The 72,089-nt window shown below is 39.6% G+C and overlaps 1 protein-coding gene and 2 pseudogenes across 3 annotated transcripts; 2 read left to right on the plus strand and 1 right to left on the minus strand.

The window, feature by feature from the left end:
• Nucleotides 1-14,843: 14,843 nt before the first annotated feature.
• On the minus strand, nt 14,844-20,627 carry LOC307070044 (ferritin heavy chain-like; annotated as a pseudogene). The gene is made up of 2 exons: nt 20,443-20,627; nt 14,844-15,424 (listed from the first exon to the last, which is right to left on the minus strand). The product of its transcript is annotated as a ferritin heavy chain-like (transcript).
• Nucleotides 20,628-22,080: 1,453 nt separating this feature from the next.
• Nucleotides 22,081-23,304, plus strand: LOC307070041 (ferritin heavy chain-like; annotated as a pseudogene). The gene is made up of 2 exons: nt 22,081-22,097; nt 22,724-23,304. The product of its transcript is annotated as a ferritin heavy chain-like (transcript).
• Nucleotides 23,305-67,645: 44,341 nt separating this feature from the next.
• Nucleotides 67,646-70,786, plus strand: LOC307070043 (UDP-N-acetylglucosamine--peptide N-acetylglucosaminyltransferase 110 kDa subunit-like; the record flags this gene model as incomplete). Its single annotated transcript, XM_079728647.1, has 1 exon — nt 67,646-70,786. One exon carries the CDS (start codon nt 67,646-67,648, stop codon nt 70,784-70,786), a length of 3,141 nt encoding a protein of 1,046 aa, XP_079584773.1.
• Nucleotides 70,787-72,089: the final 1,303 nt, after the last annotated feature.

The following is a 72,089-nucleotide window of genomic DNA, read 5'->3' on the forward strand; positions in this document are numbered from 1 at the left end:
ACTCTTGATTAGGGTCCTGAAAGATTAGTGTGCCTTCCCTGTGTCCAATAGTGGTCTGGAGGGGTCAGGAAGCCTGCCTTTCAATTTGAGGGAACAGAGGGTTTGAGGTCCTCTCTCTTTTATTGCTCTAGTATACTGCATAGCAGCTAATAAAATACTGGGTTTATAGTTGACATTTAAATCGCTGATTGATCATCAAGATTAGCATGTATCTTTGGAAATGAAAATCAGAGGAGTCTTATGCTTTTTAGGTTTTTCTTTTTTTTCCTTTGTCTCAAAAGTATGTAGTACTTTACTGAGTGGTTGGGAATAAAGTTTGCAGTATTCAGTGTATTCAGTTTTCGTACCTAAATAGAATTAAACTGTTGCTGTAAACTGGAATAACACTTTGTTACTGACAAGTTTTAGGATGCATCAGTTCATCAATTACCTGTTTGGGAAGATTGTAGTTAATGATTTTAAGAATGTGGCTATAAACCTCCAATTGACTCAAGAAAAGCAAATAAGTCAAGATTGACAAATGTATAGGCTCTTCATCTTATTGTGTGTGTGTGTTTGTTTTCCTTTTAGTTACTTGTCAAGGTATAAAGAACTCTATCACTGTTAAGACAGTAAACTTCACGGGGTATAATCTGACATGGCAGGGAACAGATCACATGGTCAAGATCTTAAAGGTGATTTTATGTTTAAACTTTCATGAAAACATATGTGATTGAAGCACACTAACATATTGATACAGATGGCAGTTAATTTTTGTCTTTTCATTCATGTGAGTGCAGCTTTTGTTTTGTAGAAAGAATATGACCAAATGGTGATGTGAATTGCTGTTGCATAAACTATAGTGTTGAATCCCCAGTGTTTGCACTTGAGTTTAACAACTCTGTGGTTTCCTATCTTCTTCCTGAGACACTTAATCTCAGGTCCATCCTCGTTACACAGAGTGGTAAATTAGAGAACGATTAATATCACCATTTAAAGAAGTGAGACTGAAATCTCAACCGCCCTGAACACAGGAACTAAAGGGGCCTCTCAGCAGTTCAGAGAGTTATTACCAAGCCAGTCGGCTTAATGCTGTTCAGTTTTCTCCATAGCAGAGCCTTCCAGGTCCTTCTTTTGAGCTTATTTATTTTTATACACAATTCTGTATGGATACTGTACATAATACTCAATAGTTGTATTAACTGGGTTTAACTGGTGATGTATTTACATGAAGATCTAACTTCGTTTTGTTGATATCTTTTTAGGGGCTTTCCATTCATCAAAGCTCGTGATGTATGTAATCAGTTGCTGGTGTGTAGCTATCATATTTATGATATATAGGGCTTGAATTGGGAAAGGTGGATGGTCATTCTTCTTGCTTTTTAAACTGACAGAGGGCTTCCCTGGTGGCGCAGTGGTTGAGAGTCCGCCTGCCGATGCAGGGGACACGAGTTCGTGCCCCGGTCCGGGAAGATCCCACATGCCGCGGAGCGGCTGGGCCCGTGAGCCATGGCCGCTGAGCCTGTGCGTCCGGAGCCTGTGCTCCGCATCGGGAGAGGCCACAACAGTGAGAGGCCCGCGTAACAAAAAAATAAAAAAAAATAAAAAAAAAATAAACTGACAGAGCCTTACAAGAAGCATTTCCCTCTCTGAAATAAATCCATGTAAAACATGTTTGGTCGCTCTCCCGATGCAACTGTGTAGTTGTGTGGATTTGGCACACAACGGGCAGCCTTGTGGTTATGTCTGTAAACAAGGAAGCCTGTTTTCCAGTCCACAAATCAGCTGTTGCCCAGTGAAACGAACTTGACTGCCATTTCTGACCCCTCACATGGAGCTGTCATACTCAAGAATGTTCACATGTTTTCAAGAAACGTTGTTTGCGGGCTATATGTACAAATTCCTGATCTGAAAGCCAATATAAAGCAACATCTCCCAAACCTCTGCTCTCTCACCAAGGCTACACACATTCCCTCGCTTATGGCCTCATGGCAAGCTAATACTGTCAGTATCAGATTCTCCTTCCCAGTGGTCTTGGGAGACTGCATAGTTGCTCTGTGAAAGGCACCACTGCTGAGGTTGAGAGAAGAGCATCTTGGGTGTCAGTCCTGGCCTTGCATTCCCAGAGAGAGGGGTGTGCACCTCGTTCTCCTGTTAGGGTTTTCCTATGCTGCAGGGTTTGCTGCTTGTTGTCAAAATCATGTCCTAGTGTATTGTTTTCTGCGTGGTTATATAATCCCAGCACACTTCTTTATGATCTGTAGACTTCTATGGGGTTGTGGCCAGGTCAGGTTTTTTTTTTTTTTTTGGCGGTACGCGGGCCTCTCACTGTTGTGGTCTCTCCCGTTGCGGAGCACAGGCTCCGGACGCGCAGGCTTAGCGGCCATGGCTCACGGGCCCAGCCCCTCTGCGGCATGTGGGATCTTCCCGGACCGTGGCACAAACCCATGTCCCCTGCATCGGCAGGCGGACTGTCAACCATTGCGCCACCTGGGAAGCCCAGGTCAGTTTTTAAATGTTTGGAAATGTCCTATTGAACAACATTGCAGTGGCAGTGAAGCTTGATGGGAGAATTGTATTACTGTTGCCCTAGTTTTGGCTTAAGGGTGGTGAGAAGATGAAATTTTTGATGGGTCAGTTTTAGTTGTGTATGTGTATGTGATTTATTTTTTAAAATTCTAATGTCTATTATTCACAGCTTAGATATGTTGACTTTCTGATTATTCATCAGTCCCTTTACTGATGTATTTTCCTCTGAAAAACTACATTTTCTTCCAGACTGTTTTTGTCTGATGGTGAAGAATAAATTTTTCATTTGCAGTATAAAGTTGATCTGAGAAAAAATGTTTACCTTGGATCTTCACTTGGCTTCTGTGAAAGAAACTTAATAAAATAATATGGGCAATTCCCATTACTAATCCTAACCATGTACAACAGAGGTCTGTACAGTAACATAGCAAAAATAAGTTCCTGTAATTTTACTTAGTCATTGACTGTTTTAGACTAAGGAGCAGTGAGAGACATTTATAAATAACAATACCTCAGATCACTTTTGTTAAGTGTCTGCTAATATTTGCATATTTGGATCTGACTTGTGTTATCTATTTTACAATCTGGTCTTCTTTCTTTGCACTTTAGTGTAACAACTCTGTGATTTCTTATCTTCTTCCTCAGACACTCAGGTCCATCAGAATTTCCTGTGACTGTGACAGTAGAGAGTCCTTCCTCCTCAGAAATCAAAGAGGTTGATGATTCCTCAGAACGTGTTCAGGAAGAGCCAGAGAAAATCCGTTGGAAACAAGAAGCATTGCAGGTACAAAGTTATCACTTTAAAGCTATAGAGAAGATTATTTTTCAAATGGAAGCCTGATTGCAACACTGCACAGCTTGTGTGAGGGTTCTGTTTTCTCCTCCCATCTGCACTGTATCCCCTTGAATGGTTCCTTAAGCTTAGACCAAGGTGAATGGTGGACATTTGAACTCTAAGAAATAAAAATCAAAACATGTCATTAGGGCTTCCCTGGTGGCGCAGTGGTTGAGAATCTGCCTGCTAATGCAGGGGACACAGGTTCGAGCCCTGGTCTGGGAAGATCCCACATGTCGCGGAGCAACTAAGCCAGTGAGCCACAGCTACTGAGCCTGCGCGTCTGGAGCCTGTGCTCCGCAACAAGAGAGGCCGCGACAGTGAGAGGCCCGCGCACCGCGATGAAGAGTGGCCCCCGCTCCCCGCAACTAGAGAAAGCCCTCACACAGAAACGAAGACACAACACAGCCAAAAATAAAATAAATAAATTTATTAAAAAAAAACAAAAAACATGTCATTAGTAATATATTTTCCTTTCCTTAGAACCTTAGTATATTAGATTTAGGGAGAACCTTAGTGATCATAAGATAAGGAAATTGAGTTCTGAATGAATATAGTCAGCTGATTCAGTGCTCTTGTTTTACAGATGAGAAAATTGACAGTTCTAGTTGAACTCTCTTTTTATAAGAGGAAAATATGGCCTCATTTTAAATAAAAGTAAAGTTGAAAAATGTTTTGATGTTGATATTCTCCTTTCCTAAAATCAAAAATATCAAGAAGCTACATTTTATTACCAAATAAACCTGACCTCTAATGTCATTCCATACTTTTGTTTGTATGGACAGAAAAGAAAAATTGATTTTCATAAGAAATTTTTGCACCTCAAAAATAATATATTTATTTTATTTCAACTTCAATGCAGAGCTGAACACTTCTAGTACATGAGGAACACCATTTGGGGGGACCTTGTCTTTGTGCTACAAAGTCCATGTTTCATTTTTTAAAATTATTTAAATTTAATTATTTAAATTTAAAAATTATTTAATGTGATCTTCTTTTCATATGAAACATGAAACTTGACAGGTTTCAGAACTAATTATCCCATTATTGTAGGACTATGGGAATTACTCTTTGATTTTCAAAAGAGAAAGTTAGATTTTTATTTTTTATTATTTTATTTTATTTTTTTTTTTTTGCGGTACACGGGGCTCTCATTCTTGTGGCCTCTCCCGTTGCGGAGTACAGGCTCTGGACGCGCAGGCTCAGCAGCCATGGCTCACGGGCCCAGCCGCTCCACCGCATGTGGGATCTTCCCGGACCGGGGCACGAACCCGTGTCCCCTGCATTGGTAGGCGGAGTCTCAACCACTATGCCACCAGGGAAGCCCGATTTTTATTTTTTTAATGAAAATTAATGATAATATAGAGAAATTTTAAGAAAAGAACTTAGAAAATTATGAGTTAGAGTAGGAGAAATCTATAGTTCATGTAGAGTTACCCCCTTTCGTTTTATAAATGAGCACCTACAATTTGTAGCACGTAAGTGGTTTATTAGTAAATGGCAGAGTACGACAAGACCCTAGAGCATGTAACCCGCATTCCTTGTCATTTTAGATGTGGTGTATTCATTTCCTTCACGAGTAGACCAGGAGATTGTGTTTCTAAAAGCAATGATAGACACTGGGGAAGACCAAGATGTTTAAACACTGGGAACACAGAAGAGCAGATTCAGAATGCACTGAGAACACTTTTAGCTCTTCTCTGTTTTGACAAGACACTACAATGATGGTATCAAAGTGTTTAAGTATATAAGCCCACAACAACCAAGAGATTTCAACATAGTTTTGAAAGACGGAAGACAGGTGGAAGAATGTGAAACTGAAGCAGCAGAACAGAGGAAAAGCATCACCTAGAATATGCACAGGGACCACCTGCAACTGAGGAGGATTCTGACCCCACCTGCAGAAGTAGCCCCATGCTCAGATGCGCATGTAGGAGAGAGGGTGGAGTTAGTTAAACGTGTGACTGAAATAGGGGAGCTCATTGAAGGGTTGTGTTTGGAGGAGTGGACTCCCAGCCCCGCCCTCACGCTCCTGAAATGAGATGATTTCATTTTGAAAACAGTGAAACTGGCGAGATCTAGGGCAGCTAGTGTGAGTTTTTACACCCTAGAAAATTGTGTTGGGGGGGATCCTGTTACAGTTACTGCCCGCTTCTTCCTGCATAAGAAGCCAATCAATCGTTGACTTCAGGGAGCTTTCTGCACTCATTCTTAAATAGAAAATAACTGTCATTTGCCTGATAGCTGAGTAAAGCTTACAACATCAGAGAGGGGGAAAAAGAGTGAAAACATATCCTAGTAGGACCAGGGACAATTTAGGGAACAAAATAATTTAAGGAAAAACCTTAATTAATATTCTGAGAGAGGTTTAAAAAAGAGCTAGCAACTATAAAATAAGACTAGGGTGTTAATTAAAAAGAGAATGGTCAGAAATCAAGAGAGGTCTCCTGGAAATGAAAATATGGTTGCGGAAATAAATTCAGTAGGAATTTTAAAAATTTCTCAGTATATAAAAAAGAAAGACACAATGGAAAATGTGATAGAAATATGTTAGAGAGGCTGCACACGGGAGATCCAACATGTTACTATTAGAAACTCCAGACCCAGAAAAAAAATGGAGGGAAGCTGTCAAAGGGCAACAAAATTCCCCACAGCTGAAAGTAGACATCAGGCCTCAGATTGAATATAGTTATGCAAGATGAGCAAGAATGGACTCATACCTAGGCACCCTTCATTGTGAAACTTTAAAATACTGAAAAAATAAATTAAAATAGAATAAAATACTGAGAGGATACATCCATTCCAGAGAGAAAAATACTGGTCACCTAAAAAAAAATTTTTAATCTGACTTTATCATACTTGTCATCAGCACCATGGATCCTGGAAGGCATTAGAAAGATACCTCCAAAGTTTTTCAGGCACATAATTTTCACCCTAGGGGTTTGTATCCAGCCAAACTATGAGTCATAAGAGGAGGCTGAAGAAGATATTTTGTACACAAAGAAATTTGAAAAATTGACCTCCTGTGCTACACCTTAAGCTATTTATAGAAATAATCCAGCAAAATGAGGCAATAAACCAAGAAGGAAGGTAATAGGGGATTCAGTGCAGATTGCAGCTAGTCTAGAGTGGAGAGACTTCTACTGATTGTGTGATTGAGAGCTTAGAAACACCTTGAGGCATATTGTACTTACTAGGTATTAGGCACTGTTGGAAGGGAGGAGGGAGAGGAAGAGGAGAAGGAACTTGAACTCCAGAGGAGAAAGGGCTATACGGACATAAACCTGAAGCAAACTAAACTATGGTTGATTTTTAACCTACTATTGCTGAGGATGGGAAGAATCCACTTAAACTTGACACTATAGATGTGCCCCTTTTCAGTGACACACAGGGGTAATGACCACCTATCTAATTTGTTGTCCAAATCAGAACTTGTCCAAACTCCTTACACTTCAATAGTGTAAGGAGGCGCTCTAATGCTGTAACATCAGGACAACAGGTATAAACTGGAACAGCCCAAGGCGGCTTGGGGTATTTGGTCACCCTGCACAAGGGCAGTGACACTGGCACAGTATGGAACGAGGTGTAGTCTATACACAGAGACACAGTACATCTGCAGTGGGCAATATTAATTTCATTGTAATAATGGCAGTGCTGTCTTGGTTTGCAGCTTTTATTGTCAATTTGCATGTAATCACAAATAACTAACGTAAACTATACTTAGTATGTATTAGTATTAACTTGCTATGTACTGAAATGTATTGTATACTAGTATGAACTTAGTATAATTAGGCTCTAAGTGTTTTTGCATATATTAACTCATTTAATCCTCTGAATAGCCTTATGAGGTTGGTGCTAATATCATTCCCACTTTTGAGAACAGGAAGCAAAGACAGGGAAGGAACTTGCCCAGGCTGTACCTAATTTGAGTTTGGATCGAGCCTTTGAATAGGCTCTCCGCCTGTTCTCTTAAACCTTACTCTGTACTGACGCTCAAATAACAGAAGACTTAACTGCACATAGAACAGAATATAAATTTCAACTTTGACAACGTAAAAGCTTGGTTTGGAAGGTAGACAGGAGGTAGGAAAAAGGGAAGATGGTATGAATGTCCTCATTTTACAAAGCGTGACGTTGAGAGAGTTTCTAGTTGATCAACAATGTAGGTTTTTAAGTATATCACTACAAGTCAAAGAGATCATGAGCAGTGGAATAACTCATGATGACATAACTTTACTGAGCAGTGTGGACATAGGAAAGAGTGTAAAGGAACTAAACCCTTACTTATTAGTAAGTTAGAAAGTGAACAGATAATGCCTCCAATTTAGTGAGAAAATAGTCATGTAAGAGTATTACTTGGAAATGGAGAAGAATTCAAAATAACAACAGTTGGACCTCCCTGGTGGCGCAGTGGTTAAGAAACTGCCTGCCAAGGCAGGGGACACGGGTTCGAGCCCTGGTCCGGCAAGATCCCACATGCCACGGAGCAGCGAAGCCCGTGCGCCACAACTAAGGAGCCTGCGCTCTAGAGCCTGCTAACCACAACTACTGAGCCCACGTGCCACAACTACTGAAGCCCACACGCCTAGGTCCTGTGCTCCATAACAAGAGAAGCCACCGCAATGAAGAGTAGCCACCGCAATGAAGAGTAGCCCCCGCTCGCCGCAACTAGAGAAAGCCTGCACGCAACAACGAACACCCAACACAGCCAAAAATAAATAAATAATAAAAAAAGTAAAAAAAACCAATAGTTGATGTAAACCTCATAAAAAAGGAAATCCAAACAGCCAGTAAACACAGAAAAGTGTACGACTTCATTAAGTAATAAGAGAAAAGTGAGTCAAAACCAAGGAAACTACATGCCAATGAGATGGACAAATACACAAAATCTGGTAATATCAGATATTGTAGACCTGGAGTACTATGGGAATCTTTTACCCTGCTTACACTGGAGTACAAATCGACACAGCTACTTTGGAAAGCATTTAGCACTCTCCATCAACTGAAGGTATATAAATAGCCTGTGAGCCAGCAGCCCTCACCCCTGCCCTGTGTAAATGCACCAGAATAACCGGTACAGAAGGATTCCTGTCCATGATTTGCATTAGCACAAACTGAAAACAAACCAAATGTCCATTAAGAATCAAAAATTAAAGATGATACAAATAGATGGAGAGATATACCATGTTCTCGGATTGGAAGAATCAACATTGTGAAAATTACTCTAGTACCCAAAGCAATCTAAAGATTCAATGCAATCCCTATCAAACTACCACTGGCATTTTTCACAGACCTAGAACAAAAAATTTCACAATTTGTATGGAAACACAAAAGACCCCGAATAGCCAAGTCAATCTTGAGAATGAAAAACGGAGCTGGAGGAATCAGGCTCCCTGACTTCAGACTATACTACAAAGCTACAGTAATCAAGACAGTGTTTTACTGGCACAAAAACAGAAAGATAGATCAGTGGAACAGAATAGAAAGCCCAGAGATAAACCCACGCACACATGGTCACCTTATCTTTGATAAAGGAGGCAGGAATGTACAGTGGAGAAAGGACAGCCTCTTCAATAAGTGGTGCTGGGAAAACTGGACAGGTACAGGCATGTGAAAGTATGAGATTAGATCACTCCCTAACACCATACACAAAAATAAGCTCAAAATGGATTAAAGACCTAAATGTAAGGCCAGAAACGATCAAACTCTTAGAGGAAACATAGGCAGAACACTGTGACATAAATCACAGCAAGATCCTTTTTGACCCACCTCCTAGAGAAATGGAAATCAAAACAAAAATAAACAAATGGGACCTAATGAAACTTCAAAGCTTCTGCACAGCAAAGGAAACGATAAATAAGACCAAAAGACAACCCTCAGAATGGGAGAAAATATTTGCAAATGAAGCAACGGACAAAGGATTAATCTCCCAAATTTAGAAGCAGCTCATGCAGCTCAATAACAAAAAACAAACAACCCAATCCAAAAATGGGCAGAAGACCTAAATAGACATTTCTCCAAAGAAGATATACAGATTGCCAACAAACACATGAAAGAATGCTCAACCTCATTAATCATTAGAGAAATGCAAATCAAAACTACAATGAGATACCATCTCACACCGATCAGAATGGCCATCATCAAAAAATCTAGAAACAATAAATGCTGGAGAGGGTGTGGAGAAAAGGGGACACTCTTGCACTGCTGGTGGGAATGTGAATTGGTACAGCCACTACGGAGAACAGTATGGAGGTTCCTTAAAATACTACAAATAGAACTACCATATGACCCAGCAATCCCACTACTGGGCATATACCATAAACCATAATTCAAAAACCATAAATTCAAAAAGAGTCATGTACCAAAATGTTCATTGCAGCTCTATTTACAATAGCCAGAAGATGGAAACAACCTAAGTGTCCATCATTGGATGAATGGATAAAGAAGATGTGGCACATATATACAGTGGAATGTCACTCAGCCATAGAAAGAAACGAAATTGAGTTATTTGTAGTAGAGGTGGATGGACCTAGAGTCTGTCATACAGAGTGAAGTAAGTGAGAAAGAGAAAGACAAATACCGTATGCTAACACATATATATGGAATCTAAGAAAAAAAATGTCATGAAGAACCTATGTGTAAGACAGGAATAAAGACACAAACCTACTAGAGAATGGACTTTAGGATATGGGGAGGGGGAAGGGTCAGCTGTGACAAAGTGAGAGAGTGGCATGGACATATATACACTACCAAACGTAAAATCGATACTTAGTGGGAAGCAGCGGCATAGCACAGGGAGATCAGCTCGGTGCTTTGTGACCACCTAGAGGGGTGGGATAGGGAGGGTGGGAGGGAGGGAGACGCAAGAGGGAAGAGATATGGGAACATATGTATATGTATAACTGATTCACTTTGTTATAAAGCAGAAACTAACACACCATTGTAAAGCAATTAGACTCCAGTAAAGATGTGAAAAAAAAAAAGTGTAGGCTGTTTTTATTAGTGGATGCAAGCTAGTGATGCTGTAAAAGCTTTCAGCAAGTATGTATTTCTTTCTTATATAAAGAACTGTCATTAAGGCTGCCCTAATTTTTTTTAGATTACATTTACCTATAGATTACTTACAGGCTCAAATCTACAGTGGAAATAACTTTTTTTTTTTTTTTTACTAGTTTTGGAAAGATGTTTTTATACCAGTTCCTTAGAAGACTCCTATGTGACCCACACTAGTAAAATATACCTTCAGGTGCCTCCTCTGTCTCTAGGCAACAGCAGTGTAAAATATGTAAACAAATGAGTGTCCTTGTTTGCTAAAATTTAATATGTTGATCATGTTGTATTATTGTTCTTCTCCAAATTCTCTCTCCCCATCAGGTAACATTCCTTATTATTAGGAAGAGGAAGTTCCTTAAGATATTATTTCGACAGCATAATATACCCAGATGATGGTCATTATGATGATGCTTTATTTGTTTTTTGAATTATTTTATTTTTTTTGATGATGCTTTAGATTCATTTAGAGTCCACCATTCAGAGAGGAAGAATAGGTGGCCTACATTATTTCTCATACTTATTAAAAATTGCTGCCTTCCCATTTGTGAGTTTGTTGAACGACTGGGTAGCATACCTCTTTATAAAGATAAAATGGAGAGTAATAAATGAAAACACTCCCTAGCTATACTATTGATTTAATTGTTTATTAAAATAACCTCATATTGGACTTGTATTTTACTCTTAGAAAATTGGCAAAGTGCTAATATATTTAGTTTAACTGGACCAAGTACATGTCTTATTTAACTTTGATTCCCCAGCACAAACTCATTTATTAAGAATAAATGCTTGGGACTTCCCTGGTGGTGCTGTAGTTAAGAATCCACCTGCCAGTGCAGGGACACGGGTTCGAGCCCTGATCTGGGAAGATCCCACATGCCGCGGAGCAGCTAAGCCTGGGCGCCACACTACTGAGCCTGCGCTCTAGAGCCCGTGAGTCACAGTTACTGAAGCTCACACACCTTAGGGCCCATGCACCGCAACTACTGAGCCCACATGCCACAACTACTGAAACCCATGCTCTCTAGGGCCCACGTGCTGCAACTACTGAAGCCCACATGCATAGAGCCCCTGATCTGCAATGAGAAGCCACCGTAAGGAGAAGCCTGCACACCGCAAGGAAGAGTAGGCCCCACTCGCCACCACTAGAGAAAGCCCATGCGCAACAATGAAGACCCAACGCAGCCAATAAATAAATAAAATAAAATAGAATAAACAGTTGAGAATATTGGACTTTATTTTTTTTAAAAAAGAGTAAATGCTTGTTGAATCGAATTAATCAGCCAAACAGCAGACAAATTAAAGTTGTGGTTAATAAAATGGGCCAGACTGAAATACTATTCTTGTTGAGAAGCTTACCTTAATCACTTTCTTATTTTCCAGCCTTATATAATCATGTATTAAAGTGATAGAATATTTCTCATATTGAGAAAATAATAGTTTTGTATTATGCTGAATCTGCCTGGGAATAAAATAGACACCTTATGAAATTCATTGGAGGTGTCATGAGAACTGATACCTAAGAGTTGTTGTGGGAACACATTTAAATTTTAAAAGTATGCAAGATTTTTGATATTGTCTCATGCCCAGTATTTTTTGGGAATAATGCAGTTTCAGATTATAGAATTGCATCATGTATTTTAGGGCTGGAGAGAAACTTGCTAAGTCCTGCATTGAACCTAAAGAGGAATGGATTGCAGTAAGGTGCTCATTCAAAAATCAAATAATGATGTGAATAATGTTGATCATCTCTACTGGAGGAAAAACATGCTACACATTAAACACATTACTTATTATATATTTATTTAACAATCTTGGACTTTATTAATACAATGTTTTGCAGTATGTATGCCTTATTTTTTTTCTTATAGTTAAATGTCTGAATTCTGAGAAATTTCAGCATGCTTTGGTGAGAGGAACAGTCATCTTATTTTCAAAATGATGCAGGCACAGACTGTTTTTGACCAAAGGGTGTATTACTGACCAAAATTCAGCAATCTAGTCTGGAAAATTAATGAAGAATTCTGCTGCTGGTGAGGTGAATACATAGATAGAGGGAGGTGAAGAATATAAACTACTTAGCAGCCTTAAACTTTCTCTTGACTTTGATATAAGTGCTGGAGAAATATCAATGTTATCATTCCTAGAAGCCATTCATTTAGAAATGGAAATTAGAATAGATGGAAAAATACAGTGTTGGGAGTTACCTATCAGGAAACAAAATGGATGTGTGTGATATCTACCCACTGTCATGGTGAGGGCCCTGCATTACACTTACTGTCTAAAGCTTACTGTGCTGAAACCTTCACAGCAAAGGTTCCAGTTTCTCATAATGACCTCTAAGTGAAAGTGAATGAGGTTTAGCTACCAGGTACGTGCTTCTGGAACAACACACGATGGGACCTTTTTTTTTTTTTTTTTTACTTTATTTTTATTTTAATTTAGTTTTTGGCTCCGTTGGGTCTTTGTTGCTGCACGCGGGCTTTCTCTAGTTGCGGCAAGTGGGGGCTATTCTTCATCGTGGTGCATGGGCTTTTCATTTCGGTGGCTTCTCTTGTTGCGGAGCATGGGCTCTAGGTGCACAGGCTTCAGTAGTTGTGGCTTGCAGGCTCTAGAGCACAGGCTCAGTAGTGTGGCACATGGGCTTAGTTGCTCCGCGGCATGTGGGATCTTACCAGACCAAGGATCGAACCCGTGTCCCCTGCATTGGCAGACGGATTCTTAACCGCTGTGCCACCAGAGAAGGCCACAGTGGGACCTTTTAACGTTGTTTCCAAAGCTATTTTCTTTGGAATACTGTTCTGTGAGATTTGGTAGAAAAAGAATCCCATGATCAGAATGTTTGGGAAACACTGAATATTTTATCCCCATGGTATACATTCAAAATGTGTATTTTTTACATCAGACATAAAATTCCTAGAGTAAACAAAAACTGAAAAAACAAAACAAAAAATCCCGCTAATTCGATTAATACAAGGTTTCCAGTGAACACTTGTGAATGTTTTTGAGGCACTGGCTGATACTGAACACAGTCGTGGAAAGGCTGATCTAAGGAATTAAAATTCTGTAAATGATGAGGAAAACACTTTTAGGTGAGAAGAGATGAATATGGTAGCAGGCTTCAGTATTCTGTATTTCCATTCGGGAAATTGTTCTTATTTGATCCCTTCCACCCTTGATCCTTTTTCCTTGCAGTGGACTCTGTAGTAGGGATAAAGGGAAAAATGTCATTTAGTACCCTAGAAGAGCTATTTACTCTACTGTAAATACCGTGGAGGCTGGTAAAAGTGTGTTGATAATAAGACATATTAGCTTAGGTTCTCTTGGTAGCACATAACAAAAACTAAATCAAAGTTGGATATATGAAACCCAAGGGCAGAAATAACAGCCAGGCTCAGGAAAGGTCTAGGAAGCAGCTATATCATTTCCAGTAATGTGATCGCCGAACTGCTTTTCAACAAAGGGCGTCTTCCTAATGAACTTCAAAATGAACTCTGCTGCTGGTTGGAATCAAAAAATATATATATATACATATATATATATATACACACACACACATATATATACACACACACACAAGTATGCATATATACATATGATACAAAGGAAAGAAAACATATAAGTGGATGTTTTGTTATTACAACATGCATGCCAGGCATTGGTGACCATGGGAAGTCACCTCTGTGTTTCTGAGCACGAAAGCCTAACGCTCATTTTTCCATTTTCAGTGTTGCCCAGAGTGAACTTGTCAAAGAGATACTCCACCATTCAGACTTCCAAACCCCTCCATCCCCCATCTTGCTACTCATACTTAACCATTAGTATTTGCATAATTAATGCACATAAACATTTCAGGTGAAACTGAAGACACCCTTTATTTTAATCCCTGCCCAATCCCATTCCCTTCACTTGTTCCCCAGAGGCAACTGCAATCATGATTTTCAGGCTATGGTTCTATACTTTCACTATGCACATGCACCCACATTCACCAGGTACCCCTACCTCACCACAGCCCACCCCAGTCTACCCCCATATACCTACATTATTTATAAGGGGAAGACTGATTTTGTGTTTTCCAGGGCCCCATGGAACACCTTCTCCCTCCCACTGTGGAGATCCTGAGCTGCATATGGTTGGGGTATGGCTGTGTTCAGAAACTCCTGGATACCTGTTTTAAAACTTAAAAAATGAGAGATTTGCCCACATGAATCAACCAGAGACCTTTATTTATTTATGAACCAATAACTTTATTGGAAGAAACGGAAAAACTGGAAGAACAAAACTTAAGTGATAAAATAAAGTCCAGGAAAAGAGAGTCCTGCACTTGTTGCAAAAAAAACCCCAAAACTTAAGTGAAATTCTTCTGCAAGGGCACGATTGCCGTCTGCATGGCAGGCACGGTGACCAGGGCTCTGGTCACCCCGTGGCTCTGGGGAAGTCCAGTCCAGACTCAGTTCTTCTTGTCGCTGTCGCCCAGGGTGAGCTTGTCAAAGAGGTACCCTGCCAGGTCGACGTCCGGGACCCCCATCATGCTCAGGGTGGTGACATGACCCTCCAGCTGTCTGATGAACGCCACCTACTGGCTGAGGTAGTGAGTTGCCAGGAAGTGGCGCAGGTGGGGGTCACACTTGTCGGTGGCCAGCTGGTGCAGTGGAGCAGGCTCCGGGTCACTTGCTTCTCCAGGAACAAGGCGCACTTCATGGCCTTGAGGCCGCTCTTCCACTCGTCACTGACTGGCTTCCTGATATCTTGGAAGTTGAGGCGGCCCCCGAGCTGGTTCTGCAGGCGCTTCAGGCCCTGGGCCCGGAGCGGTGCAGGAAGAACCGGCTGAAGTGTTCCAAGGCCACGTCGTCACTGTCGAGGTAAAAGGCCGCGGCCAGGCACACGAAAGAGGCGTGGAGCTCCAGGGTGAAATGGCTGTTGGCGGCCTCGCAGTCGGCGTGGTAGTTCTGGCACACCTGCGAGGGAGGCGCGGGCAGCGTGGCGGGCGTGAAGGCCAAGGTGAAGGCGAAGCCGCGGGGCCTGTGGTAGCTGCCTCAGAGCCCCTTTCAGGTTATTTACCAATTTCCTTCGTCTTGGGTAAGTGCAGACTTCTCTTTTCTTTGTCAGAAAACAAAAGGCTTAGATACATTCTTAGAGAAAAAACTTAACTGTGTGCACGTATTTATCCCCTCCAGCCTCATTTGTCCTTTCACTGCCACTCAGCAAGCATTTTTTTAACCCCTCAATTATGTTGTATGGAACGAGCCACAGTGGTAGGAAATACCATTGATCTCAAATTATCTTTCATTCATTCATTCAATAAATATTTATTGATTACTTAATATGGCCCAGGCACTGGTATGGGATTTGGGCATATATTAGTAACAAAGAGAGACAAAGTCTGTTCCCATGAGGTTTGTATTCTAGTGGAGAAGCAGACCAAAACAAAACAAAAAACTACTGTTTTTCTCTCTTTATTGTCTCAAGTAAATACATATAAGATATTACACATGTATATGATATTAAAAAGTCAATATTTTCTTAGAAGTTAAGGATGTTATAGTGGAAGACATAAGACCAATCTAGGTATTTATAATTAATTAATTCAACATTAATTCAACAGCCATTTATATACAGTATTCCAAATATGTGTCACTGTTTGACTCTGGAGATACACAGAAGAATCAAACATGGTCTGTTCTCAAGGTACAAGAAAGAGTGATGGACTGTCTTAAGTGCTCTCAATGGTTTTAAAGCTTTTGGATAAAATAGCTGTTTTCACATAACGTTTTGTTACCATGGCTTTGACTAATGTACTTTTTTGGGGGGTCTCTTTATTTATCTTTGAAAGCTCATGCTATGCTATAATCATTGTTTATGAAGGAAGCAAAGGATCAAATATCAACTGTCACACTGTAAACTTATCTAAGCAATTTTAGAGGCATTTAATTGTTGAGTCTGTAAAGAAATAGAATAATAACAATGTCTATTTGATAAGTTGATTTTAATGATAGGATCATACATTAGAGATGGAAAAGAACTACATGATCAGTTTCTCAGTGAGATAAAATTGTATTCTATGTTTGCTTAACACCAGTGTTTAGTCTTAATATAATTGCAGTCTTTCAAAAATTTCCTTGGAAGAGTCCATTGTAGACTTCACTGGAAGAATCTATTTAAATAGAAGAAATCTTGATTTTATAGAACATTTTCTCATTATGTCCCAAGATTATTTAATAATTAATTTATCTGGACAACTTTACTCTTCAAATATTAAAATAATACTATTGAATGGTTCTATGTGTACTCAGGGGTGATAATGGTGTTTCTCAGATGTTTTATCCTTCATCATTACTCCCTAGGTTAGAAGATAATGTTAAAATACATGTCACAACTAAGAGAGACCTAAGGTTTAAAATCTAACTTTTTTAAGGGAAATCAATAAACTAGCATGAACTGGAACCTCAAATTTCCATGAAGGAAATATACATATATATAAACAAAAACATTGCATCCAGTTTTTCTTTAATGAGGAATGTAAAGCTAAATACAAACACAGAATGAGAAAACTTCAGAGCAGATCATGTTTTTAGAAAAATTTTAAATTTTGTTTTTAAAATTTATTTATTTTATTTTTTAATTTTTGGCTGCATTGGGTCTTTGTTGGATGTGGGCTTTCTCTAGCTGCAGCGAGTGGGGGCTACTCTTTGATGCAGTGCCTGGGTGTCTCATTGCGGTGGCCTCTCTTGTTACGGAGCACGGGCTGTAGGTGCTCGGGCTTCAGTAGTTGTGGCATGCCGGCTCAGTAGTTGTGGCACATGGGCTGAGTTGCTCTGCGGCATGTGGGATCTTCCCGGACCAGGGCTCGAACTGATGTTCCCTGCATTGGCAGGCGGTTTCTTAACCACTGTGCCAACAGGGTAGCCCCCAAATTTAAAAAATTTTGATAATCAAATTTTATAGTTTATAACTTGGTCGGTCTGTGCTAAGATAATGTCTTTTAAAATATCAATATAGGAGTATAAGATGAAGGTTTCTTTGAAATGTTTGTGGTCAGTGTTGGTATTATGTTAGGATCCTCCAGAAAAACAGAAACAATAGAAGATATATTTGTATATTATGTAAAATAAGGAATTAGCTCACGTGATTATGGAGGCTGACAAGTCTCAAAATCTGCAGTTGCCATACTTGAGACCCAGGAGAGTCCATGGTGTAGGTCCAGTCCAAAGGCCAGGAGGCTCAAGACCCAGGAAATTCAAGTTGAAGGCAGGAAAAAACAATGTCCCTGCTCCAAGGCAGTCAGGCAAGAGGAGTTCCCGCTTACTCAGAGGAAGGTCAGCATTTTTATTTTATTCAGGCCTTCAAATGATTGTATGAGGCTCATCGACTTTAAGGAAAGCAATCTGCTTTACTTAGTCTACTATTTCAAATGTTAATCTCATGGAAAAACACCGTTTCAGGCACAAACAGTAATATTTGACTAAATATCTGGGTACCCACTGGCCCTTTGAAGTTGACATATAAAAATTAGCTATCACAGTATTATTCATGATACATGCAGAGTCAACAAATAAAAATTCTTATGCTATAATCTGCAAAAACTGTTTTGACTTTCAGTTCCCTTCATTAATTTAAAAATGTTACAGAGCTAATAGTTACACAGCTGATATTAGACAATAAGTTCTGACTCCATGTCAATGATTAGCTCTCATTCATTCATTCAGCATATTTCTATTGAGCACCTATTATATGACAGGTATTTTATAGGTACTAACATAAAAACTTGTTCTATAAGCTCCTCATATTTGTATTTCTTTTGTAGCTAAGTGCTAGTAAATGTTACATATAATTCCTTCTTTGAAAAGTAATACATGAAGTAGGATCAGTGGTATAATCTTAAGGAAGTAGACCATAAGTAGCAGCAATTAGTGGCTTATCTCACTCTCTGTTGTGTGTGTGTGTGTGTGTGGTTGTGTGTGTGTGTATACATATGTATAAATAAATCATTTAATGAGAGGTAGTGAAAAGTGATACATCAATATTATATATCTCTGGGCTAGTCACATTTTACCAGCTGCAAACACTAAAATTTCCTTTTAAAGTGATGACTGTGAGGTGAAACATAGTTTAATAGAATGAAACTCAAAGGGGAGAGTGTCATCCCTTAAAATTCTGTCAGTAGTTCTCTTCCCCCTCAATTCCCAGTTTGAACAGCCTCTTCAGTTATTGACGTTACTGAGACTTTAATGGTATTTCATGAAATCAACAAACTGCATCAGAATTACTTTTCACAAACTAATAAAAAAGAACATGGACAGACAATATTTGAATGATGACTTCCACTACCTGAAAGCAAAAGTACATTACGAATCATCATATGAGCTAAAGTATGTCATGTCTTCAGTAAAGAAGGGTGGTAGAGAACTGAGATGTTTCAAGGATATCGGGGCACAGGCATGGCACACTCAAAAGGAAACTTGCATCTCATCAACTAGTATGTTCTCAGTGAGAAGGGACTGTGTTTAAGACAAAAAGCATAATCGGATGCATAATTGGAATTTCTTAATTTTAATTTTAATAGTTTTATAGTTGTATTTGCATATATTTACAAATTGTTGGGTTTACAGTTATAAAAGCATACCAATTTCTATGCCTGGTTTTATGTTTATGCACATTAAAGTAAAATTATAATAGTAATTTATCACCATTGGGTGCCTTTGATTTTTTTTCCTTCTAAAGGAAACAGAGTTTAAATATATATTCAACATCTACTCCCACTCATTTTTTTAATTTGGAGAAATAATGAGACTAAAGCTTTTAATAGGCCACTCAATATTTTAATTTATATTTTTGAGCCCCTACTATGTGAAATTTAGCATCACAAGTTGAACAGTCTTTGTTCTAAAGGAGCTCATGGTCCAGCCAAATTTCCCAAACTACCTAGAGAGGAATCCAATTCAGAGTGTCACTCTCTGCTATTTACAAGCTCTGTGTTTGATCATGTTACGTACTTTAATTCACAATTTCTTTATCCGTAAAATATGGGTAATAATAATCAAATTTAATCCAGTATCTGTAATAATGAGATAATGCAGAGTGAACAGCCCAGAGATATATAATATTGATGTATCACTTTTCACTACCTCTCATTAAATGATTTATTTATACATATGTATACACACACACACACAACCACACACACACACACACAACAGAGAGTGAGATAAGCCACCAACTGCTGCTACTTATGGTCTACTTCCTTAAGATTATACCACTGATCCTACTTCATGTATTACTTTTCAAAGAAGGAATTATATGTAACATTTACTAGCACTTAGCTACAAAAGAAATACAAATATGAGGAGCTTATAGAACAAGTTTTTTTTTTTTGTTTTTTTTTTTTTTTTTTTTTTTTTTTGCGGTACGCGGGCCTCTCTCTGCTGTGGCCTCTCCCGTTGCAGAGCACAGGCTCCGGACGCACAGGCTCAGCGGCCACGGCTCACGGGCCCAGCCGCTCCGCGGCATGTGGGATCTTCCCGGACCGGGGCACGAACCCGCGTCCCCTGCATCGGCAGGCGGACTCTCAACCACTGCGCCACCAGGGAAGCCCTAGAACAAGTTTTTATGTTAGTACCTATAAAATACCTGTCATATAATAGGTGCTCAATAGAAATATGCTGAATGAATGAATGAGAGCTAATCATTGACATGGAGTCAGAACTTATTGTCTAATATCAGTTGTGTAACTATTAGCTCTGTAACATTTTTAAATTAATGAAGGGAACTGAAAGTCAAAACAGTTTTTGCAGATTATAGCATGAGAATTTTTATTAGTTGACTCTGCATTTATCACGAATAATACTGTGATAGCTAATTTTTATATGTCAACTTCAAAGGGCCAGTGGGTACCCAGATATTTAGTCAAATATTACTGTTTGTGCCTGAAACGGTGTTTTTCCATGAGATTAACATTTGAAATAGTAGACTAAGTAAAGCAGATTGCTTTCCTTAAAGTCGATGAGCCTCATACAATCATTTGAAGGCCTGAATAAAATAAAAATGCTGACCTTCCTCCGAGTAAGCGGGAACTCCTCTTGCTTGACTGCCTTGGAGCAGGGACATTGTTTTTTCCTGCCTTCAACTTGAATTTCCTGGGTCTTGAGCCTCCTGGCCTTTGGACTGGACCTACACCATGGACTCTCCTGGGTCTCAAGTATGGCAACTGCAGATTTTGAGACTTGTCAGCCTCCATAATCACGTGAGCTAATTCCTTATTTTACATAATATACAAATATATCTTCTATTGTTTCTGTTTTTCTGGAGGATCCTAACATAATACCAACACTGACCACAAACATTTCAAAGAAACCTTCATCTTATACTCCTATATTGATATTTTAAAAGACATTATCTTAGCACAGACCGACCAAGTTATAAACTATAAAATTTGATTATCAAAATTTTTTAAATTTGGGGGCTACCCTGTTGGCACAGTGGTTAAGAAACCGCCTGCCAATGCAGGGAACATCAGTTCGAGCCCTGGTCCGGGAAGATCCCACATGCCGCAGAGCAACTCAGCCCATGTGCCACAACTACTGAGCCGGCATGCCACAACTACTGAAGCCCGAGCACCTACAGCCCGTGCTCCGTAACAAGAGAGGCCACCGCAATGAGACACCCAGGCACTGCAACAAAGAGTAGCCCCCACTTGCTGCAGCTAGAGAAAGCCCGCATCCAACAAAGACCCAATGCAGCCAAAAATTAAAAAATAAAATAAATTTTAAAAACAAAATTTAAAATTTTTCTAAAAACATGATCTGCTCTGAAGTTTTCTCATTCTGTGTTTGTATTTAGCTTTACATTCCTCATTAAAGAAAAACTGGATGCAATGTTTTTGTTTATATATATGTATATTTCCTTCATGGAAATTTGAGGTTCCAGTTCATGCTAGTTTATTGATTTCCCTTAAAAAAGTTAGATTTTAAACCTTAGGTCTCTCTTAGTTGTGACATGTATTTTAACATTATCTTCTAACCTAGGGAGTAATGATGAAGGATAAAACATCTGAGAAACACCATTATCACCCCTGAGTACACATAGAACCATTCAATAGTATTATTTTAATATTTGAAGAGTAAAGTTGTCCAGATAAATTAATTATTAAATAATCTTGGGACATAATGAGAAAATGTTCTATAAAATCAAGATTTCTTCTATTTAAATAGATTCTTCCAGTGAAGTCTACAATGGACTCTTCCAAGGAAATTTTTGAAAGACTGCAATTATATTAAGACTAAACACTGGTGTTAAGCAAACATAGAATACAATTTTATCTCACTGAGAAACTGATCATGTAGTTCTTTTCCATCTCTAATGTATGATCCTATCATTAAAATCAACTTATCAAATAGACATTGTTATTATTCTATTTCTTTACAGACTCAACAATTAAATGCCTCTAAAATTGCTTAGATAAGTTTACAGTGTGACAGTTGATATTTGATCCTTTGCTTCCTTCATAAACAATGATTATAGCATAGCATGAGCTTTCAAAGATAAATAAAGAGACCCCCCAAAAAAGTACATTAGTCAAAGCCATGGTAACAAAACGTTATGTGAAAACAGCTATTTTATCCAAAAGCTTTAAAACCATTGAGAGCACTTAAGACAGTCCATCACTCTTTCTTGTACCTTGAGAACAGACCATGTTTGATTCTTCTGTGTATCTCCAGAGTCAAACAGTGACACATATTTGGAATACTGTATATAAATGGCTGTTGAATTAATGTTGAATTAATTAATTATAAATACCTAGATTGGTCTTATGTCTTCCACTATAACATCCTTAACTTCTAAGAAAATATTGACTTTTTAATATCATATACATGTGTAATATCTTATATGTATTTACTTGAGACAATAAAGAGAGAAAAACAGTAGTTTTTTGTTTTGTTTTGGTCTGCTTCTCCACTAGAATACAAACCTCATGGGAACAGACTTTGTCTCTCTTTGTTACTAATATATGCCCAAATCCCATACCAGTGCCTGGGCCATATTAAGTAATCAATAAATATTTATTGAATGAATGAATGAAAGATAATTTGAGATCAATGGTATTTCCTACCACTGTGGCTCGTTCCATACAACATAATTGAGGGGTTAAAAAAATGCTTGCTGAGTGGCAGTGAAAGGACAAATGAGGCTGGAGGGGATAAATACGTGCACACAGTTAAGTTTTTTCTCTAAGAATGTATCTAAGCCTTTTGTTTTCTGACAAAGAAAAGAGAAGTCTGCACTTACCCAAGACGAAGGAAATTGGTAAATAACCTGAAAGGGGCTCTGAGGCAGCTACCACAGGCCCCGCGGCTTCGCCTTCACCTTGGCCTTCACGCCCGCCACGCTGCCCGCGCCTCCCTCGCAGGTGTGCCAGAACTACCACGCCGACTGCGAGGCCGCCAACAGCCATTTCACCCTGGAGCTCCACGCCTCTTTCGTGTGCCTGGCCGCGGCCTTTTACCTCGACAGTGACGACGTGGCCTTGGAACACTTCAGCCGGTTCTTCCTGCACCGCTCCGGGCCCAGGGCCTGAAGCGCCTGCAGAACCAGCTCGGGGGCCGCCTCAACTTCCAAGATATCAGGAAGCCAGTCAGTGACGAGTGGAAGAGCGGCCTCAAGGCCATGAAGTGCGCCTTGTTCCTGGAGAAGCAAGTGACCCGGAGCCTGCTCCACTGCACCAGCTGGCCACCGACAAGTGTGACCCCCACCTGCGCCACTTCCTGGCAACTCACTACCTCAGCCAGTAGGTGGCGTTCATCAGACAGCTGGAGGGTCATGTCACCACCCTGAGCATGATGGGGGTCCCGGACGTCGACCTGGCAGGGTACCTCTTTGACAAGCTCACCCTGGGCGACAGCGACAAGAAGAACTGAGTCTGGACTGGACTTCCCCAGAGCCACGGGGTGACCAGAGCCCTGGTCACCGTGCCTGCCATGCAGACGGCAATCGTGCCCTTGCAGAAGAATTTCACTTAAGTTTTGGGGTTTTTTTTGCAACAAGTGCAGGACTCTCTTTTCCTGGACTTTATTTTATCACTTAAGTTTTGTTCTTCCAGTTTTTCCGTTTCTTCCAATAAAGTTATTGGTTCATAAATAAATAAAGGTCTCTGGTTGATTCATGTGGGCAAATCTCTCATTTTTTAAGTTTTAAAACAGGTATCCAGGAGTTTCTGAACACAGCCATACCCCAACCATATGCAGCTCAGGATCTCCACAGTGGGAGGGAGAAGGTGTTCCATGGGGCCCTGGAAAACACAAAATCAGTCTTCCCCTTATAAATAATGTAGGTATATGGGGGTAGACTGGGGTGGGCTGTGGTGAGGTAGGGGTACCTGGTGAATGTGGGTGCATGTGCATAGTGAAAGTATAGAACCATAGCCTGAAAATCATGATTGCAGTTGCCTCTGGGGAACAAGTGAAGGGAATGGGATTGGGCAGGGATTAAAATAAAGGGTGTCTTCAGTTTCACCTGAAATGTTTATGTGCATTAATTATGCAAATACTAATGGTTAAGTATGAGTAGCAAGATGGGGGATGGAGGGGTTTGGAAGTCTGAATGGTGGAGTATCTCTTTGACAAGTTCACTCTGGGCAACACTGAAAATGGAAAAATGAGCGTTAGGCTTTCGTGCTCAGAAACACAGAGGTGACTTCCCATGGTCACCAATGCCTGGCATGCATGTTGTAATAACAAAACATCCACTTATATGTTTTCTTTCCTTTGTATCATATGTATATATGCATACTTGTGTGTGTGTGTATATATATGTGTGTGTGTGTATATATATATATATGTATATATATATATTTTTTGATTCCAACCAGCAGCAGAGTTCATTTTGAAGTTCATTAGGAAGACGCCCTTTGTTGAAAAGCAGTTCGGCGATCACATTACTGGAAATGATATAGCTGCTTCCTAGACCTTTCCTGAGCCTGGCTGTTATTTCTGCCCTTGGGTTTCATATATCCAACTTTGATTTAGTTTTTGTTATGTGCTACCAAGAGAACCTAAGCTAATATGTCTTATTATCAACACACTTTTACCAGCCTCCACGGTATTTACAGTAGAGTAAATAGCTCTTCTAGGGTACTAAATGACATTTTTCCCTTTATCCCTACTACAGAGTCCACTGCAAGGAAAAAGGATCAAGGGTGGAAGGGATCAAATAAGAACAATTTCCCGAATGGAAATACAGAATACTGAAGCCTGCTACCATATTCATCTCTTCTCACCTAAAAGTGTTTTCCTCATCATTTACAGAATTTTAATTCCTTAGATCAGCCTTTCCACGACTGTGTTCAGTATCAGCCAGTGCCTCAAAAACATTCACAAGTGTTCACTGGAAACCTTGTATTAATCGAATTAGCGGGATTTTTTGTTTTGTTTTTTCAGTTTTTGTTTACTCTAGGAATTTTATGTCTGATGTAAAAAATACACATTTTGAATGTATACCATGGGGATAAAATATTCAGTGTTTCCCAAACATTCTGATCATGGGATTCTTTTTCTACCAAATCTCACAGAACAGTATTCCAAAGAAAATAGCTTTGGAAACAACGTTAAAAGGTCCCACTGTGGCCTTCTCTGGTGGCACAGCGGTTAAGAATCCGTCTGCCAATGCAGGGGACACGGGTTCGATCCTTGGTCTGGTAAGATCCCACATGCCGCGGAGCAACTAAGCCCATGTGCCACACTACTGAGCCTGTGCTCTAGAGCCTGCAAGCCACAACTACTGAAGCCTGTGCACCTAGAGCCCATGCTCCGCAACAAGAGAAGCCACCGAAATGAAAAGCCCATGCACCACGATGAAGAATAGCCCCCACTTGCCGCAACTAGAGAAAGCCCGCGTGCAGCAACAAAGACCCAACGGAGCCAAAAACTAAATTAAAATAAAAATAAAGTAAAAAAAAAAAAAAAAAAGGTCCCATCGTGTGTTGTTCCAGAAGCACGTACCTGGTAGCTAAACCTCATTCACTTTCACTTAGAGGTCATTATGAGAAACTGGAACCTTTGCTGTGAAGGTTTCAGCACAGTAAGCTTTAGACAGTAAGTGTAATGCAGGGCCCTCACCATGACAGTGGGTAGATATCACACACATCCATTTTGTTTCCTGATAGGTAACTCCCAACACTGTATTTTTCCATCTATTCTAATTTCCATTTCTAAATGAATGGCTTCTAGGAATGATAACATTGATATTTCTCCAGCACTTATATCAAAGTCAAGAGAAAGTTTAAGGCTGCTAAGTAGTTTATATTCTTCACCTCCCTCTATCTATGTATTCACCTCACCAGCAGCAGAATTCTTCATTAATTTTCCAGACTAGATTGCTGAATTTTGGTCAGTAATACACCCTTTGGTCAAAAACAGTCTGTGCCTGCATCATTTTGAAAATAAGATGACTGTTCCTCTCACCAAAGCATGCTGAAATTTCTCAGAATTCAGACATTTAACTATAAGAAAAAAAATAAGGCATACATACTGCAAAACATTGTATTAATAAAGTCCAAGATTGTTAAATAAATATATAATAAGTAATGTGTTTAATGTGTAGCATGTTTTTCCTCCAGTAGAGATGATCAACATTATTCACATCATTATTTGATTTTTGAATGAGCACCTTACTGCAATCCATTCCTCTTTAGGTTCAATGCAGGACTTAGCAAGTTTCTCTCCAGCCCTAAAATACATGATGCAATTCTATAATCTGAAACTGCATTATTCCCAAAAAATACTGGGCATGAGACAATATCAAAAATCTTGCATACTTTTAAAATTTAAATGTGTTCCCACAACAACTCTTAGGTATCAGTTCTCATGACACCTCCAATGAATTTCATAAGGTGTCTATTTTATTCCCAGGCAGATTCAGCATAATACAAAACTATTATTTTCTCAATATGAGAAATATTCTATCACTTTAATACATGATTATATAAGGCTGGAAAATAAGAAAGTGATTAAGGTAAGCTTCTCAACAAGAATAGTATTTCAGTCTGGCCCATTTTATTAACCACAACTTTAATTTGTCTGCTGTTTGGCTGATTAATTCGATTCAACAAGCATTTACTCTTTTTTAAAAAAAATAAAGTCCAATATTCTCAACTGTTTATTCTATTTTATTTTATTTATTTATTGGCTGCGTTGGGTCTTCATTGTTGCGCATGGGCTTTCTCTAGTGGTGGCGAGTGGGGCCTACTCTTCCTTGCGGTGTGCAGGCTTCTCCTTACGGTGGCTTCTCATTGCAGATCAGGGGCTCTATGCATGTGGGCTTCAGTAGTTGCAGCACGTGGGCCCTAGAGAGCATGGGTTTCAGTAGTTGTGGCATGTGGGCTCAGTAGTTGCGGTGCATGGGCCCTAAGGTGTGTGAGCTTCAGTAACTGTGACTCACGGGCTCTAGAGCGCAGGCTCAGTAGTGTGGCGCCCAGGCTTAGCTGCTCCGCGGCATGTGGGATCTTCCCAGATCAGGGCTCGAACCCGTGTCCCTGCACTGGCAGGTGGATTCTTAACTACAGCACCACCAGGGAAGTCCCAAGCATTTATTCTTAATAAATGAGTTTGTGCTGGGGAATCAAAGTTAAATAAGACATGTACTTGGTCCAGTTAAACTAAATATATTAGCACTTTGCCAATTTTCTAAGAGTAAAATACAAGTCCAATATGAGGTTATTTTAATAAACAATTAAATCAATAGTATAGCTAGGGAGTGTTTTCATTTATTACTCTCCATTTTATCTTTATAAAGAGGTATGCTACCCAGTCGTTCAACAAACTCACAAATGGGAAGGCAGCAATTTTTAATAAGTATGAGAAATAATGTAGGCCACCTATTCTTCCTCTCTGAATGGTGGACTCTAAATGAATCTAAAGCATCATCAAAAAAAATAAAATAATTCAAAAAACAAATAAAGCATCATCATAATGACCATCATCTGGGTATATTATGCTGTCGAAATAATATCTTAAGGAACTTCCTCTTCCTAATAATAAGGAATGTTACCTGATGGGGAGAGAGAATTTGGAGAAGAACAATAATACAACATGATCAACATATTAAATTTTAGCAAACAAGGACACTCATTTGTTTACATATTTTACACTGCTGTTGCCTAGAGACAGAGGAGGCACCTGAAGGTATATTTTACTAGTGTGGGTCACATAGGAGTCTTCTAAGGAACTGGTATAAAAACATCTTTCCAAAACTAGTAAAAAAAAAAAAAAAAGTTATTTCCACTGTAGATTTGAGCCTGTAAGTAATCTATAGGTAAATGTAATCTAAAAAAAATTAGGGCAGCCTTAATGACAGTTCTTTATATAAGAAAGAAATACATACTTGCTGAAAGCTTTTACAGCATCACTAGCTTGCATCCACTAATAAAAACAGCCTACACTTTTTTTTTTTCACATCTTTACTGGAGTCTAATTGCTTTACAATGGTGTGTTAGTTTCTGCTTTATAACAAAGTGAATCAGTTATACATATACATATGTTCCCATATCTCTTCCCTCTTGCGTCTCCCTCCCTCCCACCCTCCCTATCCCACCCCTCTAGGTGGTCACAAAGCACCGAGCTGATCTCCCTGTGCTATGCCGCTGCTTCCCACTAAGTATCGATTTTACGTTTGGTAGTGTATATATGTCCATGCCACTCTCTCACTTTGTCACAGCTGACCCTTCCCCCTCCCCATATCCTAAAGTCCATTCTCTAGTAGGTTTGTGTCTTTATTCCTGTCTTACACATAGGTTCTTCATGACATTTTTTTTCTTAGATTCCATATATATGTGTTAGCATACGGTATTTGTCTTTCTCTTTCTCACTTACTTCACTCTGTATGACAGACTCTAGGTCCATCCACCTCTACTACAAATAACTCAATTTCGTTTCTTTCTATGGCTGAGTGACATTCCACTGTATATATGTGCCACATCTTCTTTATCCATTCATCCAATGATGGACACTTAGGTTGTTTCCATCTTCTGGCTATTGTAAATAGAGCTGCAATGAACATTTTGGTACATGACTCTTTTTGAATTTATGGTTTTTGAATTATGGTTTATGGTATATGCCCAGTAGTGGGATTGCTGGGTCATATGGTAGTTCTATTTGTAGTATTTTAAGGAACCTCCATACTGTTCTCCGTAGTGGCTGTACCAATTCACATTCCCACCAGCAGTGCAAGAGTGTCCCCTTTTCTCCACACCCTCTCCAGCATTTATTGTTTCTAGATTTTTTGATGATGGCCATTCTGATCGGTGTGAGATGGTATCTCATTGTAGTTTTGATTTGCATTTCTCTAATGATTAATGAGGTTGAGCATTCTTTCATGTGTTTGTTGGCAATCTGTATATCTTCTTTGGAGAAATGTCTATTTAGGTCTTCTGCCCATTTTTGGATTGGGTTGTTTGTTTTTTGTTATTGAGCTGCATGAGCTGCTTCTAAATTTGGGAGATTAATCCTTTGTCCGTTGCTTCATTTGCAAATATTTTCTCCCATTCTGAGGGTTGTCTTTTGGTCTTATTTATCGTTTCCTTTGCTGTGCAGAAGCTTTGAAGTTTCATTAGGTCCCATTTGTTTATTTTTGTTTTGATTTCCATTTCTCTAGGAGGTGGGTCAAAAAGGATCTTGCTGTGATTTATGTCACAGTGTTCTGCCTATGTTTCCTCTAAGAGTTTGATCGTTTCTGGCCTTACATTTAGGTCTTTAATCCATTTTGAGCTTATTTTTGTGTATGGTGTTAGGGAGTGATCTAATCTCATACTTTCACATGCCTGTACCTGTCCAGTTTTCCCAGCACCACTTATTGAAGAGGCTGTCCTTTCTCCACTGTACATTCCTGCCTCCTTTATCAAAGATAAGGTGACCATGTGTGCGTGGGTTTATCTCTGGGCTTTCTATTCTGTTCCACTGATCTATCTTTCTGTTTTTGTGCCAGTAAAACACTGTCTTGATTACTGTAGCTTTGTAGTATAGTCTGAAGTCAGGGAGCCTGATTCCTCCAGCTCCGTTTTTCATTCTCAAGATTGACTTGGCTATTCGGGGTCTTTTGTGTTTCCATACAAATTGTGAAATTTTTTGTTCTAGGTCTGTGAAAAATGCCAGTGGTAGTTTGATAGGGATTGCATTGAATCTTTAGATTGCTTTGGGTACTAGAGTAATTTTCACAATGTTGATTCTTCCAATCCGAGAACATGGTATATCTCTCCATCTATTTGTATCATCTTTAATTTTTGATTCTTAATGGACATTTGGTTTGTTTTCAGTTTGTGCTAATGCAAATCATGGACAGGAATCCTTCTGTACCGGTTATTCTGGTGCATTTACACAGGGCAGGGGTGAGGGCTGCTGGCTCACAGGCTATTTATATACCTTCAGTTGATGGAGAGTGCTAAATGCTTTCCAAAGTAGCTGTGTCGATTTGTACTCCAGTGTAAGCAGGGTAAAAGATTCCCATAGTACTCCAGGTCTACAATATCTGATATTACCAGATTTTGTGTATTTGTCCATCTCATTGGCATGTAGTTTCCTTGGTTTTGACTCACTTTTCTCTTATTACTTAATGAAGTCGTACACTTTTCTGTGTTTACTGGCTGTTTGGATTTCCTTTTTTATGAGGTTTACATCAACTATTGGTTTTTTTTACTTTTTTTATTATTTATTTATTTTTGGCTGTGTTGGGTGTTCGTTGTTGCGTGCAGGCTTTCTCTAGTTGCGGCGAGCGGGGGCTACTCTTCATTGCGGTGGCTACTCTTCATTGCGGTGGCTTCTCTTGTTATGGAGCACAGGACCTAGGCGTGTGGGCTTCAGTAGTTGTGGCACGTGGGCTCAGTAGTTGTGGTTAGCAGGCTCTAGAGCGCAGGCTCCTTAGTTGTGGCGCACGGGCTTCGCTGCTCCGTGGCATGTGGGATCTTGCCGGACCAGGGCTCGAACCCGTGTCCCCTGCCTTGGCAGGCAGTTTCTTAACCACTGCGCCACCAGGGAGGTCCAACTGTTGTTATTTTGAATTCTTCTCCATTTCCAAGTAATACTCTTACATGACTATTTTCTCACTAAATTGGAGGCATTATCTGTTCACTTTCTAACTTACTAATAAGTAAGGGTTTAGTTCCTTTACACTCTTTCCTATGTCCACACTGCTCAGTAAAGTTATGTCATCATGAGTTATTCCACTGCTCATGATCTCTTTGACTTGTAGTGATATACTTAAAAACCTACATTGTTGATCAACTAGAAACTCTCTCAACGTCACGCTTTGTAAAATGAGGACATTCATACCATCTTCCCTTTTTCCTACCTCCTGTCTACCTTCCAAACCAAGCTTTTACGTTGTCAAAGTTGAAATTTATATTCTGTTCTATGTGCAGTTAAGTCTTCTGTTATTTGAGCGTCAGTACAGAGTAAGGTTTAAGAGAACAGGCGGAGAGCCTATTCAAAGGCTCGATCCAAACTCAAATTAGGTACAGCCTGGGCAAGTTCCTTCCCTGTCTTTGCTTCCTGTTCTCAAAAGTGGGAATGATATTAGCACCAACCTCATAAGGCTATTCAGAGGATTAAATGAGTTAATATATGCAAAAACACTTAGAGCCTAATTATACTAAGTTCATACTAGTATACAATACATTTCAGTACATAGCAAGTTAATACTAATACATACTAAGTATAGTTTACGTTAGTTATTTGTGATTACATGCAAATTGACAATAAAAGCTGCAAACCAAGACAGCACTGCCATTATTACAATGAAATTAATATTGCCCACTGCAGATGTACTGTGTCTCTGTGTATAGACTACACCTCGTTCCATACTGTGCCAGTGTCACTGCCCTTGTGCAGGGTGACCAAATACCCCAAGCCGCCTTGGGCTGTTCCAGTTTATACCTGTTGTCCTGATGTTACAGCATTAGAGCGCCTCCTTACACTATTGAAGTGTAAGGAGTTTGGACAAGTTCTGATTTGGACAACAAATTAGATAGGTGGTCATTACCCCTGTGTGTCACTGAAAAGGGGCACATCTATAGTGTCAAGTTTAAGTGGATTCTTCCCATCCTCAGCAATAGTAGGTTAAAAATCAACCATAGTTTAGTTTGCTTCAGGTTTATGTCCGTATAGCCCTTTCTCCTCTGGAGTTCAAGTTCCTTCTCCTCTTCCTCTCCCTCCTCCCTTCCAACAGTGCCTAATACCTAGTAAGTACAATATGCCTCAAGGTGTTTCTAAGCTCTCAATCACACAATCAGTAGAAGTCTCTCCACTCTAGACTAGCTGCAATCTGCACTGAATCCCCTATTACCTTCCTTCTTGGTTTATTGCCTCATTTTGCTGGATTATTTCTATAAATAGCTTAAGGTGTAGCACAGGAGGTCAATTTTTCAAATTTCTTTGTGTACAAAATATCTTCTTCAGCCTCCTCTTATGACTCATAGTTTGGCTGGATACAAACCCCTAGGGTGAAAATTATGTGCCTGAAAAACTTTGGAGGTATCTTTCTAATGCCTTCCAGGATCCATGGTGCTGATGACAAGTATGATAAAGTCAGATTAAAAATTTTTTTTTAGGTGACCAGTATTTTTCTCTCTGGAATGGATGTATCCTCTCAGTATTTTATTCTATTTTAATTTATTTTTTCAGTATTTTAAAGTTTCACAATGAAGGGTGCCTAGGTATGAGTCCATTCTTGCTCATCTTGCATAACTATATTCAATCTGAGGCCTGATGTCTACTTTCAGCTGTGGGGAATTTTGTTGCCCTTTGACAGCTTCCCTCCATTTTTTTTCTGGGTCTGGAGTTTCTAATAGTAACATGTTGGATCTCCCGTGTGCAGCCTCTCTAACATATTTCTATCACATTTTCCATTGTGTCTTTCTTTTTTATATACTGAGAAATTTTTAAAATTCCTACTGAATTTATTTCCGCAACCATATTTTCATTTCCAGGAGACCTCTCTTGATTTCTGACCATTCTCTTTTTAATTAACACCCTAGTCTTATTTTATAGTTGCTAGCTCTTTTTTAAACCTCTCTCAGAATATTAATTAAGGTTTTTCCTTAAATTATTTTGTTCCCTAAATTGTCCCTGGTCCTACTAGGATATGTTTTCACTCTTTTTCCCCCTCTCTGATGTTGTAAGCTTTACTCAGCTATCAGGCAAATGACAGTTATTTTCTATTTAAGAATGAGTGCAGAAAGCTCCCTGAAGTCAACGATTGATTGGCTTCTTATGCAGGAAGAAGCGGGCAGTAACTGTAACAGGATCCCCCCCAACACAATTTTCTAGGGTGTAAAAACTCACACTAGCTGCCCTAGATCTCGCCAGTTTCACTGTTTTCAAAATGAAATCATCTCATTTCAGGAGCGTGAGGGCGGGGCTGGGAGTCCACTCCTCCAAACACAACCCTTCAATGAGCTCCCCTATTTCAGTCACACGTTTAACTAACTCCACCCTCTCTCCTACATGCGCATCTGAGCATGGGGCTACTTCTGCAGGTGGGGTCAGAATCCTCCTCAGTTGCAGGTGGTCCCTGTGCATATTCTAGGTGATGCTTTTCCTCTGTTCTGCTGCTTCAGTTTCACATTCTTCCACCTGTCTTCCGTCTTTCAAAACTATGTTGAAATCTCTTGGTTGTTGTGGGCTTATATACTTAAACACTTTGATACCATCATTGTAGTGTCTTGTCAAAACAGAGAAGAGCTAAAAGTGTTCTCAGTGCATTCTGAATCTGCTCTTCTGTGTTCCCAGTGTTTAAACATCTTGGTCTTCCCCAGTGTCTATCATTGCTTTTAGAAACACAATCTCCTGGTCTACTCGTGAAGGAAATGAATACACCACATCTAAAATGACAAGGAATGCGGGTTACATGCTCTAGGGTCTTGTCGTACTCTGCCATTTACTAATAAACCACTTACGTGCTACAAATTGTAGGTGCTCATTTATAAAACGAAAGGGGGTAACTCTACATGAACTATAGATTTCTCCTACTCTAACTCATAATTTTCTAAGTTCTTTTCTTAAAATTTCTCTATATTATCATTAATTTTCATTAAAAAAATAAAAATCGGGCTTCCCTGGTGGCATAGTGGTTGAGACTCCGCCTACCAATGCAGGGGACACGGGTTCGTGCCCCGGTCCGGGAAGATCCCACATGCGGTGGAGCGGCTGGGCCCGTGAGCCATGGCTGCTGAGCCTGCGCGTCCAGAGCCTGTACTCCGCAACGGGAGAGGCCACAAGAATGAGAGCCCCGTGTACCGCAAAAAAAAAAAAATAAAATAAAATAATAAAAAATAAAAATCTAACTTTCTCTTTTGAAAATCAAAGAGTAATTCCCATAGTCCTACAATAATGGGATAATTAGTTCTGAAACCTGTCAAGTTTCATGTTTCATATGAAAAGAAGATCACATTAAATAATTTTTAAATTTAAATAATTAAATTTAAATAATTTTAAAAAATGAAACATGGACTTTGTAGCACAAAGACAAGGTCCCCCCAAATGGTGTTCCTCATGTACTAGAAGTGTTCAGCTCTGCATTGAAGTTGAAATAAAATAAATATATTATTTTTGAGGTGCAAAAATTTCTTATGAAAATCAATTTTTCTTTTCTGTCCATACAAACAAAAGTATGGAATGACATTAGAGGTCAGGTTTATTTGGTAATAAAATGTAGCTTCTTGATATTTTTGATTTTAGGAAAGGAGAATATCAACATCAAAACATTTTTCAACTTTACTTTTATTTAAAATGAGGCCATATTTTCCTCTTATAAAAAGAGAGTTCAACTAGAACTGTCAATTTTCTCATCTGTAAAACAAGAGCACTGAATCAGCTGACTATATTCATTCAGAACTCAATTTCCTTATCTTATGATCACTAAGGTTCTCCCTAAATCTAATATACTAAGGTTCTAAGGAAAGGAAAATATATTACTAATGACATGTTTTTTGTTTTTTTTTAATAAATTTATTTATTTTATTTTTGGCTGTGTTGTGTCTTCGTTTCTGTGTGAGGGCTTTCTCTAGTTGCGGGGAGCGGGGGCCACTCTTCATCGCGGTGCGCGGGCCTCTCACTGTCGCGGCCTCTCTTGTTGCGGAGCACAGGCTCCAGACGCGCAGGCTCAGTAGCTGTGGCTCACTGGCTTAGTTGCTCCGCGACATGTGGGATCTTCCCAGACCAGGGCTCGAACCTGTGTCCCCTGCATTAGCAGGCAGATTCTCAACCACTGCGCCACCAGGGAAGCCCTAATGACATGTTTTGATTTTTATTTCTTAGAGTTCAAATGTCCACCATTCACCTTGGTCTAAGCTTAAGGAACCATTCAAGGGGATACAGTGCAGATGGGAGGAGAAAACAGAACCCTCACACAAGCTGTGCAGTGTTGCAATCAGGCTTCCATTTGAAAAATAATCTTCTCTATAGCTTTAAAGTGATAACTTTGTACCTGCAATGCTTCTTGTTTCCAACGGATTTTCTCTGGCTCTTCCTGAACACGTTCTGAGGAATCATCAACCTCTTTGATTTCTGAGGAGGAAGGACTCTCTACTGTCACAGTCACAGGAAATTCTGATGGACCTGAGTGTCTGAGGAAGAAGATAAGAAATCACAGAGTTGTTACACTAAAGTGCAAAGAAAGAAGACCAGATTGTAAAATAGATAACACAAGTCAGATCCAAATATGCAAATATTAGCAGACACTTAACAAAAGTGATCTGAGGTATTGTTATTTATAAATGTCTCTCACTGCTCCTTAGTCTAAAACAGTCAATGACTAAGTAAAATTACAGGAACTTATTTTTGCTATGTTACTGTACAGACCTCTGTTGTACATGGTTAGGATTAGTAATGGGAATTGCCCATATTATTTTATTAAGTTTCTTTCACAGAAGCCAAGTGAAGATCCAAGGTAAACATTTTTTCTCAGATCAACTTTATACTGCAAATGAAAAATTTATTCTTCACCATCAGACAAAAACAGTCTGGAAGAAAATGTAGTTTTTCAGAGGAAAATACATCAGTAAAGGGACTGATGAATAATCAGAAAGTCAACATATCTAAGCTGTGAATAATAGACATTAGAATTTTAAAAAATAAATCACATACACATACACAACTAAAACTGACCCATCAAAAATTTCATCTTCTCACCACCCTTAAGCCAAAACTAGGGCAACAGTAATACAATTCTCCCATCAAGCTTCACTGCCACTGCAATGTTGTTCAATAGGACATTTCCAAACATTTAAAAACTGACCTGGGCTTCCCAGGTGGCGCAATGGTTGACAGTCCGCCTGCCGATGCAGGGGACATGGGTTTGTGCCACGGTCCGGGAAGATCCCACATGCCGCAGAGGGGCTGGGCCCGTGAGCCATGGCCGCTAAGCCTGCGCGTCCGGAGCCTGTGCTCCGCAACGGGAGAGACCACAACAGTGAGAGGCCCGCGTACCGCCAAAAAAAAAAAAAAAACCTGACCTGGCCACAACCCCATAGAAGTCTACAGATCATAAAGAAGTGTGCTGGGATTATATAACCACGCAGAAAACAATACACTAGGACATGATTTTGACAACAAGCAGCAAACCCTGCAGCATAGGAAAACCCTAACAGGAGAACGAGGTGCACACCCCTCTCTCTGGGAATGCAAGGCCAGGACTGACACCCAAGATGCTCTTCTCTCAACCTCAGCAGTGGTGCCTTTCACAGAGCAACTATGCAGTCTCCCAAGACCACTGGGAAGGAGAATCTGATACTGACAGTATTAGCTTGCCATGAGGCCATAAGCGAGGGAATGTGTGTAGCCTTGGTGAGAGAGCAGAGGTTTGGGAGATGTTGCTTTATATTGGCTTTCAGATCAGGAATTTGTACATATAGCCCGCAAACAACGTTTCTTGAAAACATGTGAACATTCTTGAGTATGACAGCTCCATGTGAGGGGTCAGAAATGGCAGTCAAGTTCGTTTCACTGGGCAACAGCTGATTTGTGGACTGGAAAACAGGCTTCCTTGTTTACAGACATAACCACAAGGCTGCCCGTTGTGTGCCAAATCCACACAACTACACAGTTGCATCGGGAGAGCGACCAAACATGTTTTACATGGATTTATTTCAGAGAGGGAAATGCTTCTTGTAAGGCTCTGTCAGTTTATTTTTTTTTTATTTTTTTTTATTTTTTTGTTACGCGGGCCTCTCACTGTTGTGGCCTCTCCCGATGCGGAGCACAGGCTCCGGACGCACAGGCTCAGCGGCCATGGCTCACGGGCCCAGCCGCTCCGCGGCATGTGGGATCTTCCCGGACCGGGGCACGAACTCGTGTCCCCTGCATCGGCAGGCGGACTCTCAACCACTGCGCCACCAGGGAAGCCCTCTGTCAGTTTAAAAAGCAAGAAGAATGACCATCCACCTTTCCCAATTCAAGCCCTATATATCATAAATATGATAGCTACACACCAGCAACTGATTACATACATCACGAGCTTTGATGAATGGAAAGCCCCTAAAAAGATATCAACAAAACGAAGTTAGATCTTCATGTAAATACATCACCAGTTAAACCCAGTTAATACAACTATTGAGTATTATGTACAGTATCCATACAGAATTGTGTATAAAAATAAATAAGCTCAAAAGAAGGACCTGGAAGGCTCTGCTATGGAGAAAACTGAACAGCATTAAGCCGACTGGCTTGGTAATAACTCTCTGAACTGCTGAGAGGCCCCTTTAGTTCCTGTGTTCAGGGCGGTTGAGATTTCAGTCTCACTTCTTTAAATGGTGATATTAATCGTTCTCTAATTTACCACTCTGTGTAACGAGGATGGACCTGAGATTAAGTGTCTCAGGAAGAAGATAGGAAACCACAGAGTTGTTAAACTCAAGTGCAAACACTGGGGATTCAACACTATAGTTTATGCAACAGCAATTCACATCACCATTTGGTCATATTCTTTCTACAAAACAAAAGCTGCACTCACATGAATGAAAAGACAAAAATTAACTGCCATCTGTATCAATATGTTAGTGTGCTTCAATCACATATGTTTTCATGAAAGTTTAAACATAAAATCACCTTTAAGATCTTGACCATGTGATCTGTTCCCTGCCATGTCAGATTATACCCCGTGAAGTTTACTGTCTTAACAGTGATAGAGTTCTTTATACCTTGACAAGTAACTAAAAGGAAAACAAACACACACACACAATAAGATGAAGAGCCTATACATTTGTCAATCTTGACTTATTTGCTTTTCTTGAGTCAATTGGAGGTTTATAGCCACATTCTTAAAATCATTAACTACAATCTTCCCAAACAGGTAATTGATGAACTGATGCATCCTAAAACTTGTCAGTAACAAAGTGTTATTCCAGTTTACAGCAACAGTTTAATTCTATTTAGGTACGAAAACTGAATACACTGAATACTGCAAACTTTATTCCCAACCACTCAGTAAAGTACTACATACTTTTGAGACAAAGGAAAAAAAAGAAAAACCTAAAAAGCATAAGACTCCTCTGATTTTCATTTCCAAAGATACATGCTAATCTTGATGATCAATCAGCGATTTAAATGTCAACTATAAACCCAGTATTTTATTAGCTGCTATGCAGTATACTAGAGCAATAAAAGAGAGAGGACCTCAAACCCTCTGTTCCCTCAAATTGAAAGGCAGGCTTCCTGACCCCTCCAGACCACTATTGGACACAGGGAAGGCACACTAATCTTTCAGGACCCTAATCAAGAGTCACCTGCTTTGTGATTACTTCCATGACACACCCTCACCAACACCACTGAGTTTGCTGCTCCTACGGGACGTTACATATATTTCCTATTTTGACACATACCACAGTGCATCATAATTATGATTGCAGATAGATGTTCTAACAATTTAAAGAGAATGATGACTTTTTTGCTCTTCATCTTGCTATTTCCCTTCCCATAATATTTCTTGAAGAGAAACCATAAAAATATAAACAAACAGAGAAAACAAAAAATATACAAAACATGTAGTTTGTGGCTTAACACAAACTTAAGTAAGATTAACTCTGACAGTATCCAGCATGACAAACTTCCATGGTACAAATGAGAATGGACCAAGGTTTGAGCAGGTACAGGAGACAATCCAGGCCTGAACAATACCAACAAAAGGTAGACAGGAAAAGGTAGACAGACATGCTGTGTAGGAAATCACGAGACCAGTCTGATGGGAAGAGACTTAAACAAGACTGAAACCCACTTTCTAAACCTCCATCCCCAGCTGGACAATTCACAAGACACAGGTGCACCAAAGAAGCCAATTATTCAATCCCTTTAATGGGGAGGAACAGTTTAAACTTTTATTGGTTTAGTTCGCCCCAAAAGCAACTATCAAATGTTGGCAGGACACAATGAAGGCTTACCTTTGTTAACATAGTTAAGTCTCTCTCTCTCACAACTAGCCCACTTAGCTCCACGTTCCTTAGCGCACCCGACACACTTACACAGCATTTATGAGCTTTACACAACTGGAAGGTCACATCTTTATTTCTTATCGCAGGAACACGACTTCTGTAAACTCTTTTTCTGTCACAACCTAAAGCAAAATTATTGTAAAATGAGTGATTTAAACCATACATTTTATCATCATTAAAAAGTATCTAAACAAAAACAAAAGCATCTGCTCTGTGCTAAGTATTAGAAACGACTCTTGCCCTTAAAGCCTTCATTAAGGAGGAAGATGTATAAACTCAAAATTTCAATCACATGAGATAAATAAACATAACCTTTATGCACAGAGGTTCCTATGGAGGCAAAAAGTTATATCTAAGTGACAGCTTCATGATAACCCTGAAGTACAGTCTAGAAAGATGAGGCTATGCAGAGTTGGAGTAGGAGGTGCATTAACTGCAGAGGGAGCACCTGTGAAAAGACACTCAAGCCTGACTCCTGCTGGGCACTGTAAATACTGCAGGTGGGGATGACTAAAGGCCAGGGGTCCAAGTGTGAGAAGAGACAGAAATGAAAATAGAGATGTTGGTCCAAGCAAGCCTGGGAGAGAGCATGGCTTGTATCCCACAGGTGGTGAGACCTGGGGCTACCACTGGCTGAGTAAGGATGCCTCCGCTGATTAGAAAAAGGCTCCCCGCTGCTGAAGGACCGACTAGATAAAGGGAGCGATCACAAAAAGCTCCCCTTCCTCAGGGCAAAGAGCCCTATGAGGCTTGGCAGAACACAGTTCATACTACACGCCTCCGTAAAGAGCACACGCTGGGCGGCTAGTATGCACTAAGTCTGTGTGGGCAAGCCATTAGCAGCATTATTTTAAGCACATCTTTTTATGTTAGAAGATCACTTAACCCGAGTAGGCAGATGAACTTAGAGGAACTGAACCCAGGGGCCGTGAAACCACCCAGGAATTTCTGCCATAGTCGGGGCAAAATGTAATATGGATGAAGAAGCAAATTTAGGAGGAGGCCAAAATCTACAAGCTAGACCCACTGGATGCAAGACATAAAGAAAGTTCAGTGAAGGAACTCTGAAGAGAATGGGCTCTGCAATAAACTTTTCTTACATTCAATGTAAAATATTAGGCAAAATTAAGTACAGTGGCCTTTAAGGTCCCTTCCAGCTCTAATTTCTTTTGATTTCTAACTTATTACTCTGATTAAGTAAAGCCCCTTCAGAGGTACAGAACAGTTCTTATACCTGAATGGGATGCAAAGAATAATCTGACTTCTCTTCACCAGGGGATGAGTTGAACTGTCCTTGCAGAGGAGGTAACAGATGGTGTGAACCCCAGATCCTAGAAAAGGGCCAGGCACACGATGAGTATTCAGCTTTTCAAAATCAAATGAACAATCATTTCCTGTCCTAGATCTTTACATCCTTCCTCTGCTGGCTACTTTCTCTCAGATTATAAACATCCTCAAATATACCCACTTAAAAATCTCTCAGACCTATGATTCTCTGGATCTTCTTGTGGATAACCTAAGTCTCTACCATGCCTTCAAACACCTGTCCTCCCAAAAAGCCCACATCTGTACCTTGGGTCCAGACCCGTCTACCAGGCCCCTCTAAAGCACTGAAGATGAAGCAAGATCCTCTCGCCACCCCCAATCCCTTCCTACTGTGCTCTGTATCTCTCAAAAAGATGCAGCTGTAAACTGTCACCCACGCTTGCTGCCCTCCCTTTTCTAACTGGTCACCAGGCCTCACCCATTCTCTCTCAGATCTGCACAACCCAGTCCCACCTTTTATAACTTAAGTGGGACCCTCAGATTACAATTCACCCTGCACCAAATCAACTGCCTTCCACATGGAGGTCCGAGTGAGCCTCTAAACCACAAGTCCATCTCACTGTTCTTTGGTGTTTCCCACAGCCTTCAGGATAAACATCCAAACTTCTGACAGGACAAACAAGGCCCCCTTCTCTTGGGCACCACTAAGTTTCCAGTATCAACTCTCATTTCTTTCCCAAACCCTGAGATCCACCCCTGTACATTCGTTTTGCCATATTTTCTTATATTTCTCAAACTTCAACACACACTGCTCTCTCCTGCCACCCCAGGAGCTTCTACATACCCTTAGAAAGGATGGCACCTCCTCCAAGAAGCCTACCCTGAACTTTCCCTTCCAAGATTCTGTGCTCTGCAAAGGGGAAAGGTGGGGGGGGGAGGGATCCATTAGGAGTTTGGCATTAACATAGACACACGACTCTGCATCAAATAGATCATCAACAAGGACCTACTGCACAGCACAGGGAACTCTACTCCATAGCCTGGGACAAACTGTACGGGACAAGAATCTGAAAAGGAATGGATATATGAATAACTAAATCACTTTGCTGTACACCTGAAACTAACACAATATTGTAAATCAAGTATACTGCAATATAAAATAAAAATTAAATTAAAGAAAAAAGACATTCTGTGCTCTGTAGCACCAGAACTCACTTCTTCCACAGCACTGACTACTGTGCTTGTGTTTACTTGCTGCCCAGTAGAAGGGAAGATTACCTAGGGCAGAAGCATCGTCTCCAGCAGCCCTTGGTTCTGACAACTCATTCAAGTGCCAGGCTACTTTACACACATAACCTGCTTAATTAATTCTAAGAACCCACAGAAAGAGTGGTTTTTAATGTCATTTTACAAGTGTTGGGATTGGAGTGCAAAAGAAACCTGCCCAGGCCACAGAGAGCATAAGCCCTGGAATTCAAACCCTAAGCTGCCTTCACACCAGTGCCCTTTGCACTATATGATACGACTATTGAAAAAAAAATTTTTTTCCCTGAGCCCTGTTTTAATGGAAAGGAAATGAAGCTGGGATATATCCGTTTCCTAATCGCTTTGGTGTGTACCAGGCAAGTTCAACAGACCAGGTAACATCTGTGCAACAATTAACGATGCTCCAAACTGTGCTAAGTGTTCTACTTTGTAGAGTCTAGAAGCATTAACACAGTGCATCCTTGTAACCGCCACAGAGACTGGGTCCTGTTAAGCCCATGCTACAGATGAGAACACTGAGACCTTGACGCCTTAAGGCACTCAGCCGGGGTCACCGAGCTGGCAGGAGTCCTAGGCCACAGGCCGCGTCTAATGCACGCACACCCGGGCACTGGGCACTGGTTCTAGTGCCCACCCTCCACCTTGCACCATTTAAAACCCCGCTTCTCAGCGCCCACACGAGGGGCCCTGGAAGCGGGAAGTACAAACCTGTCTCGACAAGCCTTGGCTGGAAGAAGCTCTGGATACAAATCAGGGGCAGCGGGGGCTCAGGAGCGGCGCCCAGTGCACCCCGCGGAGGCAGTCGGCCTTAAGTCCAGCAGGCCCTCCTGCAGGGAAGCGCGCACGGAGGGCAGAGGCACCGAGTCCTGCAGCGCGCACAGGTCCTCAGAGCGCGGGAAGAAGTCGGCCGCGCTGTCCCGGCGCAGCTTCACCGAGTGATCACGGCCCGAGCGCGGCCTCGGGGACGCTGGCTGCGGACACAATGTCCACACCCGCCTGGGGGCCCCGGCTCGCCTCCCGGCCCCTCGGGCGCCCACCGCCCGGCGGCTGCGGCCCCGCAGCGTGCGCAGGACCGGCGTCTCAGCCAGAAGACATACGGCCACGGGCCCCAGCTAGGCCGGCCCCTCCATGCCGCGCTCCGGAGACCGCGCACGGCCTGGTGTTGGCACCGACATCCACGCCCTCCACGCCGCGGGGCTGGGGTTTAAGTCAGCGGGCGGGACCGTGGGGGCGGGGCTTGAGGACGTCAGCACGCTCGCCGTGCGTCCGCATGCAGCCCCGTCTCCTGTGGTGACGCGGCCTGAGGAGTAGGGGCTGGAGCTCTGAGACTAAGGCAGCGCGAGACGTAGGAGGTGTGGAGACTTTGGGGTTGACAAAAAGCGTTTGCTGACTCATCCAAACAAGAGTGAGACCTGGTTGTATCAACGCATTTTAAAAGTAAACTCCCGTAAGTGTCTGTGCTCCCCCCGCCCAGGAGAGAGCGTGCACTCCGTGAGGGACACAGGAAAGGCTGAGTGAACGTCTGCCTGTGGTCCCTTACCTGGTGCACGGGTGTGTGAATTTATGCGGAGAGCTCTTAATTTCTGTAGTTTCAGCTAACTTGACACGGTAATTGGCAAATGGTGACGTGTTCCATGCATTCAGGACATGATCGTGGTTACTAATAATCACTTTGTTTTGTACTGACAACTCCACAGAGAATTTACTACTGAATATCCACTTTACAGAAGAGAAACTGAGGCGTAGGAAGTGAAGTGACTGAGTAAGAGTAAGGACTCAGACAATTGGTGTTAGTAAATTAACCCTGCAAGGAGGCCGTTAGCCTGTGGTGGCTCTAGTGATGCGGCCGCCTCCGTAAACCAACCAAAATCTAAGCCTGTCAACGCCTCAGGGTGACGAACACTGCTGAGGACAACCAGTCACAAACCACCAACTAGGCTTTAAAGCGATAGCAAGTCAGTCATTTCCTTGCTTGGCTTCTGCCCTTTTAAAATAAAAATCTCTGCAGCTCCTGTGGCTGGAGCGCTCCTCACCACTTCCGCTTTGGCGGTGCCTGAATTGAATCTATTTTTGCTCACGTAAAGTCTTATTTTAAATATGTCTCAGTTTGTCTTTTAACATTGGCCGTAGAAGTTGGATTTGTGTCCAGTTTCTAGAACAGTGGTCGTCCTCTGGTCAGGCCTTAGGCGTTATGCGTACAACGTTCCTCTTCTACCACCACCTTCTGGATGCCTCCACCCACTACCAGCTCCCGCACATCAGATCCCCTAGATGTGGTCAGCAATGGCTTTCACATGCAGCGTGGTCACATTATAACATCGCAGACACTCCTCCGTCCTCCAGCCAGCGTGTGAACTGAAACATTACCATTCCTGTTGAAGAGCCTGCTGTGACCACTTTCCCAAACACAGCCACTCCCCAGCTGACCCTGGGTAACCACTCTTCTGAACCTGGGTCTCCATCACTTCATGGATGTCTTTCTATTTAGGCTACATTTTTAAGTATTCTTAAACCTCATATAGTATTCTACTATGTTTTCTCTTCTTACTTGCTTTTTTGAGTGTTATCTTTGCTAGGTTCATCCATGCTGACACGTAAAGATCTGTCTAGTTCATGTACTTTCCTCACTATGTAGGATTCCCATGTAGGGAAATACAATAATTTATATGTGCATTTTCCTGTTGATGGACATTTAAATTGTTTCCAAAAATTTTTATATACAGTCTAAAGGTCACTTTACATTTACAGTTATTACAAAATATTGGCTATATTCCCTGTGTTGTACCGTACATGTTTGAGCCTATCGTACACCCAGTAGTTTACATCTCTCACTTCCCCACCCCTGTATTGCCCCCTCCTCCCCCTCCGCACTGGCAACCATTAGTTTGTTCTCTACGTCTGTGACTCCCCTTCTTTTTTGTTATATTCGGTAGATTGCTGTATTTTTTAGATTCCATATATAGGTGATATCCTACAGTGTTTGTTTTTGTTTGACTTATTTCATTTACCACAATGCCCTCCAAGTCCATCTATGTTGCTGCAAATGGCAAAATTTCTTTCTTTTTTAAGGCTGAGTAGTATGCCATTGGTTATGTGTACCGCATCTTCTTTATCCATTCATCACTTGATGACACTTAGGTTGCTTCCATATCTTGGTAATTGTAAATACTGATGCTCCGAACATTGGGGTGCATGTATCTTTTCAAATACATGTCTTTGAAAACACGTGTTTTTGTTCTTTTTGGATTTATACTCAGGAGTGGAGTTGCGAGGTCATATGGTAGTTCTATTTTTAGTTTTTGAGAACCCTCCATACTGTTGTCCACAGTGGCTGCACCAGTTTACATTCCTACCAACAGTGTACCAGGGTTCCGTTTTCTTTAAAAATTGTAAATTTTCTTCCTAGGGGTAATTGAGATGATAGTTGAATAATAACATAAGATCAGGCAAAGTCTAAAGAAATTTTAGAAAAGCTGGATAGAGTAGGAAAACTTCTGTTCACTGGCGTCTGAATGTTAGAGAGACACCAAGACACGTGGGCCAAGTTGTGGAGAGAAGGGAAACACAGACGCAAGCTTGACATTTGGTGCAGCTTTTCTCCTTGGGGCATTTGCTGATTCAAATGTTACAGCCTAGGAGCTGAAAAGCCAAGGAGTTCAAAAGACTCTAACGACAGAAGCCAAACGGCAAGAACCGTTTTACATTGATAAACAGCATTTTAACTATGTAGAAGCAGAAAATGAAAAGAAAGAACTTTGCATTACATTTAATAAAAGTTTAGGGAGATCTTTGTGGCATATCAGTGAACTTATTTGTGGAAATTTAGCCATGTATATTGTGATGGAGAGGCACCAAGAGTTCAAGAATTCTCACAATTTGAGTACACAGTTGCCTTAAATGTAGGCATGGTGGCATCCATTTACATAACAATGATTTGGAGGATGTTCTGTTTGTCAGCTCTTGCTGTGATAATGCTTTGGAACAAATCACACCAAACTCAGTTACATAAACAAGAATTTATTTTTCTTGGACCTATGGGCTAGCTGCAGTGGCTCTCTTTTAGACCTCTAGATGGCTAGTTTTGCTCCATGTTTCGGGTCAGTTTGAAGTCTGTCACACACATCTTCCTCTGGAGCCCAACTGTGAGGCTGCAGCTCCCAGGCCCTGTGTGCTCAAAAAGTTCACTGAAACATAAGAGGTGAGCCCAACCGCACAAGCCCATTTAAGGCCTCTTCTGCTCATTTAAGGCCATCATGTCTGCTCATACTTCAGTGGCCAAAACATGTCACAGATCTAAGCTGTATTTAGAATATGTGTATTTGTTTAAAGTTGGGTGCTCTCACAGAAGAGTATTGCATTTTGGACAGTGTTAGCTTAGCATTTCCATCGGCATTTGCAAACGTGATAAACGTCGTGTGCACTTTTTCACCTTTGAGAACTTTTTGAAATTGTGGGACAATTTCTATGGGAAAAGAGGAAGGTACATTTTAGAACTCAACTCTAATTATGGCAGTGTTGGAAGAAGAATTAATGAGATAAGGTCAATACAAATGAAAGATTTGGGATTCACATATTTGTAATTAACATTAGCATTCTACAGAACATTCCTGGAGAATTGTGATGCTTGCTTTACGTGATTTCTATCATAAATCATTATAATCTGACCAAGACACTTCAGTAAAACATACATCATACAGTACATCACATTTTAGTTTTTCCTACCACTGCACAACTTCTCATCAGGCACGAAAGGCTACATATGGTATGGTTCCATTTACACGAAATGTCCAGCGGTGGCAGATCCATACACATGGCAAATATTATACATTAGTGGTTGCCAGGGGTTTGGAACAGAGGGAAACAGGGAATGCCTCCTTAAAATGGGTGTAGGTTTCCTCTTGGGGTGATGAAAATGTTTTGCAGCTGGACAGTGGTGATAGTTGCACAACATTGTGACAGTACTAAATTCCACTGAATGGTACAGTGAATTGTAAAATGATCAAAATGGTGAATTTTGTGTTCTGTTCATTTTACTACAACAAAAAGGAGAAAGCATTAGGGAAAGACTTAGAGTTTGGGAAAGTAAGGTGAACTGGTCAAGAAAAAGACAGCTCTACTGTTCAGTTTTCTCTCAGCTCTCCCAGTGCATTAATCCTCAGCAAAAAGTAGCCTGAACTTGTAGATGGTAGTCATTCAACACAGTCCAGGGAAAAGTAAATAAAATAAAAGCCAACTCTTCTTCTTTAGCACATCTGTGAAAGGTTAACTTCCTGCTCAGCCACATGGACATTCATGAAGACGTTTCACTTTAGGTGTCCTAGGTGTCCTCTACTTCAGTACTTTACTCACAGCTCATTCACACATGTAGGCAACAGCATTCCTTAATTCGATGGAATCTGCAGTGCTGCTTGTGATCAGTCTCATGAAAAGAAAAGGGAAGGAGGAAAAAGCCTCCACATTGACTTGGCGGTCTTGACGAAATGGATGCAGAAGACAGCTTGAGTGTCAAACTGGAAACTTTTATTTTCCTTTTCCTTTTCTTTTTATCTTTCCTATCAGGTCTTCTGCCCACTTCCCACCCCCTTCTTTCAAACAGGAGAGACACTAATTAGCTGCTTTATTTTGTTTGTGCTAAAACAACTATTGTTTTGGGTTTCTTATTGTTCGGTGAACATTATTGTTTTTACTGCCAAATGAGCTTCGGTGGTTGATGTAGGGGGTCTCTTGGGAACTTAACTTTTTCCAGTTTAGGTGGAAAAGCTTTTTTGTTTGAATGGGCTTTTACTGGGTGCTTCAAGGTTTGCTCTTGGCTCTTTGATGGGGGACTGGATAGCACTGTGTTTCCTTTGAGGTTCCGATAAATAAAGGATCCTATGTCCTCCTGGGCACTTTTGTTGATTTTGCTGTGTGTCCTCTCTAATAGCCAGATGCAGATTCCCGGAAAATGAGATATAAATGAATATAAGTAATCTAATATTTTTAGAATTTGCTTTGGCCGTACTCCTGGTCTTATTCTACTTGTAGCAGATGGCTTTAAAGAGCATTAACTATGTATATATTAAATATAATATAAATATACCAATATTAAATATTATATTGATGTATAAATGTAATATACTAATATTTATATTAATGTATAACAATTATGTATTATATTAATATATAGTTTTGCCTAGCATATATTGTATACTAAATATATGAGTAATGAAATGTATTTATATGGTTAATATGTTCATAATATTAATATGATATATCCTGTAATATTGATTATAAAACAATTATATCATAATATATATATATTTATATATATATTATAAATATATAATTATTATTATCTTATATAATAGACTATAGTTAATATATTCTATATAACACAATATATAATGTATTAGTATAAGACAATTGTATTATGTAATATAAATATAATACATCTATAAAACTATATATATTTTAATTATACATTACACATACAAGTATGTATAGCTATTTATAATTTTATTTACATAGGAATCTGTTCATCATAACAATTGATGTAAAAATATGCAATATTTTCAATCAAATGGGCCTTAACCTCACTACCTACACATAACTACTTTTACAATCTTGAACCCTGTCTAACTCATGCTTCCATATCTCTCAACCTGCTTTTCTACACATGCACATAGACACACATTTATACACGATATATATGTATACTACCAGTTTTCAGTTCAATGTATATAACTATATAATATATATAATTATATTTCTGTGTATGTATACAAATATAAATCAAAGGTATGTGTATAGGTATGTATTTCATATGTTTATATAACTATATCATACAAATAATGTATGTGTATATAAATACATGACTATATACATACGTACACAGAAATATACTTATTTATACAAAAGGGACCTAAATAAACGTAGTTCTCTAAGAATAAAACTAGTTATGTCTCACTGTTTCAATAACAGTTTATAGTTTTCTACTGTATGTGCTTCTATAATTGTTATGAACAATTCCCATTTGTTGAATGTTAAGTTGTTTTAATTTTTTGCCATTATTAATAAAGCTCTAAAGAATACGGTGGGCAAGATTACTTGAAAAACTCTCCTAAAGGAAAAGGGTTAGGTATGCTAGGTTAAATGTACACAACTTATTTTTAAGTGCGTGGTTGATTTTTGAAGTATGCAGTAGAAATTTCCAGGACCCATGAAAGAAGGGTGGTACATGTGTGAGAGTTATAGCTATATTAGGAGTGGATTGAAGATCTTGATAGCTTAGCACAGAAGCTGGAAATCCTGTTTTTATGGAGCCAAGTGGTAAATATTTTAGGCTTTGTAGACCAAAGAGGCAAAATTGAGGATATTATTTAGGTACTTACGTAGCCATTTAAAATGTTACCAGTTAAAATGTGAAAATTATTCATAGCTCATAGGCCATACAAAATAGGCAGCTCTCTGGATTTGGAATACAGGCCATAGTTTACTGACACACCTGACATAGAGATTTGTTTTTAAACGGCCATGACCACATGGGAGGCAGGAGGTGAGACTCCATCCCTACTAGATGGGAAGTTAGAACTAAACCTATCTCTCCCTAGCTTCACCTTTAATGAAAGGGTGTGCCAGGAGAAAAAATATCTGCTGGCAAAGGGAAACTAAGACCAAATTCTCTTGGCCTCTGCTCTGGGTAGGAAACAGGTAGGAAATCTTGAGAATTCTGAACCTCAGATCTGTGTTCACAGTGTTTGGGTTGCAAATTTATGTGCGGTCTTGCAAACAGAAGCTAAGAAATTAACTTAAAATGCTCCCAAATCGGTGGTATTCCAAACACAAAACTAAACCCTTTCTGGAGAGGTAGACCTTCAACACAGGCCTATAGCATTCCCACAGATAAAGTTTAGCTAAACATGAGCTCATGATCTAAATTTACACAATAATGAGGAAATCAGCTACAAGTGGAGAGAATCAGCAAAAAACAATCAATACCAGAATTAGATTCCCAAGGCCATCCATCAGATGTTGGAATAATCAGGTGCAAGGCAGAAAATATACATAAAGCTAGAACTGAAACAAGGAACAAGGATGTTTTAAAAGACTGGGTAGGATCTTTAAAACATTTTTCAAGTACATGTCATTGATAAAGCTAAAAACTCGAAGGTTGTGTAATACAGCAGATTAATCATGGAGAAGAGTGAATTTATGCTGTTTTTAAAAATATGGCAGATCAGATTTTCTGCCTAATTATACAAGTAGATTTATCGTTAAAAAATACACATTATTTTAAAGACTTATTGGCTGTAAAATAAGTTAAGGGTATTTCAAAGGGCTTCTCTCCAAAGAAAAGTGAGAAGGAGCAAAACACAGAAAGTCGAGGGGAAAAAATGTCAATATATACATTGCAATAGGGTGAACTAAGCCTTAGGCCAGCAGCAATGTGGAGGAGCTGACCCTTAGATACTTACAACTAAGCTGGAATCTTCAAAAAGTTCAACTATTTATAACTAAAAAGATTTCTTAAAATTAATAACCAAGTGTTTTAATTGACATCAGAAGAGTAAAACAATAAACCCTGAGAACATAGAAAAATAGATAATAAAGATATGAGTAGAACTTAATAAAACAGAAAAAAGTATAAAATTGAGGTGATTTAGTAAGTCAAAAGAATATTCTTTGAAAAGATTTAGAAAACACACTTTGATTAAGCAAAACAAAAACATAAGTAAATAATATACAGAAAGAATCAGGACAATGTTATAGCAGAGAGTACAAACAGAGGATATATAAAATGCCAGTAAATTTGAACATTTCTGTAAAGTGGACAATTTCCTAGCTCCTAAAGTTTACCAAAACTGACACAAGAGGAAATTGATAGCTGGAGTTCTTTCACCAGTAAAGGAATTAAGTCAATACTTTACAATCTTTCACCAGGAAAATACCAGACCCAGCCAGATCATTTGGGAGGTGAATTCTATCGAACTTCTATTAAACAGATAACATCAATATTAACAAAGAAAAACTTCTAGAGAGTAGTGAAGGAAGAATGCTCCTTTATTCATCTTATGAAGTCTATATAATCCTAATACTGAAAATAGATTAGGACTGTAAGGAAAAAGAAATTTACAGGTCAAATTTACTTGTAAATATAAAGGCAAAAATTTTAAACTATGATATTAGCTACCCAAGTTCACTAGAGTAAGAAAAAGCATGAGCAAGTTAGGTCATCCAATGAAGAAAAGGTAGTTTAAAGTCAAGAATATATATCAATAGATTGAAATCACCACATTTTATTTCTTTCATCTGTCTCTTTAAAAAATTGGTAAGTACTTCTATTGATCTCTTTTGTACTAGGCACTGTGCTAAGTCACTTACATATTTACTCCTTTAAACCTTCTATCATCCCTGCGGGAAAGTTCTATTTTGCTTCCATTTCTTAGCTAAGACTCTAACCCCCAGGAAAGTGAAGCAACATTTGTAAGTTTTTGTGGATGGTCAGTGATGGGACCAGTACAGGAACATCCAAAGTCTGTGCTTGTTAACAGTGCCGCATGTTGACACTCACATTACAGATGAAAGGAAAGGAACCATGCACTTACCATATAGATTAAATCTCACATTACAGGTTAAAGGAAAGGAACCGTGCACTTACATTATACATTAATACCCACATAACAGGTTAAACATGTGCTTCTCTCAAAAGTTGTAAAGAAAGCATATCCATTTCTTAATATATTTCCCAATTTCTTTTGCTTGTTTTCTGACTTGTAGTGCATTTTGCCATGAGGCAAATTTTAATTCTTATATAATTAAATGTCTCCTTTTTTCTTTGTATCTTAGAAGGGTATTCCTCATGAATACTTTATTTCATGTCTCCCAGGTTTCTGATACTTTTACAGTTTCATTATTTTTTAACTTTTAACTAGTTGCTGTATCTAGAATTTAGTAATGATAACCATATTTTCCCACTTTTGTTGAATAATTTTTGCTACTGATCCAAAATGTGAATTTTATTTTAATCTCAATTCCCTTATGCTCTTGCATCTGTTTAAGATGCTTCCTATTCCACTGGTTGTTTTGTCTATCTAAAACAAAATGCTACCTTAATTATAATGTAATTATAATATAATAAATGTAATTAGTAAACATAATACGATATATAATAAATAGCATATATAAAATAACAAAATATAATTTACCATATAACAAGGTCCAAGGAGAGCAAAACTATACAATCACTTGAAATATCCCCCAAAATATAGTTTATAGAATTCAATATTCATTTGTAATTTAAAAGAAAGAGTAAAATAGGGATCGATGAATGCTTCCAAAATAAGAAGAAATTGTATGTCTAAAAGAGAAAGAGGTAAATGATAAACTTTAGAAACACTGGCAATAAATGCAGGACAAGATGAGGATGCCTGATATAATGTTAAACAAAAAGTATTTTGTAACATTGTTTTTGCAGCACTGATGAGTTCAGTGAAAAGAGAATCTCATAGAAAAGAGTATCTCGTTCTTCTTAATGTATGTACACTTGTCCATTGCATGAACATAACAGCTTATTTAGCCAATACGTTACTGATGTGCATCTGGATTTCTAAGTTTTCATGGAATTTTATTATGCACAATTGTTTCAAACACTAGGACTTCCTCTTATGTTTATATCTTTTGAAAGAAACAATATCTCCACAGATGATTTATCTGTGCTGGCTGCTAGCTGACTTTGGGTACTTCTCAGTTCTTCCCTTTACCTTCCTTGTCAGTATGAAAACGGAAGACAAGAAGGTCTCCTGTTTAGAGACTGTAAAGATAGATCTTGGTGATAAAGTCTTGGTGGTAAAGGCTAAAAGTATCAACCCAGAACAAACGTTTTTCCAGCTGTAACTATGTGTGATTCCCTTGGCTTGATTCCGTAGAGGATGTAAGACAAGACTGTAGGATCTGCGTCAAAGTGCTTCCAGTAGGATGGGCTAAGTCAAGTATGGTGGCATATGTAATTCAAGACAAAATATAATGTCTCCTTTTCTCTCCTAGCAAAACTTGGTGGAGTGAATGTAGAAGTCACTGTATGCTTTGAATTAAAGGAACACAATAACTCTTGTTTTGGAAGGTAAGTATTCTGGTCTCTTTGTGGAGATGAATTGGAAATTGTCTAGAAGAAGGAAAATGAGGTTAACCAAAGTTAAACTCATAAATAATTGAGCATTAATTAAATGTCTGTGGTCTATGTTTGTCTTTGATCATAATTTCTCCCAATTTATGGACCTCTTTGATACTTGATTAATCCTTGTCAAAGATGCACTTAACAATGATTATTACTTGTGTATTAGGTTTTGCCTGGGCCCTGAAGAAACTACCCTAAATTACCAGCTATGATTGTCACTTGATTTCCTCCCAGAGAACAATCAGAACTCCTTGTCTTAAGTGGCTTGCAATGTGAAACTAGTTAGTCTCTTAGATATTGTTAGAGGACCCTACAGAGCCCATTGCTGAAAGTTTGGAAAACATTGGGCTTCTTAAAATTGATTCTTGTAGTGCTTTAGGAAAGATCACTGAACCAAAAGGATAACGGTGTTTCTGGTTCTGTTGTTAGCGTTCTCCATGGAAACATTGCTGAAGCTTCTGGACTCAATTTCCTTCCCCATGGGTGAATGTCACTGAAAATATCCAACTCCATTCTATCCCCATATAACTTCAGAAACTAAGCAAAATGAAGACTCAAAATTCATTTCAAAGAATGAAATGAATATATAACGTAGAATGGAACTGGGAAAATACCTGGCTTAAATTCTGGAAAGTACCAACTAAACAATTCTGGATAAGTTGCTTACTCTTGCTTAGTCTAATTTAATGCCCATCTCACAGGATGTTATGATGATTAATTTAATATCTTTGTGTAACACACAGTGTTATGTAATTTCTTCTTGTTTTTCTTGAGTAAATTCATATCCTTAAGCAACTCACTGTAACAATAGTTACTTACTTGCTTAAATTACTCTTATCTTCTATTATCACCTGAACTGTGCCCTGCTTAAGTTAATATGTGGAAGTCTTAACCCCCAATACCTCGTAATGTGACTGTATTTGGAGATAAGTCCCTTAAATAGGTAACTGAGGTCAAATGAGGTCCAATGGGTGGGCTCTAATTCAATATGACTGGTGTCCTTATAAAAAGAAAATATTAGGACACAGACATGAACAGAGAGAAGACCATGTGAAGATAAAAGGAAAACATGGCATCTACAAACCAAGAAGAGATACCTCAGAAGAAATCAATCCTGTTGACACCTTATCTCAGATTTCTAGCCTCTACACCCGTGAGTGAGTAAATTTCTGTTGTTTAACCTCCTCAGTCTCTGGTACTTTGTCATGGTAGCTCTAGGAAACTAATACAACTTTTTATGGCCTCCTTGTCTCAAGTTGAAAGTTCACTATTTGGCATCATAGCTAAGAAACAAAAATATCATCTACATTCCTTGTTGTAGTCTTTCTTCCCCATTCTCATTGCTAGTAATTTCCATATTTGGGTCTGTTTTCTGTATCTTGTAAACAGAGCGTTACACTCATTTCTAGTCTTACTGCTAACATACAATAAATGTGCAGATACTGAATAGATTTTGGAGAAGTGCAACATATAGTTGGTACATGTGTGATATGTGTGTATTCATATAATTTATACTTTTTCTCTATTTTCTTCCTTTGGTGTGAGCTAAGATTCTCTGCTCATGTGACTAGCACTCCTGAATACTAATCCCTGAATTTAAGTCACCAAAAATTGTCAAAAATAATAATAATATGGGGAAAGAGAGAGTGATAGAGGGAGAAGAACAAACAACCAGGCAATGGCAGTACTGTGAATTATTAGGGTCTTATTAATAAGATTATGTTAGTCTACAGGAAATGACCGTAAGTATCATCAGTGAGCCCAGTTGGTCTTTACTGACTGCTAGACACACCCCTGAGTTCTGTTCTTAGTCTCCAACTGTATGATTACTACTGTCTGGAAGTATTATTTGAACAACTAAAGTCACTTAATGGAAAAGGAATATGTCTTTAGAGAAGCAACAGTAATTTTTCTATCTGATTAAAAAGCAATGTTGACTGTCTGGAAACCTCAGTCATATTTGTAAGCAGAAAAGCATTGGCTATTAAAAGTGGATGATGTAAAGAGATGAGCAGAAACTTTGGCGATAGGTATACCTGGATTTAATTCTCACTTCTACCACTTGGCAGCTGGATAGCCTTAGGCAAGTTTCATAGCCCCCTGAAGTCCACTTAATTCAGTGTGTAAAATGGCATAATATCTTATTATAGCATCCTTTTAGGAATTTTAAATCAGTTATTGAAATAAAAGTACACAATATATAGACAATTATGGATTCCTCAATAGGTGTTTGACCTTTCTCCAGTATCCCACCCCCATCAAATACAGAAAAATACTTTTTAAAATTTACGAATAGGGCCTCCCTGGTGGCGCAGTGGTTGAGAGTCCGCCTGCCGATGCAGGGGATACGGGTTCGTGCCCCGGTCTCAGAGGATCCCATATGCCGCGGAGCGGCTGGGCCCGTGAGCCATGGCCGCTGAGCCTGCGCGTCCGGAGCCTGTGCTCCGCAGCGGGAGAGGCCACAACAGTGAGAGGCCCGCGTACCGCAAAAAAAAAAAAAAAAATTTACGAATATTTCATTGTTCTAAAGTTAAAGCCATAAAAATAAAAATAATCAAATGGCCTACTATCATACCATTAGAAGAACAAAAAAATAGGTGTTCATGAGAGTTCCAAATTAGAATACAGGTTTTCATTAGGCAGCTGTTTATGTATGCTATTCTGCTCTTTACAATAAATAATTAAATTTAAAACACTTATTTCCTCACTTTTAAGACTTTATTAGTTTACAAATTACATGTCGACCTATGCTAAATTTTATACTGACCCATGCTAATGAATTCAGTACAGAAAACAAAAAACACTGCACTCAAGAAAACTACATATGTATGTATGTATGTGTATATATATATATATATATATTACTTAAATGCATTTATATCCTACCGTGTCTCATAAAGCATTGTGGTAACTCACCGGAATACAGACAATCAAATATAACTGCAAAAGCACTTAACATAAACAGGGCCAAGGATACATAGACAGAAGATGAAGAAAAGATGAGGGAAATGTGAACAGGAGGAAGTGTAGTTAATCGAGTTGTATGTTTTGACCTTAAGATTCGCTGTGTGGGGACTTCCCTGGTGGCACAGTGGTTGGGAATCCGCCTGCCAGTACAGGGGACATGGGTTCGAGCCCTGGTCCGGGAAGATCCTACATGCCGCAGAGCAAATAAGCCCGTGTGCCACAACTACTGAGCCTGTGCTCTAGGGCCCATGAGCCACAACTACTGAAGCCCACGTGCCACAACTACTGAAGCCCCAGCGCCTAGAGCCCGTGCTCCGCAACAAGAGAAGCCACAGCAATGAGGAGCCCACACACCACAACGAAGAGTAGCCCCCGCTCGCCCCAACTAGAGAAAGCCTGTGTTCAGCAACAAAGACCCAACACAGCCAAAAATAAATAATAAATAAATTTATTTTTAAAAAAAGATTGTGGATAAAACAACATGTAAATGTTTACAAAGCCACATTATTTGAAGGTGCCAGACTGCACGTTAACAGTCTGACACAAAGGGACAGCACAGGAAAACTATTCAAAGATAAAGATTTTTAAATCTTTGCAGTTTGAAACCTTTTAGAGCAAGTATAACGAGCTCGACACACATTTCAACACTCAACATGTTAATCACATGTTCAAAGTATGTCTCAGAGTCATTGGAAATAGCTGTTGTCTCTGTCCCTGATATCCAAAACTGATCTGTGATGTGTAAAACTCAGGAGGTATTGATATCCACTTTTTGGCATCTGAACGGGAAACAAAGTTGTTTTGCAGTGATAATAAAGAATGAAGAAAATGTAAAAGGATACAAAAGACAAAGTACTGAGGGAATGTATTAACAAAACGAGTCAAACTAAATTCTGGTGAACTGGGGCCTACGATTGTACACACACCATGGAAATACCCCAGCCTAAATACTGGCATAGGAGGAAGGGTACTGCGAAGCCCATCACAGTATAATCCTTTAAAATGTCCCTTTCAAGGTTGGCTCCACTCAACACTGAGTATAGGAAATCTTCCCATCAGACAGAAACACTGGCTGCCCAATGCTTGACCAAGAAATTAACACACTAATGAATAAATGATACTAATTTATTTCTATCCCTGACAACGGGAAACAGCACACACTCTGTGTCAATGGTATGTCCTCTTTCCCACTTCTCTAAATGGTAAATTATGTTTTTCCCTTCATTGCTTTATATCATGTGTGACAGGCATGATGGGAAATGGCTATCAATGGTTCTGTTATTGATTTCTACATTTCACTGTGGCTAAACAAGATACTTTGTATGATTTCAATTTCTTAAAAATGTATTGGTACTTGTATTGTGGCCTAACATATGGTGTTTCCCGGAGGATGTTCCATGTGTACTTGAGAAAAATGTGTATTCTGCTGTTGTTGAGTGGAGTGATCTATATATGGCTGTTAGGTTTAGTTGGTTAAATGTGTTATTCAGTCCCCCTACCTCTCTACTGATCTTCTGTCTAGAAGTGTTTTCCATTATTGAAAGCAAGGTATTGATCTCCAACTATTATTTTAGAACTATCTATTTCTTCCTTCAATTCTGTCAATGTTTGCTTCACATATTTGGGGGTTGTTTGGTACATATATGTTTATAGTTGTTATATCTTCTTGATAGATTGAACTTGTTAGCCACATGTAGTGGCCTCCTTTTCCTCTTGTGATAGTTTTTGATTTAAAGTATATTTTGTGTGATATTAACATAGCCATCCCAGATCTATCTTCCTGCCTTCCTTCCTTCCGTCCTTTCTTTTTCTCTCTTTCTTTCTTTTTTGTTACTATTTGCATGGGATATTTTATTCTATGCTTTAACTTTCAAGCAACTTGTATCTTTTGAAATCAAGTGAGTTTTTGCGGACAGCATATACTTGGGTTGTGGTTGTTTTTAAAGTCCATTCTGCCAATGTTTATCTTTTTATTGGAGAGCTTAATCCACTTACTTTTTCAAAAATTACTGATGAGGAAGAACTTAATTCTGTCTGTTTCCTGCTTGTTTTCTGTATGTCTTATGCATTTTTTGCCCCTCATTTACTCCATTACTGACTTCTGTGCTTAGCCGATTTTCTTGTGGTGAACTCTTGATTCCCTTTTCATTTCTTTTTGCATATAGTCTATTGATATTTTCTTTGTGATTATCAAGAAGATTACATTTACCATTCTAAAGTTAAAACAATATAATTTCAATTGAAACCAACTTCAGTAGCACACAGAAACTCTGTTCCTCTACAGTTCCATTCCTCCTCTTTACATTATTGTTGTCACAAATTACACCTTTATACTTTGTGAGCCCAATAACATGGATTTATGATTATTTTATGCATTTGTTTTTTCAATCATGTAAGAAATAAAAAGTAGAGTTACAAGCCAGTAACACAATACTGGCTTTAGTATTTGCCCATGTATTTATCTTTACTGGAGATTTCTATTTCTTTATACAGCTTCGAGTTGCTGTCTAGTGTCCTTTCATTTCAACCTGAAGGTTCAATTTAGGATTTCTCATAGGGCAGTGGTAGGAAGTTTTAACATAAACGCCCTCAGCCTTTGTTCATCTGGGAATGCGTTAATTTCTCCCTAAGTTTTGAAACCAGTTTGGCCAAATATAGAATTCTTGGTGGACACTTTTTTTCTTTCAGCACTTTAAATATGTCTGGCCTCTTGCTTCCATGGTTTCATATAGGAAATTAGCTCTAATCTTTTTGAGGATCCCTGCTTTGTAACAAATTTCTTTTTTCTTTCTCCTTTGGGAGAAAAGATTCCTTCTGTGTCCTTTGGCTTCTGAGAGTTTGATTATACTGTTTTTTGCTGTGGGGTTCTTTGAGTTTCTCTTAGTCCTGAAATCAGCCAAAGATTTATAGCAACCAAACACATACTGAACCAGGGAAGAGGCAATTTGAAAATGGCAGGAAAGCTTTGTGGCAGTTTTACTTGCCCTTGCCCCATCCACCGTTAGTGTAGTGATGGTCTTAAAGTGGTGCAGTCTTAATGCAGTGATAGTCTTAAAGTAGCAGCAGACCATTCCTAGTATGGGACCCTCAATCATGCTTGAGGAGGGAGCAGAAGAGACCGTACTGTCAGATTATTATGTGTATCTGTTCTAACCTGTCTGGGAGCACACAAGATGCTTATCTCTGTCTTAGCTAACTTGGAACACAGTCTGGAAAAGCAGCGGTCATTGCTCAAAAAAAGTGCAAGGTGAACCAACAAAGCACAGATGGCTGGGGCAGAAGACTGTACATTGAAATACAATAGACCACATAAGATGCAGGAGCCAAAGTTGGGGGAGATTCTTTGGGAAATTAGATCCTACAAAAAGTACACATGTGTCCAGAGAAATTAAGAAAGCCACATGCATACTCAAGATACGATGCATGTTCTGAAAACACCAGAGGAGTCTCTAAGCTTTTACCACGGGCTGAGCCCTGAACTCAATGCAGGTCAGCTAAATGTTGAAGGAGTGATGCAGCAATCTGCACAACGGGCAGAGGTGTGTGGTTTTGAGTGTGCATGTGGATGTGCTTGTGTATATTTGTTTTTGTTTGTTTTAGGTGCAGGAATTCAAGGAAATCTCTGTCAAAACATTAGCTAAACATGAACTAAAAGAACAGAGACTTCAGTGCGTACATACGCTAAGGAAAACAGTCATTGCAAAAATAGTTTGGAAAGGTCCCTAAACAAACAGACTACTACAGCCTTCAACAATCAAAAGCCCAGGAAACCCTGGGAAAGTGTGAGAATCTGATTTCCATAGATACCACATTATAATATTTGAAAGACAAATTTTCAACCAAAAAAATCACAAGGTATACAAAGACATGGAAAAGTATGGTCCGTTTAAGGAAACAAATTAATTGATGAAACCATCCGTAAGGAAGCCCAGACATTTCTCCATTGCATATTCTTGCCTCCTTTGTCATAGATTCATTGACCATAAGTGCATGGGTTTCTTTCTGGGCTCTCTATTCTGTTCCAGTGATCGATGTTTTTGTGCCAGTAGCATACTGTTTTGATTACTGTAGGTTTGTAGCACAGTCTGAAGCCAGGGAGCATGATTCCTCCAGTTGTGTTCTTCTTTCTCAAGACTGTTTTAACTATTCAGGATCTTTTGTGTTTCCATACAAACTTTAAAATTATTTGTTCTAGGTCTGTGGAAAATGCCCTTGATATGTTGATACAGACTGCATTGAATCCGTAGATTTCCTTGGGTGTGATGGTCATTTTAACAATATTAATTCTTCCAATCCGTGACCATGGTATATCTTTCCAGCTGTTTGTGTCATCTTTAATTTCTTGTATCAGTGTCGTATAGTTCCCTGGGTACAGGTCTTTTACCTCCTTAGGCAGATTTATTCTTATGTATTTTATTCTTTTTTACGTGATTGTAAATGGGATTGTTTCCTTAATTTCTCTTTCTGGTAGTTCACTGTTAGTGTATAGAAATACAGTAGATTTCTATATATAAATTTTGTATCCAGCAAATTTACCAAGTTCATTTTTGAGCTCTAATAATTTTTTGATGGTGTCTTTCAGACTTTCTATGTGTCATGCCATCTGCAAACAGTGACAGTTTTACTTTTTCCTTTCTATTTTGGAGTCCTTTTATTTATTTACTTTTCTTGTCTGATTGCTGTTGCTAGGACTTGCAAAACTACCTTCAATAAAAGTGGTGAGAGTGGGCATCCTTGTCTTGTTCCTGATCTTAGGGGAAATGCTTTCAGCTTTTCACCATTGAGTATGTTAGCTATGGGCTTGTCATATATGGCCTTTATTATGTTGAGGTATGTTCCCTCTATGCCCACTTTCTGGAGAGTTTTTACCATGAATGGATATTGAATTTTTTTCAAAAGCTTTTTCTGCATCTCCTGAGATGATCATATGGTTTTTAGTCTTCAATTTGTTACTGTGATGATAAGAGGCCTAAGACAGCTATAGAGGCTAAGTGACCTTTCCTTCCCTGAATGGGTAGGTATCCTTATTCTGCCTTCTAATTGAGTTAGTATCTGAGTAAAGAACTGCCAGGTGTCATGTAGTTCACAATACACTGCTGTGGCAATATAGAAATGAATTTGCCTAAATCATTTGGCTTTTCTAAATTATAGGAAATGAATATACTGAATGAATACTTCAACTTAAGGGAATGTTCTTAAAAATATATTAATGTAGGCACTTCAGCAGAGAATTGAAAACAAAACAAATAATTCAGGTAAAGGGTTGAAATTAAAGTACACTCAGTTGTATCCAGTTTCCTCTTGTAAACCTCTCTTTTTAATTTGAGTGGACAGTCACTGGAGAATATCTGACTTGGGGCTAAGGAAATCTAAGCCTTCTTGGCCACACTGTATTCTCTTATGTCGTTTAATAAAGACACCAGTTGGGTTGCTGAAAAAATAGTGGGAAAAATCAATCCCTCACATCCAAAGGGCGGCTCTTGAAAATATGTGGATTGTTGTAGTCATTTTGCTCTTCTGGCCTCAGAAGTTCTAATCTTAACCTTAGCTCCTGATGCAGAGAGACTTTTTAAACCAATTCCCACATTACTCATTATGTGACTGTTGAATAAGAGAAACCCAGCTCTTTTCCTGTGCTTTCAACCAGTTATCTTCTTCAAAAATTTGTTTGGATTGTTATACCTTAATCTTGCCTGGCAAGGGACTTATGGGAAGGTTCTTATTGTTTGAAAGTTTGGTGCCAGTATCTGCAAAGAAAGAAGAAAGTAAAGAAGGAAAGGTGTGTTTATCAAACATCCCAATAGTGAAGGTGTGTGAAAGCAACTTTTGAAAAAGTGCATCTGTCAGAGTTTAGCCATATGATTACATTTTATTTTATTCATTGAAAATAAATAATTATCAATGAATCCTTTCTAGATTTTCTAGTTTCCCAAAGTTCCCTGTATTCACATTCTAAGCTGAAAGATGGTATTTTAAGTCACTGCTCTCCACCTTATATTATTTGTAATCACTCCTCATGACCTCTTCCTTCAAAGAAACGTGATCCTGAGAAGTGTCCTTTGTTTGTCTTTGTGGAATAAGTGATGGGGATGCATCCTGGAGACCTGTGAGATGTTTAAATTGTGGCCTAAAGAAACTAGGATGGAGAGTTCTGGAAAGATCTGGAAAGATGGCTGGTAGAGTGTGGCCAGATGTGGGAGAAGAGAGACGTACAGAGAGCGGGAGAGGAAATTTGCAGAGGGAGAAAATTAAACAAATAATTCAATAAGTTTTGTTGTGTGGTGTGGGATGCAAGCCTTTCTCTCCCCCTTTCCTTCACAATCTCTTTGTTAAAGACTGTGTTTTTCATTAGCTTTACTAAGATAGGATTTGCCGTTTTGTTTGGATACTGAGAATGGACCCATGGAAACAGTTACATTTGGGTTATCTCTGACTATCTTTAATGAAGAACATAAATATTGGCCACACTATCTATGCACATGCTATCACCATGCCTTTTTTGTTCTCTGTTCATATATCTAAGTCCTCTTCTTTGAGGTCAATCTCAAATCTCATCTGAAATGTACATTTATTGATAGATTCAACCTATAATGAACTGTTCCTTCTTTGTCCTCCTTAGGCTCTGATTATTTATAAAAACTCATTTTTGAACTTAGAAACTGTCCAATATGATATACTAGTTATTTCATCAGCGTATGTTATATCCTCAACACAGTTATAAGCTATTGTGGGGCTGGGATCATACATTCTGTAATTTTTCTCAGTACTTACACTTACTTTGATAAAAAGCGCATTCATTCATCTAAACATCATTTATTGAGTGTTAATTAAATGTCTCAACTCAGTAAATATTGTTTGAATGAATGCATGCATGAATGAGGGAGTATGCAATAGGTAGCATAATGTACCGCCCAATGTGAAAAAACCAAAAACATAAACACAAAAGCAAGCCAAAAAGTGGACCAGGACTTTCTGTAAAATATCCTGCTTTTTGTTGGATGAGGCCATGAAAATCAAGATGCTCCTGAAAGGTCTTAGGAGCTGACCAAGAATAGTAAACAATTGAAATTCTCTCAGGCTTATTCAACAGTATCACTGGACACATTTATACCTCTCAGGAATGTTATTAAAAGAAGAGATTAATAAAGCTTTTATAGATGAGTTGATAAATCTCTAAATATTTAAATCTTCATTTCCTCCTAGGTTTCTCTATTTTGGGTTTCCAAAAGATTTCAAGAAACCACAGGATAATTAAAAAATTAGACATTCTCTTTCTTACCTTCATGTTTTTTGATGGTAAACACCTTTTATTTTCTCCATAGTGCTGCCCAATTTCCACCAGTGCAGTTCTTAAGTGAATTTTGCTCTGGATGGTGGGATATATAAGATGTAAATGAATTGTTTGTATATGTTTTAGAATTCTTCAAAAGGGCCTGGCCGTGGAAATGCGTTGAATATTACTTAAATAAGTAAAGTAACTTCCTCAGAATTATTATTCTGTTCTGGTTAGGATACTCTCTGCCCTGGTTTGTTAAAATTTCCCTCTAGGGTGGTTTTAATTTTGTTTCTGATAGGGTCCTAGGATTTATTGCCACACCCATCCTGCATCTGTTTTTCTTTGAATTACTCTCCTTGCAGTTTCTGATTCCTACAAGGCCTTACAGGTTAGTGACAACCTGGCCATCACAACTCTGGGAAGGACAGGCCTACTTTTCAGAGGTGTTGATGTTTTCTGTACCTGAAGGTTTTCAAGAGATATCAATCTTCCTCACCACCTCCCTTGGCCCTCTTAATGGACTAAGCAGTTCCTCATGAAATTTCTGTAGGATATCTGTACTAACTTCTCAATATTGTTCCATCCTGAGTCTAAATTCCTGGCCTCAAGGTAATGTTAGATTTCTAGCTCCAGCCCCTATTTACATAAGGCCTATACTAAGGAACGGAACCCATACACATCAGTCTGCTCTTGTTTCTCTGGATTTAATTTCTCTGTTACTTTCTGAAACATGCAGGTGTTCCTTTCTTTCTTTTAATCTCAGCTATGTGCTTTAAACTTTTTCAAAATTGACCCAGAGTTTACATGTGTCTCCAGTAACAGTACATTAAATTGAGCTTAGTCTGCTCTTCTACTGGCATATTTGAGATCCAAATAATTTGCTACTTAACTGGATTCAGTTACCTATATATTTCAGGCACCTAAAACTCACCATGTTCCAAATTTCCCCCTTTATTGTTAGTAATTTTCTTGGGAATCTGGATAACATTAGATGGAATAAAGTTAGTGAGTGGCCCAGGAATGCCTGAAATTTTGTTTGTGAGAGTGGCCAGGGAAAGTTAAGCAAAGAAGAAAACCAAATGAAAAACAGAATCACATTATTATGGCTGAGACAAGATTCCATGCAGAGCTCTCTGTAGAGCTGGGTTGGGTCATAACTTATGCCAGAGCTCTAGGCCAAGCTCTCAGTTCTGGGCTAACGTCATCTCTGGTCCACTCTATGGAGTGGAAACTTTGGAGGAATTGCCAATGTGTTCCGCGGTGTAGGAAGAGGGAAATTGTGAACGTTACTTTCTAAATTGTGGAGGAACTAACCACTGTAAATGTGCCTTGAACTATGGTGTTTAATTTGACCAGTCAGATCAATGACTTTCCCCTTGAGTGAAATGCTGCTACGTATATGAGCAGAAAAACAAAACTGGTATAAGGAATAGATAGCTAGTGGGAAGCAGCCGCATAGCACAGGGAGATCAGCTCTGTGCTTTGTGACCACCTAGAGGGGTGAGATAGGGAGGGTGGGAGGGAGGGGGGTGCAAGAGGGAAGAGATATGGGGACATATGTGTATGGAGAACTGATTCACTTTGTTATAAAGCAGAAACTAACACACCACTGTAAAGCAATTATACTCCAACAAAGATGTGAAAAAAAAAACTAGTATAAGGAGATGGAGAGACTGGGAGTCTTATTTTCCCAGCAATTGACTTTTCCTCGACCATGACCTTCCCTTTGAGTCCCCTGGACCTTGGGGATGATCGCAACCCCTTGGGTTGGGTGATGGCAACCCCATCTTCACTAGAACCTCTATAGTTAACTTTGATTTTTCCCACTCCGCATATCCATCCCATGTATGCAGTCAAACATTTGATCTTGGACCTTTACTGACAAAATATGCTTGAATATAGCCATTTCTTTTCACTCCCACTGCTACTGCTATTGTCACTGCCTTAACTAGGGCTTTATCTTTAAGTTCTTTACATAAATATATAAATATCTATATATAAATAAAATATACAAATAAATAAAATATAATATTAATTCTGATGATTTTAAAGTCTTTTCTTGATAAAGACTTTTCCTGATAAAGATACACAAGATCTTATATAAATATTTTTGTATTGTCTGTTCTTTTCTTAGAATTTAATCATATGATTCTATCTCTTAGCATGTCTAGAACTTTTTATTGAATGCTGGCTATTTTATTTGGCTTTTTTTGTTTTTCTCAGTGGAAACGTTGTTTTGCTTCAAAATATTTTATTCTACCTGGAAGTAGCAAATCTTCAAATTATAATTTTTTAAATGCTTTCAAATATCAATACTATAGGTGTCACAAAATCTAGAAAAATGACATTTGAAAATTAAGTACTGCCAGATGTGTCTCTATAAAAGTTTTTCCCCACTCTTGTAGCTGTATATTCTTTAACTGCCTCCTCATATGACAGTTTATGTGTTTTAGAAATAAAATTTTAAGAAATAAACTTTGTAGTTTATAGACATAGATTTCTTTTAACATGGTTGATTAGAGTTTGCTTTTAGTTATTAATAGTTTAGAAAAGTTTATTTCAGCGTCACAATTTATTATTGATAATGTCACATTAATTTTCCTTGTTAACTTTGAGAAAACCTCTATGGATTACTTCCTCATAAATATTTACTATTATAAATGCATTACTGATTTCAGTACTGCTAAAGGTTTGTGCATTACAGGAATTCTGATAAAATACTCATTCACACAATTCCATTACACACATTATTGATGGAGTATATTCTTTTATTTATTTATTTATTTATTTATTTATTTATTTATTTATTTATTTATTTTTGGCTGTGTTGGGTCTTCGTTGCTGTGCGCAGGCTTTCTGTAGTTGCAGCGAGTGGGGGCTACTCTTTGTTGCAGTGCGCAGGCTTCTCATTGCGGTGGCTTCTCTTGTTGCAGAGCACAGGCTCTAGGCACGCAGGCTTCAGTAGTTGTGGTTCGCAGGCTCAGTAGATGTGGCTCACGGGCTCTAGAGCGCAGGCTCCGTAGTTGTGGCACATGGCCTTAGTTGCTCCGAGGCATGTGGGATCTTCCCAGGCCATGGCTTGAACCCGTGTCCCCTGCATTGGCAGGTGGCTTCTTAACCACTGTGCCATCAGGAAAGCCCCTGGAGTATATTCTTGACAGAAGAAAATTTCCGTTTTAACTAAGCATTGATGAGAACTGAATCTTTGACTTATCTTTCACATTCCTGATGATTAAAATAATTTTCCACAGAATACCTTCTGGTGTTATACTTTTCAGTTCTTTTTTTCTTCTTCAAACACACATGCTTTGGGCTTCCCTGGTGGCGCTGTGGTTGAGAGTACCCCTGCCGATGCAGGGGACACGGGTTCGTGCCCCGGTCCGGGAAGATCCCGCATGCCACAGAGCGACTGGGCCCGTGAGCCATGGCCGCTGAGCCTGCGCGTCCGGAGCCTGTGCTCCGCAGCGGGAGAGGCCACAGCAGTGGGAGGCCCACGTACCACAAAAACAAAAACAAAAACAAAAAAAACCACACATGCTTTGAGAGCTGTGAAGTGCAAGACATGGCTATACTGTAAGGTGGTTTTTGTCCTTTCGCTTCTGTGTCTAGTGCTAGTTAAGTCAGTAGAGTAGTCAGTAAGAGTACTGGAAGTTATTCCTGTAATGGGATAGTATATAGTCAATTACATGTGGTGTCTGGAAATCACATAATAGCCTCACTTCAAACATCTCCTTAGGGCTTCCCTGGTGGCACAGTGGTTGAGAGTCCGCCTGCCGATGCAGGGGACACGGGTTCATGCCCCGGTCCGGGAAGTTCCCCCATGCCGTGGAGCGGCTAGGCCCGTGATCCATGGCAGCTGAGCCTGCACGTCCAGAGCCTGTGCTCCGCAACGAGAGAGGCCACAACAGTGAGAGGCCCGCGTACCGCAAAAAAAAAAAAAAGAAGAAAAATCTCCTTAGCCAGATTTCAAAAACGCCTGTGGCCATTCCGATATGATCCAACGTAGCGGAATATGGTAGAAGGAAACTGGCAAAGAAAGAGACGCTGGTCTTACCTGATGGAAGTTAAAATATCTCAATTTTAACAATTTTGCAAAAACCTATAATTACATGAAATAATTTCTAGGATTCTTTGTAGGACCTAAAAAGAACCCATAGGGTTGTGGAAAAACAATAGAAGCTACTATGATGAGAAGCCCGGGCACCGCAACAAAGAGTAGCCCCCGCTCTCCTCAGAGAAAGCCTGCAGGCAGCATTGAAGACCCAACACAGCCAAACTAAAAATAAATAAATTTATTTTTAAAAAGTAATACTCAGGTTTGAGGCATGAGAAATATGATGAGGAGAAAGTAGCTAATGTTTTCAGAACTTTTAAAATATCAAACTCAGTCTCTAAGATTTTAGCATTATATACAACATCGGTTACTTATTAGTGGTTTGGGAAGGCCAATTTAAAATTTTCTCATCTTACTGTATTGAAATTCACGGCCCTAATGTTTTCCACATTGACTATATGAATGATGAAGGAAAGTCAATCATGTATTTCATTTACAACTGGACAGAAAACAAAATTTTAAAAAGTGTTTGGACTACTGACTTTTGATTTCTTCTAAGGCAAATTCCCTGATTAGGAGAAAAATGGTGGAAGAGGGCAGGGTTAAGAATTAAGATTTCAAGAGCGTGAGAGGTAGATGGCCAACCATAGTTCCTAAGGTTCGGTGCCTGTAACTGTTGCCGCTGCTTAAGGCTGCCGAAGCAGTGGTACAGCGGCTGCCCTCGTACTTGCTACCTCTAGAAACATTCTTACCAGTAGTGGTGGCAGCGGGACTCAATTACCCCCTTTTTTCACTCTCTCCAGAAGCTCCAGATGGCGTCTTCCGTGGGCAACGTGGCCGACAGCACAGACCCAACGAAACGTATGACTTCCTTCCAAGGTTTAGCTGAGTTGGCACATCGAGAATATCAGGCAGGAGATTTTGAGGCAGCTGAGAGACACTGCATGCAGCTCTGGAGACAAGAGCCAGACAATACTGGTGTACTTTTATTACTTTCATCTATACACTTCCAGTGTCGAAGGCTGGACAGATCTACCCACTTTAGTACTCTGGCAATTAAACAGAACCCTCTCCTGGCAGAAGCCTATTCGAATTTGGGGAATGTGTACAAGGAAAGAGGGCAGTTGCAGGAAGCAATTGAGCATTACCGGCATGCATTGAGTCTCAAACCAGATTTCATCAATGGTTATATTAACCTGGCAGCCGCTTTGGTAGCAGCAGGCGACATGGAAGGGGCAGTACAAGCTTACGTCTCTGCTCTTCAGTACAATCCTGATTTGTACTGTGTTTGCAGTGACCTGGGGAACGTGCTCAATGCCCTGGGTGACTTGGAAGAAGCCAAGGCATGTTATTTGAAAGCAATTGAGACGCAACCGAACTTTGCAGTAGCTTGGAGTAATCTTGGCTGTGTTTTCAATGTACAAGGGGAGATTTGGCTTGCAATTCATCACTTGGAAAAGGCTGTCACCCTTGACCCCAATTTTCTGGATGCTTATATCAATTTAGGAAATGTCTTCAAAGAGGCACGGATTTTTGACAGAGCTGTGGCAGCTTACCTTCGTGCCCTAAGCTTGAGTCCAAATCATGCAGTGGTACATGGCAACCTGGCTTGTGTATACTTTGAGCAAGGCCTGATGGATCTGGCAATAGACACCTACAGGCGAGCTATTGAATTGCAACCACATTTCCCTGATGCTTACTGCAACCTAGCCAGTGCTCTCAAAGAGAAGGGCAGTGTTGCCGAAGCAGAAGATTGTTATAATACAGCTCTCCGGCTGTGTCCCACACATGCACACTCTCTGAATAACCTAGCCAATATCAAAGGAGAACAGGGAAACATTGAAGAGGCAGTTCGCTTGTATCGTAAAGCATTAGAAATCTTCCCAGAGTTTGCTATTGCCCATTCAAATTTAGCAAGTGTATTGCAGCAGCAGGGAAAACTGCAGGAAACTCTGATGCATTATAAGGAGGCTATTCGAATCAGTCCTACCTTTGCTGAGGCCTACTGTAATATGGGAAACGCTCTAACGGAGATGCAGGATGTTCAGGGAGCCTTGCAGTGTTATACTCGTGCCATTCAGATCAACCCTGCATTTGCGGATGCCCACAACAATCTGGCTTCCATTCACAAGGATTCAGGGAATATTCCAGAAGCAATTGCTTCTTATCGCACTGCTCTGAAGCTTCAACCTGATTTTCCTGACGCTTATTGTAATTTGGCTTATTGCCTGCAGATTGTCTGTGATTGGACAGACTATGATGAGCGAATGAAGAAGTTGGTCAGCATTGTGGCTGACCAGTTGGAGAAGGAGAGGTTGCCTTCTGTGCAGCCTCATCATAGTATGCTCTATCCTCTTTCTCATGGCTTCAGGAAGGCTATTGCTGAGAGGCATGGGAACCTCTGCTTGGATAATGTAAGTGCCCTTCATAAACCACCGTATGAACATCCAAAAGACTTGAAGCTCAGTGATGGTCGACTGCGTGTAGGATACGCGAGTTCTGACTTTGGGAATCATCCTACTTCTCATCTTATGCAGTCTATTCCAGGCATGCACAATCCTGATAAATTTGAGATATTCTGTTATGCCCTGAGCCCACATGATGGCACAAACTTCCGAGTGAAGGTGATGGCAGAAGCCAATCATTTCATTGATCTTTCTCAGATTCCATGCAATGGGAAAGCAGCTGATCGCATCCATCAAGATGGTATACACATCCTTGTAAATATGAATGGTTATACCAAGGGTGCTCGAAATGAACTCTTTGCTCTCAGGCCAGCTCCTATTCAGGCAATGTGGCTGGGGTACCCTGGGACTAGTGGCACGCTTTTCATGGATTATATCATCACTGATCAGGAAACTTCACCTGCTGAAGTTGCTGAGCAGTATTCTGAGAAACTGGCTTATATGCCCCATACTTTCTTTATTGGTGATCATGCTAATATGTTCCCTCACCTGAAGAAAAAAGCCATCATCGATTTTAAGTCCAATGGGCACATTTATGACAATCGGATTGTGCTGAATGGCATCGACCTCCAAGCATTTCTTGATAGTCTATCCGATGTGCAAATAGTCAAGATGAAATGTCCTGATGGAGAAGACAACGCAGACAGCAGTAATACAGCTCTTAATGTGCCTGTCATTCCTATGAATACTGTTTCAGAAGCAGTTATTGAAATGATTAACAGAGGACAAATTCAGATAACAATGAATGGATTCAGTATTAGCAATGGACTGGCAACTACCCTGATCAACAATAAGGCTGCCACTGGAGAGGAGGTTCCCCGTACCATTATTGTAACCACACGCTCTCAGTATGGGTTACCGGAAGATGCCATTGTGTACTGTAACTTTAATCAGTTATACAAAATTGACCCATCTACTTTGCAGATGTGGGCAAATATTCTGAAGCGTGTTCCCAATAGTGTACTGTGGCTGTTGCGTTTTCCAGCAGCAGGAGAAGCTAATATTCAACAGTACGCACAAAATATGGGCCTTCCCCTGAACCGTATCATTTTCTCACCTGTTGCTCCTAAAGAGGAACATGTTCGGAGAGGCCAGCTGGCTGATGTCTGCTTGGACACTCCACTCTGTAATGGACACACCACAGGGATGGATGTCCTTTGGGCAGGGACCCCCATGGTGACTATGCCAGGAGAGACTCTTGCTTCCCGAGTTGCAGCTTCCCAGCTCACTTGTTTAGGCTGTCTTGAGCTGATTGCTAAAAATAGACAAGAATATGAAGAGATAGCTGTGAAACTGGGAACTGATCTCGAATACCTGAAGAAAATTCGTGGCAAAGTCTGGAAGCAGAGAACATCTAGCCCTCTGTTCAACACCAAACAATACACGATGGAGCTAGAGCGGCTCTATCTACAGATGTGGGAGCATTATGCAGCTGGCAACAAACCTGATCACATGATTAAGCCTGTTGAAGTCACTGAGTCGGCCTAAATCATGACTGTGTGCCCAGGAGAATTACCCCTGTAGCTGAGCCTCAACCTTCTGGGGGAAAGGGAACTACTTTTTCAATATTATGTTGCAGGTGGGTGACAGACAATGATAAGAAATAGCACAGCCAGACTTGCTTCCTGCATGATGATAGGGAGAGACACAAGAGATGGGAAACTACTGTTCCACAAGGAGTCTCCATAGAATTTTGCAGCAGCCAGGTGTTGCAGAATGCTGGAACGTCTGACCTTCCTTGCTCTTCCATGGGATGGATGGTTAGTGTGGAAGGGAGACAGAGATTGTCCAGCCATTTTGTGATTATCATAGATTGATTGAGTCTTCTAAATAAATTTTTTTCTTTATGTTTTGGGTATTGTAGCTTTTCTTTTTTTTCTTTTTTGCGGTACCCGGGCCTCTCACTGTCATGGCCTCTCCCGTTGCGGAGCACAGGCTCCGGACGTGCAGGCTCAGCGGCCATGCCTCACGTGCCTACTTGCTCTGCGGCATGTGGGACCTTCCCGGACCGGGGCACGAACCCGTTTCCCCTGCATCGGCAGGCGGTTTCTCAACCACTGCACCACCAGGGAAGCCCTATTGGAGCCTTTAAAAATGTTTGGTTTCAGGTATTTTTATTCATGTGAAGTGTATATGATTCTCTTGAGATACGGTGTTAAGCTAAAATATTCCTTGTTTTAGTTTCTGAACTCTACAGATAAATGGGGACGTTGCTGGTGTAGTCTTTTTATAGGTTTTATAAACCACTTGAGCCTACATCGGTCATTTTAGTGTCTGACATAACGTTTGGAACTCTCAGTGCTTTGTTGGTTTGTAGATGATGGCTTCAATCCTTTTTCTGGTCCGTTTCCTTCTTCCCTTCCCCCCACTTTAAAAATTCTCCTGTAACTTGGCTAACAAAAAACCAAGTCTGATTCAAAACCTCCCAGAGTGTTTCTCTTAAACACATCATCTGGTGCCAAATGCAGATTCTTAGGAGTGCTTATTAATTATGAAGGGCACAGTTGTGGTACTGTCACTGATGATAATAATAATGGATTTTTGGCCTAGAGTTTTGACCTATTTCACCAGTGTTTTACCGTTGACTGCCCCTCTATGCTGCTTCCAAAAGTGATAGTGTGTGATAAGCTTTTTACTTTCATTTCTAAAGTTTGGGTTTTTTTTAGGTGAGTCCTGTTCTTCCTTTTTCTTTCAGCAGAAATGAAATCCCAGGTAAGTATAAGTATTCAAATATTTGATCAGTAAGTCACAGTTATCTCCAGTACATAAATAACTTTCATCAAAAAACATG

The sequence above is a fragment of the Hyperoodon ampullatus genome (assembly GCF_949752795.1).
Source record: "Hyperoodon ampullatus genome assembly, contig: scaffold_640, whole genome shotgun sequence".
NCBI classification, from domain to species: Eukaryota; Metazoa; Chordata; class Mammalia; order Artiodactyla; family Ziphiidae; genus Hyperoodon; species Hyperoodon ampullatus.